We start from the raw sequence: 72089 nt of genomic DNA on the forward strand, positions 1-72089 counted from the left end.
CAGGGAGGAAGGCTGTTGGAGCCTGTCGCTGTGCTCTAGGGCATCACTGACATGAGTGTCACCTTCATGAAGGAGCGTGAAAGCTGTTCCCACTGCAGAGGATTCCTCAGACCGTCGCTCTGATTTTAACAGCAGAACAGAGTAACAAACGCTTGTCATCTGCTGCACGCTTCATTAAACACCTGTGAATATCAAGAGCCATTAGATATTTTGGTCAGGAAAAAAAAATGAAACGTTTCCCACGCTGTTGGCAGAATTCTAAAGTTCACAAACTAAGCAGGAGGAGAGGCTAATTAAGAACTGGGACTTTAATCTGTTGAGGAGTTTCTGATACTAATTACACCTACAGAAATGTGTAAATGGATGTGCAGATGATGTGAACAGCGTGATGGTGTAAATTCTGCATCTGAATTTGGCAGCAAAGTGTCGTTTACATTGAAAAAAAAAAAAATTATTGAATAAATATGATCTCTTTTCAGAAGAATGAATCAAAACGAGTCTACAGTTTTCAATATAATTTCCCATCTTTATATAGTGCAGATTAGACAAATCTACTGTATGTCACAGCTGAAAGGTAAAGTTGTCCTGTTTTTAAAAAGCTGACTCAGTAGAGGAGTCACTGTTGACGTGGTGGGTGTCTGGGGTAAATGCTCCTGTGTCTCAAAGCGCTGCTTATTCTTGCTGCACGGTGCTCATGATGAACCTTCTGATGGAAAGATGCCTCTGCTGGAAAATGAACATCAGAGGGGCCTGTTTGTGTGTCATCGAGCTGCGTTCTGCTCCAGTTTGTCTTCCTTGATTGTTTCTCACTGTCAGCGAGGACCTGGTTCTCTGACGAGCCAAATGTGAGTCAAAGCTAACATTCTTTTTTTAAATGAATCTATTTAGGAATATATGAACTAGTTTAGCATTCAAATCATCTCCTGTATCATCTCCTATCTTAGTGAGATTAGGTGAAACCCAAAAGTTAAACATTTACAGAAATTTAACAAGGAAAGTAGATAACCATAGACATTTCAATTATATTTTATTTAAACAGAATCAGTCAGTGAAGTTAAAATACTTCTTCAGTATAAAATTCCACAACAAGCACCACAGCATTGCTTTCCTAAATGTTTGTGAATTTCACAATTTAATTTCTTCCACAAATGATTCACTTTTTTGTCCAACTGGACTGTTCCAGCTGCGGTGGGAAGTTACTGAGCAATGCTTCGCTCTGTTCCGAAGTTGTAGTGAAACTGTAAAGAGAAGAAGAAGAGAACGTACACTCAGAAAAACAGAACAAAAATATCACCAGCCGTCATGCAAAACAAATGAAAAACAAATCCAAATAAAAACAAAGCCACTAAAAACACCCAAAGAAATAAAGAAACAAAATGACTGTGTAAGAATATAACTGATTTGAAATTGGAGCATTTGAGCTGTTGATTGACACATACGGACTTTTAATAATATTCACCCAAATTGAAATTGCAAGTATACATAGTAGAACTATATAATTTGGGAAGTATGAAGAACCAGTGCCCCCCTGTGGCATGACATGGACATCACTAATAACAGAGGGAGATGACGTCAAACATTCCTGGTTCATTTGACATAAAGTACAAGTTAGACTGTATTTAAAAAAAAAATCAAAAATCCAATAAATTAGATAAGGTCATTTTTTTTTTTTTTTTTTGCCACTGGCATATTATGGCCTATTTGGACACAAAACCAATATAATAAAAAAAGAGCTTTGAATGTTAACACAGTCGATGGCGCTTTAGGCCCTGACAACGACCTACAGCCACAGTCTGTCAGAGTCACATAAATAACTGCCTCTTTCTCAGTGTTACTTTAAAGTTTACTGCTTCCACTACCGGGGTGAAAAATGCCAGTCAGTTTTCACAAGCACATAAATCTCTGGCTTTAAGTTGCCTGTCATAAAAATGACTTCTGTGCAGTGAGATATACAGTATGTTAGATTTGAGAGAAAAAGAGCAGAAGTGACTGAGAGCTGATTCAATGTGTCTTAGCTTAGTAGCTATATTAGCAAACATACACACACACACACACACACACACACACACACACACACACACACACACATATATTCATATGTATGTATTATATACTGTATTTACATATCTATACATATGTGTATATATGAAAAAGACAAAGTTCTAAAAGAAAGTCAGTCAATGTGGAGTCAACAGAACAGAACAATTGCAACAGGTTACAGCCAAAGAGCTTCACAAATATATGAAACTTGCACAGCTTTCCTGTAAGATGCTACATGTTCAAGTTTGGTGACAGAAGTAATTCTCACTTCACAAAGTTAAAACAGTTGTATTACTGCAACACAGCACTAGGTGATGCTATATGATCACTGAAATAAGTTTCAAACTCTCCGACAGAAGCCACTGAGAAACAATAGCTGAAAATTTGAAATTGGGTTCTCTGTATGAAAAAAAGACACCTTCCCTGATTTTCATCTATTTGAGGGGAAACAGCAAGTTACCCTAAACCTGTCACATATCACAGGCCTATTATTTGTGAAAGAATTCAGCCCCCCCATCAACCCCCCGACCACACACACACACGCACACACACACACACACACACACACACACACACACACACACACACACACACACACACACACACACACACACACACACAAAAATCAGTCTCAACATCTGGCACAGTAAATAAATATTCCAGTGTGTGCATGTGTGTGTGTGTGTGTGTGGATGATGGATGGGGGAATGGGGTGTTATCAGGGAGAGCATGTATCAATGTCTGCCAGTTTTACACACAGGCTGACAGGACAGTGACACACTAGAACATGGGCGGCAGTCACCCAGACGAGCCGAGCTTCATTTCCTGTCCCTGCTCCACTGCCAAAAATATGTGACATGTTGTCTTCATTAATTCCACCTCTATTTGGAGCTCTCCCTCTCACACCACCCTGTACACTACTGTCCTTACATACATTCACACTGAAACGCACACACATTCACATACATGCATAACCAGACACAGAAACACACACACACTGATAATTCCCTACAAGCACTAAAAACCAATCATACATAGGTGCTAATGAAAATCTTGTCATGTGTGCATACACGCTTCTTTCCACTCTAGCATACTCCCTCTGAAAATCATTAGCCAGCCGCCAACAACATTTTTCAGCAGAGCAAACTACATAAAGATGTCACTTTAAATCGCTTACTAATTAACACTTAAAAAGACACAAATTAGATATGCGTGGCTAAAAGCAATTATAATATCCGCAAGTTTTGCGAGTCATTTGGGAAATGAAAAGAATGCCTAATTGCTGGAACCAACATCATCTGAGACATGGCTTAAGTGATGCCTGTTAGGAAATGGTCTTATCTACAACTGCGGCTGTGATTACAACAGTTTTCCTCAATTACATCTGCATATGGAGAATTCTACAAAGTACATCTCTTTCGTGAATCTATGTTTTTCCAATAAAAACGAAGAAACTGGAATCTGTGCAGAAAGCACCTCTTGTTTCTGAGGCGGGGAAAAGAAGCTCTGCTGTCATGCAAAGCGGACAGTGACCTCTTCTGGACAACAGAAGAAGCGAGTTTCCTCCCAAAACAATGAGAAAAGTAGGGGAAAATTTGTTGATGAAAAAGTTTTGCCTAATTTCAGTATTGTGCCTTTGTTGTTTTACATACTGTATCCACGAATGAAGTGCCAACTGAGCACAGAAAACAGAGCTGGCATTAATTTAACAGTGTATTACAGACAAAAAAAAAAAAAGGTATTTTTCCAGCTTTTTTGCAGGAAAATCACTGACTATATTCCCCCATTGTTCTGTACATCTCATCTTGGGATAATAACAAGAGGAGAGAAGTAAAAATAACACAATGGTGAGGGATGCTTCCACTTGGAAACTAATTATCAAGCTAAGCTGTGACTTATCCTCATCAGCCTGGCCCCACCATTAATCTTGTGCTGTCGTCCACTTCACTAAATCCTGTGTGTTACACTATCTCACATTTACTTCATCAGCTCCAGCGCGGCTGTAATTAATGATTTCTCATGCCCTTCCCTTCTCTTCCCCAGCTCAGCTCACCATGTGTCCTCCTGCTAATCACACTCTCTGAGAAGAAAAGGAAGGAGGAGGAAGCAAGAGTGGAGGGAGAAGAAAAAAAGACAAGAACATATAGGATGAGCAGTCAGCCTGTCTCAACCCTGGACACACACACACACACGCACACACACACACACACATACCATTAATACCTGCACCGACAATGAGCTTCATTCAAATGACCATATGACAAGATGGCGACTGTGATTTGGATAGTATATGACAGAAGACAGAGGCAGAGTGCAGAACAGACACCCGGTTTGATGAGGGAGTGTTTGCCTTGTAACACATCTGAAACCCAACAGCACCTGTTCTTTTACAGTGGTCTGTCACTTCCTGGCAGTTCTGATACCAAGATACCGTGCTAATGAGAGAGAAGGGGGGTTGTCACTCTCTTTAAAGAACACACGCACACACAGAGACACACAGAGGCATGCTGATTCTCTTTCTCTCGCTCTCACAAACACACGAAGTATAAAAAAGTAGCTGCTCACGAATGATTTTCTTCCCACAGATGCCTGTAGGCTACAGTATTTCATCAGAAATGCGGAGGATTTTGTCGTGCTTAATATTTGCAATCTCAAACTTTCTAACTATGAAGCTGATTGGAAACTTAAAAAGTTAAACATGTGGAATGTGACCAGAAAGGGCCCTTAAGATGTGCAGCACTGTGGGAGATGCTAGATTGAGCTGTTGGAGGAAAGAACTGGGGAATAAAAGTCAAGTGTTTTGTAACAGGAGACGAAGCTTTTAAGAGAGAATGGCTGCCTAGCATAGCCATGCTTTTATTCAATTGGGGCTTAGTGGAGCCAACAGGGCCTCGCTGTCTCAGACACTTAATTACAACCCCAAGACCGTTTGCTTTGCATTCTGGGCCAGCGGCGTCAGTGGCAGCCGAGCGTTGCAGCCTCTACTCACTTCCTCCTCGATCTCTGCCAGGGATTTGATCGTAATGCCCATTAAATTGACTTGCTGCATCTGAAATCAAAAGCAGGGAAAGGAGGAGGGAGAGGAAGAAGAAGAAGAAAAAACACAAGAAACATGGCGGTTAGGCTCATGGCTAAGTAAGCATGCTGAAAATCTTTAATCCTCTCCCTCTCTGTGTCAATACAAACGGGGCTATAGTGACAACCACTGCCAGCCAGCCAAATGGACTGCATTGAGCCAGCTCTGCCTGACTGCATGCATTCATCACTCAGAAGAGAGGAAAGAAAAGGAAAGAAGTGAGAGAAAGGAAAGGAAAGGACAGAAGAGGTATGCACCTGAAGAGACACGGTAAGATAGGGAACTACCATTATTACTCTAATGTTACATATATTAATAAAGATAATATGATGGATTTGTCACCACAACTTCAAAGAATTTTTTACCTCTCTGGGTTTGTCATAAAATTTCTCGGAGATCACAAAGGGCACATCCTCCAGAGCTGCAAAAGAGTTAGAACAAAAGACAAAAAAACAAAGTTGAATTTTGACTTTTAAACAAAACCAAATGACTTCCTATTCTTCTATTTCTTCAAGACTAAATGTAGGATTATAAAACAGCAAAGCTATCAACATCCCCAGCCACCCTGACACCTCCCCTCCTTCAGTCTACTGAGAGAAGATGAAAGGCTTTTTCATTCTCTGCTACATTTGAACACCTCCACTCTCTCCTCCATCCCAGCCCTTTTCCAACCCTCTTCCAGTTTAATTACTCTTGATTATTCCCGATTCCGTCTTGTCTGAGAGATGTTCACCTCTGAAACAAAGACACACTCACACTAGGCACAGAAAAGCGGAAAGAAGAGAGACAAAACATTCACCAGATATCAAATTTGCATGAAAATAAGACACACTGTTCAGCCGGCAAAAGTGGATTGAAATGAGGACTTGCCAGGAGCGTGGTGGTATAATTAGCATTTGACCAAACAAACGAGCTTCAACAGAGCTATAATTAAGCAGGCCTGTAATTAAGTGTATGCCCTTTATCATAATGATCGTGGTTAAAATGGTGTGATGGCTGCCAGTTGATTATTAATGGTGTAACCCGTCCTGCATGCATCCTGCACTGGAATCAAGGTGTCATGACTGTCAGGCTAGAGAGCAGCCCTTTGTTTATAAAATACATTAGGGCCCAAATTAACACAGGGTGACAAGAGACACAAAGCCTCTCGTTTCCAGGCTGAAAGGAAACCTGCAGCTGCTCAGCTTCATTAAAAAACTCCCAAATCTGGAAGCACAAAACTTGCTGGTGCTGGCTTCAACAATAGCTCTAAATATCAAGAGGTTGAACTCCCAACTGTTTCTCTTTAGCCCAGGGTCCATCAGACCACTGGCACAGGAAAAGGAACTCATAAACCTAAGCCAAAGCTCTTTGTGAGTCATAGTTTGGGATTTGATGCTCCTATTACGTTTTCCTATTGGAAGCAATAGTCAAAAGTATGAAATTACAAAATTTCCCTCACTTTGACACTTATGTAACTTGCCATCCTCTATTGGCTGTTACGTAGATCTATGGTTTGGCACTTTTCATGCAAGTGTAGTACAATGTGATCTTTGTAATCAACGCATGACCCTCACCCTAAGGACCACAGAAAAGCTTATTTAGTTTCTTGGCTTCCACTCATCTCACTGCTGCTTTCTAAGTGGTGCTTTAAGCTCCACTGTAAGCATGCTTTGATGGTCATAATTCCAGAGATGATGTGTTAAACGTTTACCATCTTCAACAGTTTAACATTAGCTTATTAACACCTAAAAGGTGAAGCTACAAATATCTAATATTATTGAAAAAATAATATTTAAGTTTTTCTCCTTCAAACCATGAATGTCACACTCATTCAGCCAAGCATCCCCATAGTCATAAAGATTTATCCTCTGGGCACCATGAACATCTGTACCTAATTTCATAGTAACCCATCCAATAGTTATTAAAATAATCCCGCCTGGATCAAAGTGGTGCACCAACAAATGAACAGACAGTACCATTCTTAAAACCATAGCCGAAGCTTGGCTAGTGAACTGCATAGTGGAGGGATTCGAGAGATGTTAAAAGCCAAGACACAACTTTTGCCACAGCAACTTTGAACTTGTGGATATCTGGAGCACAAAGCCAGCCAAGGAAAGTGGTATGATGGCTTGCTCAAGCTTGTAACTACAAGCAAATAAACGTGCACTACTGTGTCGCTGGCAGCACCAATACCAGGCAGAGGTAGGCAGCGAGAATACATTTAAATCAATAGCCAGCAGTGGGAAGCAGAGATTGCGGCTGCTGATGGATCTACGTGGCATGGACAGATGAATGCAGAGAGCTGAAGGCCAGAGAGTTGCTTTATTGCTCAAGGATTACATTTAAAACCAGGTCTCACTTTGTATTCCCCGACCATCTATACTAGAGTGCCCATCTAACATCTAGACAAATGGAGAGGCACCGGAGATGACTTGGTGGTAAGGAATGCATGCTGTACTCTAAAGTAATCTTGAGGTGCAAAGGGCAAAAATAATGTAAATCGAATCCTCTGACCAGGAATCCCAGTATGAAGCATGTTTGAGCCGCTGAAATGGCCAGGCTACACCCCATTAACTCATGAGTGTATTGCAGTGTGGGGAATTGGATAGTTATTTGGCATTTGGAGTATGTGAGTGCAGTCAATACGAAAACATCTGGCAGGACTTTTGGTACAGTGGCTATGATCATGATGGTGATGATGATGACTGTGAGCACAGAGGTGGCGTTAAGTAAGGAGGACCCTGTGGCTTGAGTGATTGTAGTGTAAAGAACGAAGTCAGCACAGGGCCCGTGTGGATCATTGCCTTATTAATGGCTCCGTCAGGTGCGATGAGCAATGGCTGCATTGTCATCTCCAGCCCCTGGGCACAGATGAATGGCTGTTTCAGGGCAGGAAGGGCTCCCTCGTACGCTGGGCTGAGCACTAATCCCTCACTCTTCCATTGTTGGATGCACTGTCACCCAGGACTTCAGCAACACTATACATTGCATTTCCAGGGCTCCAACAGACATAGCAGTGCATAACATGAGCTCCGACATACCCACACACACACAAACATATAAACCACATCAAGTTGTGAACATTGACTGATGGAAAAATATGCGTGGCTGATCAAGCATGCCCCATATTACCTGAACCACAGCTCAAGAGTCGCACTATAGGAATGTTGATGAACTTTTATTTTACACTTCACTAATCCAGCACAATTGCATTGATCTCCGTCTGGTATGATTACTTGGGTGAATCTGTCTTGCTCCTGAATTAAGTGAGGAAGTCAAAGTCAGGGCAATAACAAGCAAACAAGAGAGAACATCTACTACAACTTTTTTTTTAATCTATCATTCTGTTGTCCAGTAGCATCAAATCTTAGGGAAATAATAAGCAAGAGAGCCCAGAAATAGCTTGAAGTTTTCTCTGGAAGCTGCTTTATTTCACATTCCAAACAATTGGATGCTGCCTTTTTCTGTGTGTAGCCAGGCTGCAATGCCTTCCGTGTCGATGTGACTCTCAATTTGAGCCAGATTCTTTATGCAGACCATGGAAATGCTATTCCTGTTGCAGACCCTGCTCTCTGTCAGCAATGCAGTTAATGGTGAGTAGATGAACAGAGAGCTGGAGGAGGACCCCCTATGCCCACTCACAGCCCTTAGCCCCACTCTGACATGAGAAATAGTGCCCAGGCCTGACAGCATCTCGGAGACATATTGTAGTTTATTTTGTCGCCCGGGCATGCCATCTGTGCCATTCCAATGGAGGGTGTGTGTTCAGGCTGCTGCAGGAGAGAGGGCGCGAGGCTCTGGGTCCCTCAGTAGCTCTGCAGCCGCGGCAGGTCATTAGTCAAATTGCCTAATGAGAGAGAATACAAATGGCCCCCTACCCTGACAGGAGGAATTTTGGAGGTGTCAGAGCTCCTGACCCGTGCTATGAGAACAGATGATAGCGAGTTGCTATTTTCAGATTCTTTTAATGACTATGGCTCTGTGAAACCCATTCTTTTTCTTTTATCTTTTCCCCACTTTTCAAACCCTGTTGACAGATGAGTGGAAAAAAATTGAAAAACTTTTCAATACATTAAAAATCACACTTGCAAAATTGGAATTGTAACTTTTAAATTATTCAGATGTTTACTCGGAAGTCAATTAACATTCAAAAAAGCGTATAATATTGATACAAAAACAGATTATGATGTTGAGGGTTTCTGATAATATATTTTTATTTGTCTCTGCTGGCTGTGTGCAGTGTATTTCTTCAGTCTCACTGAAGTGTGTGCAACCTTCTGTTGCAATTCTCCTGACAGCAAGATGGTTAGTTTATACTTAAATATTAATTTCATTTCATCTGAATGTTGGAAAATGTAAACAAGTTTAAAAGGTTTGTGAATACTGAGAGTACTGTGTAAAATATCCAGTGGATAAAACTGTTTATAGTTACACACTACAGGCTGGGGGCTGCAAAACAAAATAGATCTGTGAAGAAAAACTGGCAGAGAAACAGAAGGGAAGCAATGGAAAATAGCTAAATCATTCCATATAAGCTTACATTGTCTACTTTTATGATAATTTTTGAAAGGTAATGAACACCTTACTTATACGTATAGGTAATTATATTATGAAGCATTGTGAAACATGCATGGACATACTGTGGAAACTAGCAGCAAACATATATCTCATTATTAGTTATTTATCTATTTTTTTTTTGTTTGGAAGATGTACATGACAAGCTAATGTAGAATGACACACTTGTGACAAGCAGTACTTTAAAACTAAGGATCTGAAGCAGTCTGATTTACCGTGAGATGCCAGCACAAACAGTGGTATAATTCAAAGATGCTGAGGTGTGTCTCCATGTGAGATAACTTCTCTCACAAACATGTATTCAAGTTAGAAGAACTTTTGTCTAAATGTTGAGCTGTGAGGTCATCTTGTATTAGAATCAATTTTAATAATTCTTCAAAGTTGTAATAACAGGAGAAATACTGGGAGAACCCTTTTCTATTGGCTGGTTATTGAGAGCTCTCTTGAAACTAAATGGACAATCAGACTTTAATCAGCAGCACAGACTATTTTAAGACGCTGCCATGGCACTGGCATTGATCCCCAGCTGTGGCTGCTGGTAAATGTGCAGCAGAATGTGTGTATAAATGGGGTACGCCTCTCTGGACAAGTGTAAAAGCTGGCAGAGGGCTGACAGTAAATTGCATGTGCCGGATGGGACACAGCAGAAGGCACAATTACACAAATCCCCTCTTAATTAGCGGTTCTGTGGGCAAACTAACCCGTAATGATGCGAGGGATGTGGCGAGCCCCAGAAATCCTAACAAGAAACACTCAGCAGCACTGGAGACTGGGTCATATGGCCCCAGCTCCCCTGAAGTAGTGACTGACGCATGATCTGTTTTGATCAGTGCGGCTGCAGGAGATGATTCCCATGTAGTGCAGCTCCCTACCACTCTGAGCCCTTGCTTAGCTACTTGCCCTCTGGACTGTGGGTAAAGCAGCAGGCCCTATGTGGTTGAGGGTGGCATTATTAAGTTTTCCTTGCTCACAGTACCGGGCAATGTAAAGTGGCATCTCACACAGTGAGTAATGAACTGTGCCAGGGCGGAAGCAGGAGGGATGACAGCCAAAGAGGCCTCCTTGGCAGCCACTAACCTGGGCATCCACCAATTCATCATTCCCTAGAACCAATCCACCAATGCCTCACTGCCATTTGTCATTAATTATGCTAATAAGGATACCATTACTCTCCTGAAGAAACAGGAGACTGTTATTAGTACAATACATTTACAGTTTAATACATATGCATTTGCTTATTAGTTTTACTCTCTGAAGAGTCAGACTTTAAAAAGAGATATTTTCCAATGCTCAAATAAAACTGCACTGCAATCTCTGCCACAGATGAGGCAGGGACACCTGCAACTGTTCTATAATCATTCACTATTCCCAGCTTCATAGCAAAAAAAACCCCAAAAAAACATGGCCTCTGCCTACTGTGTAAAAACGCTGATGTGTTTGAGTTTTTTCAAAACATACTTCATGGTTCTAAGCAAACCAGTCTGAGCAGAACTACTTAATATAGCTTCTGGGAGCCCCAGATGCCCTTTTCCAAAACGACTTCATTCCCAGAATCTCATTGTGCTTTCTAAATCACACCACAGTATGTATTAGAAGATCATTAATTACAAACTTAACAAGTCAGCAGAGCCATTAAAAGATCTTTAAGGCATATTTGACCATAAATCTCCTTAAACTATATTTAATGACTAGATTTTTGTGAAATATTTTTTATCAAGTTCTAATTAGATGTGTGATAACAAACCCTGCTGTACATGGGGCAGATGAGGGCACCGTGACAGGCCCATCCATTGAGGCCGTCCACGTCTGGACACTGAAACTAATGGAGCACTGCCTCTATCTCAGGGATGGATAGAAAGCAATGAGGGATGAGACTCCACAGTCCAGTCTGGCCTGCAAATGCAAAGCCATTTGAAATCCCATATTTGACTGTAATAAAGGTTCAAAACTGCCTTTGGGCCTCAGGCTCCAGTCAAAAATTCCATTAGGATTTATACAGGATGGTCCTCAAAAACCTAATGACACCATAATACTGGAATTGGTCATGTTTTGTCACCAAACCTAGATGGTCCAGTAAGATTTCTGTAATATGAATTGAATACAGGTCATCAGCATTGACTTTGCTCACATTTGAATATTTATTTGTGTCTCAATGGTTTAGAATAGCTTATAAACAAAAACTTTAAAAATCATACAATAAATGTATGTTTGATAACTTACATTATTTCCGTAATACAGGATTTACAAACCATACATAAATTCAAGATGATATCCGAATACAAACAAGACAAAATTAAGCTGTTGGGAAAATTACACACAATCCAAAACATGTAACGTATAAAACCCACATTGGTCCACAGAGGACAACACAATAAAGGCTCAAAATACACAAGATCACTAAAACGTCAAGGCTCCCAAATTGTTATATACTTGCAGTGAGTTGCCTGTATTTCTAATTGTGTGCAAATGCCATAGAAATTGTTTGCCAATTTTAACAAGCCCAGAGGAGGGGCTTGTCTCTGTCTTAAAAATCAAACTAACATTATTGAGAGTTATTTAACTTTACAGTCAGCCCTGCTGGTTAGGTTGAGAAAGGTAGAAATGATTTTAGAAAACAACGTTATTTTGTTTTAGCTATCAATTTCTGTGAAAGCTCCCCTACACAAAAGGATGAAGCAAAACTTTTCCATTTCACAATTTCAAAGCCAAGAAGACTGGAATGTTCACTTTAGCATAGCAATTTGTTTATAGCATGAGAAGATAGGACTATGATGCTATGGGAAAAGCCTGTATTATAAGCTAATTAAATTAGTAAGTAAGTAAATTATAAGCTATTGATTTATTTTTAAGAAATTAAACATTCCTTTATTTCATTTGTTGCTGAGAGTTGTTCATGAATGTGTGTTTGTGCGTATATGTGCACTTAGTGTAAATACTATTCCCCCACTAGACCACTCTCCCTCTCTTTTTTGCCTTTTGCTGACCAGGGAAATTAAGAAGCAAAACGCGGGTTTTAAGAGCATTCCTTTCATGTCTTGATGTAAGCTTTGGCATTACTTCAAACATCGGGATCGGTTTCATAGAAATCCCATTCCATCTAAAGTAAAAGCACGGCAGTAAATCTGCCCATGCCTCCCCCATAACACTTCCATAAATGATTCATTCAGCTCAGTTTAGCTGATGCAAAACAGAATGTTGTGAATGAAGCCTAGGTTGCAAAAGGAGGACAAAACAAGCTGTTCAGTAATTTCATCAATTCATAATAGAGAAAGAGGGGAGAAAGAAGTGAGAATAATATTGCATACACTTATAATAACTGCTATGTCACTATTCAGAGGTTGTGTTTTTTAATCCCTCAGCCTAAAGAATTGTGTTATTCTAAAATATAACCCCAGCGGTGCAGAAGCAGCTGAGATCCATCATGGTTTGAGATAAGACCCGGCGGATCTCCTCCCTCTGCAGAGCCATGCCCAGAACTACAGGGGGAGATAAGATGGAACTTTTGTTTGAAACCTGATGAGAAGCCTCTTAATGAAACTGCTGCGCCAAAAATAATCTTTTTTCTCCATGTTAGTCAATCAAGAAATGGTGTAGTTGGGGGGAAAAAAAGAGGAGAAAGAAAGTAATTTTGCATAATCAGTGAGCACCATCTGGAACAATTAACCAAATTCCACAGAACTCAGAGGATCAGTCATATTGGCTTATTAAAGATCCAGAATTATACAAGTAATAAATCCTTGGAAAAACGAAGCGTACCCCTGCCTGTCACGACTATTTTAACTTCAAATACAGTGGAATACTTGATAAGGCTGAAAAGAGGAGATTAATATATGCAAATTATGTCGAGCATTTAAAAGCCCCCAACAACTGTCTCGTTTTTTTCTGTCTCTTATTACAGGGCTTTATGTTTTATTCATACACCAACTCACCTGTCATTTCATAAGCTATAATATTATGAGGGTATTATTAAACAGTATAAAGTGGAGCTTTAATTGGAAAGCTCCATTGCATTTTCCAATTATTTGTAGCAAATTAAAAGCAGATGCACATAGTTTAATAAGAATTCTAATATTGTTTCCTGAGAATCAAAAATCACTGTCATTCTGCCAAGATATTTTGCAAACCCAAGTTAATTTTGAGCCTCCTATTTTTTTCCTCCTCCTTCTCCACTGAAGGATGAACTGTCTAGTGCCTGTTAATTGAAGTTCCCCTAATGGATAGGGAAATAATTGCTCTCCATATTATGTTAGATCAGGGCCAGTGTCAGGATCTATTTTTGATTAATGCTATAGATATGCAAATGTATTACCTTTTATTAGATTTACCTTTTTATCAGGTGGATGCCTGCTGAATACTATATGTTTTTCTGCTCATAATAAAGAGAGACTGCAATGCAACAGACATCAAATTGTTTTCTTGAGGATTTCTAGACTGATTTACTTTTTTTTTTATAAGATATCTGCTTTTTAGACAGATTTCTTGAAAGCACATACAATTACCTTTAAAAAATCCTGATTTACTGTCAGTGTTTGAATAATAGACCTAATTGGCAAAGGGACTTGGCATGGATCAAAGCGATGCCGGTGAAGAAAAGCAAAAGGTTGGGGCTGCTATGAAAACTTGATAACTTTTCAAATGAGCCTGAACTGTCAAGTGATGGAGGCAGCAAAATAAATGTGAATTAGTTTTTAATATTCTGGTAATAAATGTCAAAGCTTCAGCACATCACAACTGTACATGATGTGACTGCAGATGACAGATTTCCTCGACATGTTACCTCTCCTCCCCTCAACTCGTCTTTTTTTTTGTGTTGGGGTTTTTGTTTTGTTGGGAAGTGACGGAGGGTTTAATCAAGAAAGCAGGCAATTCATCAATCCTAAAGAAGGCGCCTGTACAACCCTGACAGAGCGCACATGGTTTTAGACCAACTCGAACCTGGCCAGCTGTCAGCCCACACACACACATGCATGCGCAGGCACCCACGCACACACACACACCAATGCTACCGTCATGCTAACAATTAACACAAATAGGCTGTCGGCTACGACCTCACACTTGGGCTGCAGGCAATCACGTTGTTAATGAAGGGAAGTTGTGTTCTCTCACATTCACAGTGTGATGCTGCAAGGCTGACGAGTACACAGTCCCAAGTAATAAAGCAAGAACCATCTCAGGCTGACTCCATTATTCTCTTTTCTTCTAAATCCCAGTTCATGAGGGAAGAATGAGGGAGTGTACTCTGTGCACCTGCAGAGGACAGTTTTCTGCAGGTAAATGATGACTGCTGGCAGCGCACCGTACAGTATGTGCATGTTCTTCCCTGTCATTCAAATCCCGTCCCAGTGGACGAATCTCACACCAAATGCCACAAACCTTTCAGCTGTGTGTTAATATCAGCTCCTTCAGGGCCTTCTGTGTCCTGACTAACTCATAAAATTACTGTCATACAAACAATAATGTAATAATCAGTGTTATTTTGCAGTAATGCGCCAGTTTCTTGTTTTTCTTTTTTCCCCTCCTTTCACTTTTTTAAATACGTTCAATTCCAAATAATTTTACCTATTCAAATAAGTTTAATATGATGCACAGCAGTTTTGATTTCAGGAGTTATTTATAACCAGACTTTCATTAAATAGCCTGGGTGTAATATGGCCAAAGCATCGGTGTGTCTGAGCAGCAGGAGGAATCCTCACCACATGGTGTCTCTCTCCAGCTGGATAAAAAACCTCACTTGCACAGCTCACATGCTCACGATGTCTACAGCTTCTCAGCCGCTTCTGACTCTGCGGCGCTGAGACTGTCAGAGTCAAGCTCTGTTTCCCAACAAATTTGCCCTTTTTTCTGATTTAGTCATACGGCATCATGCTGAGGTTGAGTTTCTCTTTGACCAAGAGTAAAGATTTTCCAGCGCATACAAGGTACATATGTAAGTATGGTATGTAATGGATCATCTTTGACAGCTGTTAATGCAGCGCTTTTCGAGGAAGTCACATTCTCTGAGATAAACATTACTCTGTATAGCGTCTATCAGTGAGAACCTCTAGACATGAAGCATAGGTATATCAGAAGAGCTCCTTTCCTTTTAAATATACATACACCGGGATAAACTCCATTATTTATGCTGAACTATTAAGACTACATTATATAGAATATTTATATACACAGTATATACATACATACAATACATATATCTATATATATAGATATATGTATTAAAGAAAGCATTAATATAAGTATTTCACTTTTTCTCCAAATACTAGCTTTAATTAAAGGTAAGAAATGGAGTGTAACAATAGACTATCTGCAGTAACACAAAAAGCTTCAACAAATGGCTCTGACTTCTATTCATTAATCCGAGATCTTTTACCTGTCATGGGGTAGACCCCACTGTGCTGTTGTTCAAGGTAAGGCCGGTTTATGGTTCTCCTGCTGGCAGAAAAAAAACCACACTGGTCATTCAGTTACAAGTGTATTAAAGACAATGTCAAAACCATACAAAATATATGTAAACTGTTCATGTCAACAGGACCTCCTCCAAGACACATATCTAAGAATTTTAAATTGATTCATTAAAAAAATTAATCAGAAGCACAGAATTTCTATCTGATTACAAAAGTGTCAAAACAGCATTGAAATAACAGACTGAATCCAGCGAGAAGAAAAATAGTTAAAGTTCAGCTGCACCACAGCTGCCCAGGGGCTTCAACAGACCTTTAACAGAGGGTTAAAGCAGGATCTTGTTAATTCAGGAGGAACTCAGAGATTCCATTATTCAAGGGAAGTCTGATTTTTTTTTTTCCTTTTCTCTTTTTTTTCTTACTGTCTCGTGGCCTTGTACTACAGAAAACAGCACCGAATGCACTTTGTGGGTAGTTGAAGTTAACAAACCATATAAGATTGAAATCCTCATCAATCAAGCTATCATGAATTACACCCTGTGACTCACCCCTACGGATCGATAAATCCACAGCAAGCAGGGGAAAAAAAATTGCAGCCTCAAGAGGGCTGCATAACATGACATGCTTTGGAGGTAAAATGATTTCAAGAATTGGCATTATGGAATAAATGATCATCTAATGATAATGCAAAGCAGTTGGTAATATCATTAAAGAAGAGGGCTGCTTTGATTAGATGACAAATAGGCATGAGAGTTTGATGTTAAGGACCAAGAACAAGACAAGGAGGATGTAGAGCAAGCAGGAACTCTGTCCTGAATTTTAACTAAGGAAATACAGATAAAGTGAGTGAACAGGTGTGAAGTTGCAAGTAATATAGTGCATTTTATATTTTATGTTCTGCATTTGGTCGATCTATGGATAAACATAATTAATCTTTGCTTGATTGGAGTGTAATATAAAACTTTCCCAAAAATTTAAGCCTAAAGCCAGATCTGCATATTCTGAAGGTGCTTTATGTACGGTGTGACTTTCAAAGCCTTATCTCTTTGGATGAGATAAATAAACTCAATAATTTCCATCAACAGCAATAAACGAGACTTATGACAGGCTGTGGTATTTATGAGCTGAAGCCTGCAACTCAGATTTATTTGCAATGAAAGGGCCGACTTTTCTCCTACTCATTTACATCAGCATTTGGCCATGTTAAATCCAGGCCAATGGTGAATTTTTAAAAGGTTGGCATCAATCTTGGGAGAACGACTGCCATATTCAACAGGGACTTCTTTTACCTGCAAAGGTTGATTCCACTGCTGAGGGAGAAAGGTACACATCTTTCAAATCACAAAGACATTCCATGGATAAAGTGAATGCAAATAGTTTAAAATGTCTTTCAAAGCTTCTTCTGCATGTTTGTCTTATTTTACTTTGTTTCAAAAGGAACAAAGAGAACAGAGAAGTCTGGTTCTCCAGCTCAGTATGCCCACAACTTGGTGTGAAACACAGAATTTCTACTCAAGAAATGCTTCTCTACAGGCAACCTCCAGGGCTGATTTCCCATCTGTTTGACAAACACAAAACTGTCTCAATCCAAATAGCTGATTTCTAAATACAATTTTAGGTGCATTGGAGAGCGCAACATATGGCAAATCAATTAGACAGCTAATTCTTAAAACAAAAACATGGCAAGTGCATTTGCTAATCAACAGCAGTGTTGGGGCTCGTATTATGTTGGCCACTGGAGTTTTGAAAACAATTAATCCTCATTTCAGGCAAGGAGAGCCATATTGACACATATTCCTAATTTGAATATTCAATTATAGTGAAGTTCCTCATCAAATCATAGTAAAACTGGGAACACGGCCTGAAAGATTTACGCAATTACTACATGGATGGAGAGTATTATGTTCCTATGAAAACTGCCTGAGTTAAAATCATATTAGTGTAGCAAAGCAAAGCACGACACAAAGGATTAGTTGACAACATGAATTACAATTCAACAGATTTGCTTTGTATGGAATTTGTCTTTGTTGTTTCACACAGAATAAAGAAATGAGTTGTCGAAGTCAAAAAAAGAGAGAAAAAAGAAAGAAAATCAAGAAGTAAAAAAAAAGTGGGAAAGGCTGTGGGGACAGACAAGTAGTCAGTGGAGAGGTAAGATGAGAATGAGAGTAATATCACTGACAGAGGAGCCTGAGCTGCGATACAGAGAGCTGGAAGCTCTTGTTTTGACACACATCCAACCTTCCCCGTGACAACATCTCCACACCTTCCTCTATGTGCCAACAGTGCTGCTTTGTGGGAGCTGCTTTCTCACCCATCATTATCCTCCTTTAAGCTCAGTGTCAGGTGCTGAAGAGAGGATCTTTCTGATTTCCGTGGCAAATCACTGTATAGTCTGCGCCCATCTGATCTCAGCTGATCAATCAATCATTCCTGGCACGGCTCTGCATCCCTTTTCTTGATCTCCGCTACTTTTTGCAACTTTTTTGAACATAAAGTAATGAGTGAGATTGAGCTGGGAAGGATTCTTCTTCAGCACTTCAGACAGAATATCTGTCATGTGACACACTGACAGTCACAGTGTCTCTTTTTCTTAACAGTTGTGTGCAGTGGGAAGTCTTGGTTAACCAGCGTGCAATGAAAGCCGATACAATTCTCCGGCATAGCTCCAGCAATGTGTCACAGGTAAAAGACTGCGCAATTCCAAATGTATTGATATGAATGCCAATTCTGACAATGATGACTCTCTAGAGTTCATGTGTTTAGAAAAAAAGCAAGCCAAAAAGATGCTTGGCCTTGACATTTTTATCACTACACAGTTTGATTTAAAAAGTGTCCATGTGTACAAATAGCCTTTTATTCTAAGAGAAATGTCAAAAACGTTGATATTGAGTGAGGCGAAAGAAATAGCAATATTAGGACAAGGCTAATTTATGCTAGCAGTCACTCTAGAGGTCAGATATCAGCCTCAGCAATGACAGTTTTATCAGGAGAACAAATGGCAGTGCTGGTCAAGAGGAGGAAGGAGGGAGATACTTTACAGGATACATTAAAAGGCTGACCGGATTGTGCAGGTTTTTTACATTATGAAGTCAGGGAGTGGCTGATAAAGTCTGTCTTGACAGAGAACAAGCTAAAGTGGTTGACATCAAGCTGCAGGTATGAATCAAATCAGAACACTGTCACTGCTTGAAATGGTGTTGACAAACTTGATAAAGAGACATTTAATACAGGAGGCGTAAATGCATTTGCACAGAAAACAGGCCTCTATCTTTAATGGGCTACATACAGTATGTATGTACTGCAACTAATGAAAAATATATTTTTCTGCCATTTTAAATATTACATTACAATAGATTTTAGATAAAAGATGGATATAGCAACCATGATTTCCCTCAATTTTCTGCAGAATATTTTCTGAAGTCTTCATCATTTAACTGTCCAGATCTTTTTCGGAACTAGAAAGGAGGTGCAGGGGATGGATGTGCATGAGACCCTAAGCACACTATGAACATCCATCCACCTCATATGGCTTGAGATGTTTTGTTGTACTTTGACACTATATGAATATAATTAAATTGCACTGTCACTCTAAGCTGCCCCCTATATAGCTTTTAAGCCTTGAAACAACTCCAATTCAAAAATAAGTATGGATACTGTGTAAATGGTTGTTTCCATTGAATTAAAGATAAGCTCATTTTCTAATGAAGTGGTAAAATGTCTCACTTTCACCTTTTGATATCTGCTCAATGTTCTATTGTGAATAAAATATCGTTTTATAATATTGGCATATTGTTGCATTCTGCAAACATTTTAGGAACTGGTGTTATTTCTCACATACAAAAATTCTCGTACAGTTCTAACAAACAGTGAAATTAACTTAGCTATCAAGCTATTTTCTCACAGTGTTGTAAACATGTTTATATCTGTTCTAAAGTTGGGACATTTTACTTGGGGATCAATGGGGACTGACTTGTTTTTGGAGCAACCCTCAAATGGGCTTTATGAAACCTTTTTGGCAGTCTCGGGTTTTATTTTTTCCCCCTGGCGTTTGAAGCTTAGATCATACAACCCAGACCCAAAGATGGAAAATGAATTCTTTAGTACATGATTTTAGTGACTAGCGGCCTGTCCAGGGTATACCCTGCCTCTCGCCCGATGACTGCTGGGATAGGCTCCAGCCCCCCGCGACCCAACTGACGGATTCAGCGGGTATAGAAAATGGATGGATGGATGATTTTAGTATTCCCTGGTTGCAAATAACAAATATTTTAATCCATCTAATCCTACTCTATTCTGTTTTGGAGTCTGAAGCCTATCCGAGCTGACCCTGGGCAAGAATCCCAGGACTAACACAGAGAAGGACACAGAGAACATGCAAACTATTAAAACCTTCATCTTCCTTATACTGCGATAACAGTGCTAACCACTGCATCACTGTGCTACACAATCGAACTTTACTCAGGATATAACTACTTAAAGCTGCGGTCGGCAACTTTTTTTTAGTCATATTAGCTTGAACTGTCATGGGATTCTGGAAGTAGAATATTAAATAGGCTGTTTAGGAAAAATAACGAAATCTGTAGCTCCCTCTGAAGCCTGTAATCATGCTTGCAAAAACCGAGCGCTCCCGGCTGTTTTTAACCAATCAAGTTAGGGTGGAGGAATCCTACCTGTCAATCACAGCTTGTGCACACGCTGCTGAGCGTGAGTCTGCCCCAGCTTGTGTGCGCTCACACTGGTGTGAACTCACGTGCACAACCTCGTCCACAGAGGGGGAGGGGTTTGGGGGGCGATTCGGAGCTTGTTAGAGGTTGGGGGAGGGACCTGAAAGTTGTATCAGTTCGAATTTTCCGACTTTAGACTCGCAATTTTGAAAACTTGCCGACTGCAGCTTTAAGGCTGATTTATGTTCGGAAACCAGGTCGTCTGCGTGTGTGTCGCAGTTAACGCAGACATGCCCCCGCCCCTTACGCAGACACTCTGGTGCACCTCCCCAACATTGTAACTCACCGCAAAAAATGGATTTCAAGAACTGTGGGACATCGCCGCAGGGAGGAGAGAAAGGAGGCCTCTGATTGGTCAACTCTACATCCGCTCTACACTATGCGTATTTCCGGTTTGCTAACCGGCTAATGGTGACGCTAACCGTGACGATTCTTTCGCCTCTCTGCCAGCTCCAGTAGTAGCAATTTTCTTCTATTTCTAGATCGATCAGCTGCATCTCAATCAAAGTGCGCATTTGTCCAGTCGCCATTGTTGTTGAATGACCTCCATAACCGTAACACCCACAGTCCTAGCTTGTTCGTGATTGTCCCTCTTGCGTTGTGGCGTGGGATTAACATAGCGCAGTCAGCGCTTCAAAAGTGGGCATAAATCAAAAGTAACTGCGTCATACCTGCGACAAGCTCACTGCGACACACTGCTGCGAGAGTATACACGGCCCTTTAATGTGACCTGAAAAAGCAGTTTAGTCATTTTGATTTACTTTTCATTTAATTTATGTACGGATTCCACGTTTTTTTTCTTTTATCCTAGTGGATACATTTCTTTGTTCATATTAGGGCTGAACGATATATCGTTATCGTATCTATATCGAGATATGAACATTCAAGAAAGTAATTTCGAAAAAGCAACGATATAAACGATATATTTCCCCCGCGCTCGCCCTGCTTATACAGCTCCGGCAGTCACCATAAACATTACTTTTAAGATTGCGCTTGAACGCACCCCACCGCCACCCAACCACAAAACTTATTTCACGCTTGCTGTGGATCGACAGCTGAAGCCAACCAATGACAAACATAGGAGGGTGGGAGTGAGGGAGAAGTAGACTGAGACGCACACAGCCACACACATTCACGGGGAATTCACGGCGAAATCAAAACGAAAGAAACGAAAGAAAAGTGACATGAGCGCGGAAGATAATTCGGCCGGTGGCAGTGCAGAATCTAATTTTGTGCCAAAACATAAATCATCCTCCATTATTTGGAGGTATTTTGGATTTAGAAAGGATGATGTCGACCAGAGCGAGGTGTTGTGCAGGTCGTGCTTGGCAAAAATTAATCAATAAAACTGCACTCTTTTGTTTTATGATGTTTTTATTTTTCTGAAAAATGCTTGGTTTTCACCGAACCCGTAGTCATATCGTATCGTATCGATATCGAGATATCTGGCATGAATATCGAGATATGAAATTTTGTCCATATCGTTCAGCCCTAGTTCATATTCATAGAAAAAAAATGGATTTCAAGAACTGTGGGAGATTTCAAGGCCACTTCACAAGACTTTTCGACAAACTTTGAATTAAAAAAAAGCTAATGTAAAAAATTGGCTGATTAACCAGTTAGGAAAATAGCAGCTATTTGTCTTTCAGTCCTAGTTTTTAATAAAATCAACACTAGTGGTGGATGTATACAGTGGCTAGCTGTGGAGATGGCACTTGTAATAAGTCTAATTGGTGCTGAATGAAAAGCCTTTCAGTTTGTAGGTGTGTGAGATCTCCTGACAGCCCATAATTACATGTATATACAATCAATGACCAGCATTACTGCCTACAGTCGAAAAGACAAAATATCAAAGACTTTTGCTGATTGAATTTTTGACTCTCTGAGGAAACTGATTTCAAAGCTTTTTAGAAACTTTCCAGGATCTGTAGCCGCTATTTTTCTAACTGACATAACAATACCAGAACAATGTGGATGAAACACATTAGCCTTGATGCAGTAACCTTGTGCATCCCATAATGATGCAACACTCTGCAGTTACTCTGTGCTGCTGAAAACCTGATTTGTAGTTTACGTTTGTGCACAACAGTGACAGGCTCTCTCTGCCTGAGGCAACTTAACATTTGAAGGGGGCGGGGGGGTCACTGTGCTTTCAAAATTATATGGGTCATTAAAAATTTACACATTATTGACTGTATTTAAAACATCTTTTCCAGTGACTGTAAAGAGCACTTAAATTTAAGAGGTGCTACTCTCCAAAGGCCATAAAGTTGTTATAGATAGCCTGAAGGAGGCGTGGAGGAGAGAATCTTCTCCTCCTGAATATGAATAAAGTACAGCAGAGTGTTACCACACAGTTACATTGTGGTACTGCACTTACTTGACGAATCAGTGAGACTTGTTTATAAATCACTGTGTCAAACCATCTTATCTGTGACTTTAAAGAAAGTACAGGACTATTCATACCTTTAAGTATGGCTGTCTGAAGTGTATGTAACTACACAAGAATAAATAGTCAAAGAACTGCCACAGTATAAATTGCCCAAAGTCCTGTCCTTATGTGTCAGTGTATTACAGATGGAAATACTCTCAAAAGAAGACTCTTGGAGTGTGGAATGAATTTTAATGTTAATACAAAAACAGCAGCCTGTGATCTCAGCAGGCATCAGTAGGGGGGTGTGAGTCGCTTGAAGGTGCAATTTATTCCAACCTCTGAGCCTCACAAACTTGAAAGTGGGCTTCAAAAGAGCTGAGCATTACCGGGAAGAGTTCTGAAGGCGCACATTGGCCTAAGTTCTCATAATAGCCTCAACACATCATAGATTATTGACCAGAGACTTCCAATATATGGATGATTCACAAAACTATGCAGTTTTCCATTTGAAACCACAGCTGTCTGTTTCTTGCTCTCATCCAACTCCATGGCCATGTGAAAAGAAGCTCTGTTTTGAATAAGCCTGCTGGCATCTACTGCTCTTGCCTGGTGTGGCTTTTAGGTGGCTTTTACTCATCCCTGCACAGGATGGCAGAATGCTGCACTTCAAGCTGGCAAACGCATCATAAATCTGTGCCAAGCTTCCCTCTCCATAGCACCGATGCATGAAGGAGTCTCCATTGTTTATTTACAATTTGCTGTGGAAATCCCCTGCTCTTGGTTGTGATAAATAATTGAGCTGTTTGATCTGGACACAGTACAAAGGTTTGCTTCATTCACTCTGAGGCCTTAGGCGGAGGAAGCCAGAGCAGCATGAGCTAAGGAGGGAGCGCGCACATTCCAGCGTGGCGGAGATCTTAGAGCTCTCCTCCCTTCCTCTGCAGCTGTCGTTAACTCTCCGGGCAACATCTCCACCTCTTTGTCTGCACAGTGCAACAACTCCTGTCACCAAGTCAGAGGAGCGACTTGCCTCTGCCTCCTGGGACACACCACAAATAACAAGAGTTTAGCCCTCATTGAACTTGTGTTCTTGTTCAGGGGATCGTTTCTAGTTAGCCTGTCTCACCAGTTCACCCTCACTACCTTGTTGTCCAGCCACAACCTTTACAGCAGATTGCCCAAGAGTGATCAATTGCTTGTGTCTTCATTGTTGTACATATGGTAGAGAGGCGTAACAGAATCCCAGCAGGGACACTAGATGTGAAACGAAAAGAAAATCAAGGAGGAAAGTTGAGCCACGACTTAAACAGCTGAATACTGTGGCTTGATGCTACCTTGAGTAGCTGAGTAGGGTGTCAGCTTGAGGTCCATTCGGCGTTTCCTGAGACAACTGATCCCGTGGAATATCTCCCATTCGATACCATATTCCCATATTGTTTATATCACTGTATAAATAGAAATAAGAAACAGATATTTCTTGAAGCTTTAGACAGCTTGGTTAGTCATCTTGTGTTTAACTTTATGATTATAGTGTCAGGTTAAAATAAAAAAAAAAACACAAAACTTGGTGTGTAACACAAATGACAAAATATCATGATTTAATTCATTTCCAGTGTTTATCAGCTCACCCCACAGTGGTGTAGTTAACAAGGTGGAACTTGGACTTCACAGTGACCTGAATGTCACATACAGCTGCATCGGCAGCCTCACGACGGCTAATTTTCACACAGAGCCTCTTCTTCCTAAAGGCAGTTTCCTCTGTTGGGAAAAGTACACATGAGGGTGTCAGAAAAGAACTAGTGGTTGCATATTCAGTTCCTCTGAGCCTCAGAGAAAAGAGAAACCTATAGACATCTTCAATCTCAAAGAGAAATGTATTTACAAACCCCACTTATATTTATTATTTAGCCATTACCACTCGAACAATAAGAGCTGAGCTAGTTTTGGATGACTTGCTGTGCTCAATGGGAAATGACTGTATTCTGAAGAGCTACAAAATTTGCATGCATTATTATAATTTTTATCATTTTAGTAGGTAAAATGACAAAAGCAAGTGAATCCTCCATCAGCTGTAGTGCACAGCAGGGATTTAAACTTGATATTCCCGATAGAAACTCATACATAATGTCACATGTATACATTAAACATGGATTCACGTGAAGTAATAAAACATTAAATTACAAAACAGGCAAACAAAACATAATCTCTTTTCTTCATTCTGGCAAAAAAGCATTGCCACGCGTTCCTATATTGCATCTGTGCCTTGCTCATTTATTTCCCCGGCAACACTAGAAAGTGCAGTGTAAATGCAATGATAATAAAAATAATAAACAAGCTGTCCTCTCTCCCCACAACCAAATATTATTACATTTCCAAGGCATGGATAGCGAGGGGGAAATACGTAGCACTCAAAAAGCACTAAAGCATTGGGGAATGCATTTCATTAATATTAGATAACCCCCATCTACTGGTCCTCTCCCCAAATAAATACATAAATAAATAAGCCCCTCATAAAGAAAAGCCCAGCTCCAGCTGAGATAAACAATGACTCATGATACTCTTCTCTTGTACCTCCAGGGCAAAATGTTTATTTTATTCCCACAGTCTGCCATAAATTAAGCTAACCTGCACCCATAAAACATTCACTATCTCAAGCAAAGCTGCCCCTGAGGACCTCCGCATAAGCTGGTCGGAGAGTGAAAAAAACTACAAGAGGAGGGGAGTGGGCCTGTGCTCGGTATTGACTGTTTATTTACTTGTGTCCAATGTTTCTTGTACAGGTGTGAAGAACTCTGGCAATGCATCCTTGATGTCAATCAGCTTCATATCCACAACAACTTCAGGCCCCTGAAAGACAGAGAACAGGCAGTCAATTACAAAAATAACAAAAGCATGTATGCAAATTCAACTTTCGAAAGGACAGAGATCAAAGACAAGCCCTTCAACCTGGGAGGGATCAGGACAGCAAATGTAGATAATAATAGGGTCAATGATATATAAAAAGCTCAGGAAGTCTCTAAAGAGAAAAGCTGACAAAAAAAGCTCCAGTAATTACTCTCTTACAGCTTTTTTTGAATGAGAGAAGCATCTGTAATCATTTTCAACCTTTTGGCTAGAAGCTGCGATGTGATGGGAGAAAGCGCAGGCAGTCTGATCAACAGAATGGGACTAGTTAAAAATAATCAGGGGCTGTGTAGCTGACATTTTCAAGCATGACTCTCCCCTGCCTCCCATTACATTTTCATATTTTGCCATAATAAATTGCAATAATACACAGCGGCAGTCGAAAGTGGAGTGAACCAGGCATGACCGGATGCGTCCGAAAGCCTGGATTACACTGCTACTGTTGCCTGACTGTCATTACCATTAGAAGCATTTTTTATTCATAGTTTTTATACTGACGTAAAGAGGAATATGGATGAATGTTATTACTATGCATGAAACCTTTTTTTTTTGTTTTCCTCTTTTTCTGAAGATTTTTTTCCATCAAGGGCTGACAAAAGGGGTCTATCCACCTTAAACCTAGAGTATGATAAATCACAAACTATTTACCTCCCCCCATATAATTCAGGGGCTAATTTTACAGAATCTGTTTTTGTCATAGACAATTACAGTGGGAGTTTCATTGACTGGCAGACAAAATGGCCTTTGTTGATGGCTCTGCCATGTTTTATTTGTGTCAAAGTCTTTAAAACAATGTGGACACACATTTTAAGATAATACGCAGGAAGTAGGGAGAGGCTATTTGTATGCTCTATCCTAAACTAGGGCCAAATTGAGCTAAGGTATGAGGCAGCCGCTGCCAAGCTGCCTGGCTTTTAGAGGACATACTGAAAAAAAAATATATGACTTGATTAAATACTAAAATTGAGCTGATGCAAAGAAATAACAAAAAATCAGGTTTTGTTTACAATGCTGTCTGCATGGTCCACCTGCAGCTCAGGAAAACTTAATTAATAGACAGCCAATAGCAACTGTATGAGCTGAGGTTGGACAGGTTGATGACACTGGCGGTGTAAGCAGGTGTATTTATGGCCACAGAGCAACTGACAGCCAAGTAGAAACACATCACCTGTAGGCTGCAGGCAGGCGAAGGGTCCAAAAATGACCCAACAGCATTATTAGAAATGTGATGCAAAGATCATTTCAGCCATAGAGGACTCATGGCTGCTTAAATTGGCAATGCTATATATAGCCCAACCAGACTGAAAGGGCTTTTTGTGTTGCGATTTCTTTCATATAAAAAAGAATATCCATATTCAAAAGTTATGTGTGCATCAGCTTTCAAGAATCACTGGTTGGTAACAATTTTCTCTACAGGGACAGTGTTGATTGAATAAATTGGAATAGTTAAAATACAGCTCATTGTTATTTCATGAATAAACATAAATAATATCCTCAGGAGAGCATACAAAAAGAAAAATATCTCTCGACGGTAATATTCATCTGGAATATGCATGCAAATCCATTATATGTAAAACTTCAAAACTGCACAGCTTATGCTGTCCTTTTTAAGTGGGACTTTTCAGTGATCAAAGTGCAAAGTGCAAGAAGATATTCTGGCTGCAGAGAGCTGAGCTAATAAACACTGGCAAACAGGAAAAGTGCAGCAGATGAGGTGTTAGTGGAGAAGGTAGTGGGAAAGAAAGAAGTTTACATTGCTGCTTACAGTTTTTCTGGAGAAACAGAGGTAGCGAGTGACCTTGGATTTGAATAAGCCGTCCTTCCACAGGTCGGCGTCAGAGCCATCTGTTGTTTGTGCAACCTACGTGAAAAAAGAAAAAAAAAAACAAGCGGGGATAAAAAAACACATGCAGGAGGTGGGATAAAGTTAATGTATGTATGCCATGGGCATGCTGCTTTTGCCTCTTCCTTTGCATACTAGCCTTAATTAACGCTTGCCTACAAATGTGCTCCATCTCATTAGTGCTCTGCGTGGGTAAAGTCTTAGCCTCCAAAAAAGGTGGCTAAAAATATCATCCCTTGGGACCAGGCTGATTAAAGATGCCCTGACAAGGATCTGCTCTAATAAGGAAACCAAACTTCAGTGTGCTTCAGTAGGAAAGCTGGGATAACATTTGGGGTAAATGTTGATTATATTATTATTTAAAGCAAACCTACTGTGGTAATAATTTAAGACACGGGTGAACTGGGAACATTGCATATGTCCCTGCAAGTAGATTTACTTGCATTATTTAAGGAGGCAATTTTTTACAGAGTGAAGTACAGACAATTTAATGCCAGTCCAAATCCAAAGACCTGATTTTCTGAGATTGCCCTTGTACAATAGAGCCATTCATCGTTGTAAATGAGCAGTAAAGTCAGTTCAAAATATAGATTGCATCATACTGACAGCATGTGGGTGCCACAAGTCAAGCTCAAGGTCCTACACTACATTGCTATGTAAATGTAGGTATGCAAGGTAAAATGATAAAGCAAAACATAGCCTGCAGACTGCATCAGAAAGACTCGTCCATCGTTCGCGCAAGCATGCTTGGCTGAAGCGTCATGTTCCATTGGCTAGCATGTGTGAATCACCTAAACAACTGCCAGAGTTATTTTCTAAAGGGATCCTTTACAAAGAAGAGTCAATCTAATGAGGTTCATTCAAATGAAGAAGTCATAGATCTCTGCACCCACCCACACACATTACCCCCTTGACAATAATGATGAATGACCCCAGTGACTAGGTGGGGGAAAACATGGCATGGGGAGATTCATGCAAAACCAGCCCTGACTTGATGGGATGAGAGCAGAGACTAGCATGGGGAACAGAGACAGATAGGGTGAGAGTAAGAGAAAGAGGAGCAGACGAGCAGGGAGACGGATTGTAGGGCGTCTCCAACAGCAGTTCCATGAAAGGTCCCAGAAGGAGCCTATACATCACCAGCCTCCCTCTTCCTTACAAGACAACCCGTCTTGGCCACTTTTTCCAGGTCAGTAGCCAGCGCATCCTGTCAGCGTAAACAAAGGGCTCGCTTTGTGAAACCCAAAGTCAAGCTGAGGAGTAACGAGGGCACGGTCCTCCAAGGAGGCACTTCAGGCATCATTCTGCCACAGCCGCTGGCAACAGGGGTGCGACGCAGCTTGAATGTGAAACGCCAACTGCTGAGCCACGGCACAGGAAGCATGCATAAAGTTGCACTGGCGTTTTCTTTAACACCTTCAATTGCGCTACAACATGGCTCGATCATTAAACAGACTTCAATGAGAAGAATGTCAAACGCATGATAAGAGACATCATACAGTAGCTCTGATATTGAAATGTGTCATAACATGTGATTTAAAATGCAATGGCAGATTCAACTGCCACTTGCAGTGATCTAAAAGCCCACCTGTGAAACATGTCTCAAGGGGATGCTGAATATTGCTACCGTATGAAGCATCTCCGGAGACAGACGCCAACATTAAGTTGCTATGAAGCACTGATAGGCACAGCCATGAATAAAAAGCTATAAGGGCATGCAATCAAAAATATCTGGAGATTTAAAGCAAGTGAAGTAAAGAAGAAATGGGGCAGGTACAGGAAAACAAACAGTCCCTTCAAAGGAGAACAGACAAGCTGAAAAAGATGATATGTGAATCTTATGAATCTTATCTTTCAACTGAAAATAGTAGGAAAAGGTGACTTCTGACTATATGTTGTGAACTTCAAACATTTGTTCAATGTTAGGTAAATCAAAGTCTCTTGTTGAGATTATTATTCATATAACTCTGGTTGGCATTAAGTGTGCCAAAATGGGTTCTTGTGCTAGTTGGCTAGTAGTTTAGTTGATACTGAGGGGAAACAGCCCCACTGTAACCCTTGCAATGAGCATGAGTGTGCAAAAGTCTGCTCGTAGTGTTTGATGTTGGGTGAAGCTAGAGCTTCAGCAAAGCTCCTGATCCCAGTGGAACAGCGTTTGATCTTGGCCTGTGCTCTCTTGTGTTGGAACAACCTGCTCAGGTTCAGAGATGTGAGTGCACCATATCAGAGAGCAAAAGAGGTAATCTTCCCTTTGATCTGCTATATAAACTGTGTGGTAACTATGGTGAGCAGTCAGTATTAGGGAGGAATTTGAAAACGATTTTCAGTATGAAAGGGGAAAAAAAATCAAAACAGCTTAATATACTGAAACTTCCCCCATCCATGGTGCTTTAGTACACTGATCCAAAGTGTTGATATTTTTGTTAGTATTTCAAATCTGAAGATGAAAGGACATCTAGTCTTGTCCAAAAGTTGTCCTTGAAGATGGGCCAATGGCATTTTGGCTTTTAGTGCGGCGGAAGTATGCTCTAATTAACGTCACGTGCACAGATTTGGATTTAAAAGTTTACAAGGTACTTATCCTGAAAAAACAAGAATGCTGTGGTGTTCATAGCTTCAAATCTGGTGCATATGTTCTTTTATCAAAATTGTTATCAGAAAGACAGTGAAGTGTTTTCATATCTCTATTTTGTGCCTTCTTAACTCATCGCTCTTTTAAGCTCCTGGCTGTGACCCAGAAATTGAGCTCAGAAAAACCTCTTGAAGGAATTCTTAATTCTTAAAAGCCACCTGGCTTGCCAGAGGAGCCGTAAGTAATATTCACAATTGTTTCCTTTGAGGTCTTCAGTAGCTGAGAAGGATAAAAAGAGGCGTGACACATTGTCTCACATTGTAAACTAAATTAAAAGTTAATAAATGAGCTGTCACAAACACTGTTAATACTCATATGACAGATGTAAAATGCAGAGTAGGTTTTAACAAAACAATGGACACGTGATGCATCTGAGTCACATGTCATATTTAATGGACATTGTTTTAATAGAGATTTGTATTTATCATTTGGTAAATGTTGATACTTCTCTCCTCGTATTTCCTCAACAACTCTTCAATTTTGTTTTCAGGTAGGATGGACTAAAATGAAAGGGATTTCAGGGGAATAATCAAGGATGTACAATCTGAGAGATAAGATGAGCGGACTGTAAGTATGTCCACAATGCTAATTACTCAGTGAGGCAGTAGAGAATGTATTTTAACAGAACTTCAAAAGCACTGCGTGCTACATTCTAAAGTTAGCATGCTAAATTGCTCAGAATATTTCCACTTTGGGCAAAAAGAGATCGAGCAACTGCTGTGCCTGGTAAGTAAGCCAGACCTAAGCAATTGAAAAGCTATTGGGATGAAATATTGCTCAGTGGATTATTTTTTGGGAAATTTCAGATTACCACAGAGTAGAGTATTTTCCTCAGCACTTCAGTGATCTTTGTTTTTTAGCATTTATGAACTTTTGAAACAAACCACGATTCAAAAACGTAATGACAGAAAGCTACAAGATTTGTTTTTCATTATCTATCTAGTTAATTATCTACTGGTAAATTCAACAGTCAGCCAGATTTATGTCCTCATTTAAACTGCTGGTGTGCTGTCCTTTCTGGATGGCCTACACTATATATAGTACGGTATATACAATATAGTATTTTCACATCAGTTGTCTGACGGGCTTTCTTTCTGTTTGTCACTATCACGTGGTGTTTTGCAATTTTCACGCCAGCAGCTCCATTCGATCCCACCCACCATCTTCTGCCGGAGATCTGAACAAGCTGTGCATGTAGGGTGGAGCAGGAAGAGAACCGGGAGAGGAGGGAGGGTGTGGGTGAATAAGGCTTTAACAGAAGGGGTCTAAATAGGAGGAGAGGAAAAGAGGAAGAGAGTTCTGCCCTTGAGCTTGTTCTGTGCTTTGTTTAAGCTACACATTCTCTTCTAGTTTTTACCCTCTAACTCAGTTACAACTACAAAAAGTTTTCATTAACAAGCTTGGCCTGAACTATTTCACATCCTGACACATCCCTGCTATTGTTAAAGTTGTTGTAGGGCTTGAATATAAAGAACACACAGGGACAAAGTTAAATAGTATGGGCTTCAACCAAACATCATTAAACCCTTGCCTCTGGTGTGTCTACAATACTGGTGGCAACCAGTACAGAGAATCCTCTAAACCATCAAAGCAAACTTTATGAATAAGTCATGTAACAGTTATAACAAGAAAACAAAAAACAAATAGGACACCATGGATATCTGCCAATTTTCTAACTGTGCATTATATTACACAACCAGTTGTAACAAATGAATATACAAACAAAAGCAAAGAACAAAGATGAAACCGTTTATTAGATGTAAGATTAGACCTTGTCTCTCTTTTTTCCCCCCAAGGATATGAATATATATTGTCCAGACTTATTAAGACAAGGAAAATCAGCGAATGACTGCAACACACAAACACACAAACACAAATTTGATGGGAGTGACGAGTTATGCTGCAGGGACGATCAATTAACAGCGGAGCTGATTCATAAGCATGAAATGCAGCCAGCCCATTTCAAAATGACCACCATAATCTAACACGAAAAGCACAAGTAAGAGTGAGGCTGCCTACAAACTGACCTGTTGACAACCGTGTGTGGGTTATTTACTCATTTCACAGGTGGTTCTTATTAACATCATGGGGTTCAAGTGTGGAGGTGACCATTCATACCACTTGTTAAAGGAGAGGTATAAATGATAGTACGCCTTCATTCATTCATTCGTCTAAAAGTATTGGTGAAATAGAGACAGATAATGCCTTATTTAGAGGCTGTATTGTCTATGCCCTGTTGATATACTCAGAACTTCAGTGATATAAATATCTTCCGAAAGACGCCGACTTTCACCAAACCGTTATCGTGAGTAGATGAATGTATTTTATGCCAGAAATAAGGTCCTGATTTAAAAAAAAACGAACTTCCCCTTTAAGTGGTTGAAGTTATTAATGCTGAGCTGTTTGCTTTTAATGCTTTTTAGTGACTTCATAGAATACACTTTTCAACAGATTTCAAACTTTAACTTAATTACATTCAAATGTTCTACTGCTATTCACAGTTCAGGAACGTGGACAAGAGTTATGCCGCTAAAGCCTGACATATAACGACAAGAATAAGGTAAAGATCTTAAACTATGGCACACAGCCTAGGCTTGCAAGGTTTGACCTGAACAAACAAAATCTATGTCTTCTGTTAAAAATGTCCCTTAGACAGACAGGATCAAAGTGGAGAGGTCTGGTCATCATGAACAGCAGCACATTTGGTGAAACAAAACCCACCATATCATTACAAACAACTCATACAAACTATGAAGCGCAGCAGCGGAGGGCTGATGATTTGGGTTTGTTTTGCAGTCACAGGACCTGAGACCCTTCTTGACCCTGAGTCCACCACAAACTTCTCTGTATACCAAATATGAGGTCATCTGTCCAACAGCTAAAGCCTGGCCAAAAACTGGGACATGCAACAGGATATTAATCAAGAATCAAGGTGTTACAATGGTCCGGAGTTTCACATAGTTTCACATAGTGAAAAACTCCTAACTCCATACAGAAAACGACACAGAGAACGAACAAGTTTTTGCTGCTAAAGTTGGCTCTGCAAGCTACTGAATCATGGCATGTACTTAGTTCATCTGATGTTGTATTTAATTGATTTTAAGACCTGTTGAGGACCAGTTGATTCCTTTTCATTATGGTCTAATATGTAAGCATTGGAATTGGAAGCAGGCGCACTTTCATTTTCAAGTACCAAACAAAAACCTTAGTTAATAACATTGAGTTATTTGTTAAAATGCAGTCAAAATGGCCTAAAAGAGAAACTGAACACGGCCCATTATGAAAATTAGCCCATGCACTTCAGACACTTACTTAAAGCTGTGCAACCTAACAGTAGTTTTTAGGGTTTTCCCTACCACAAATCTAGCCATTAGAGTATTTCAGTGTAAATGCAGTCGCCCTTTCATTCAAAGTAATTATATCCTGATCAAAGCTTTTTGAAATGCAGTCTTATTGAAGTCCTTGAATTTATATTTGACACAATGAAATAGCAGATGTAGCTTTCTAAACTAAATACGTGTCATTTTTACATAATCAAATGACTTCAGGGCCTGCTTCAAAATGACTAAGCTGATTTTTCCAGTTAAAAAAGTTTAACTGGAGAAATGTGACTCCTGATACTGACATGATACCATCGACTGAGAGACATCTGACATTAGCTTTGGCCCAGGTAAAAGAGCAGGTTATTCAGAAATAGCAAGTTTGGCTAAGTTTGGCTGGTCCCTTCACATGTCCTGGTCTCCTTGGGCAAGACAATGAACCCTGAGTTGCTCCAGATGGCGGACGAGCACCTTGCTGCCAGTGGTGTGTGAGTGCATGTGTAAATGGGTGAGAGCTTGGTGGAGGTTAAAATCCAGCTAAGGTTAAAGGACTACTTTTAATACATGCAGTGTTACAAACTGATGCTTCTTTTTCCTCATGAACAATCTTTGGCAGCAAACAGACTGCGAGCGATACACAACACAATGCCTGTCCCTCTTGTCTTTGGGGTGTAATCTGTTCTGTTGGACCATTAAGGCTTTTTTTTCAGCTTCTTCTGTTGATCAGTCAATGAGAAATATCACTCTGACTGGCTGCTCAACACAGTAAAGCCTGGTTTATAGTCGGTAACGCAAGACGCAACGCAAGATGCAACGCAAGCCCTTGCGCGGTTGCAAGTCCCCCCTTGCGTGCTTGCGTGTGTCACCTCAATTTTCTAAACTTTACGCAAGACGCAAGCACAAGCCACTGGCTGTGTTCGAAACCGCCTACTACTTGAAAACGGCACTCATCGATCTGACAGTATGCAGAGCGTTTACACACAGTGCACTTCACTCCTGTCCGAGCCCAAATCAGCCAGCCTGAAAAGCTGATTTCCCTTAAGCTATAAACTCTGTAAATATATAACTATAGCAACATTTGAAACATTTTCAGGCGAGAAAGTAGTCGTTTAGACCCCCAAGGTGTTGAAAATCTGACAAAATACCGGCTATTTACAAGAAGAAGAAGCATGAATCCACTAGAAGAGGTCCTGGCGGTGAATTTGCTTTCATCATAGTAGGCTTGTCATTGAAAAAACCCGCTACTCCACCTACTGTCCTGGCGGTGAATCGCCACGCAGCACACGCAAGCGCCGACAAAGCAAAATGAAGTATAAACGTCTCGAGCCATTAACATACGCGCAAGACGCAAGCGCAAGGGCAGTTAAAAGAAGTATAACTCAGCCTTAAGTAGTGAAAACTGCCGTCCGCTAACGTGACTTTAATGCTTGAAGCTTGCATGCTTAATATAGCATGAATGTACAAAACAATCAGACTAACGTGTTAGTTTTAATTGAGATACAGGTTTTCGAGCCTAAACACAATAGAAAACCTTATAACTGAGCTAGATATACCTTGGATGATAAAAACTGACTAAAATTGACCAGACTGTATACAAACACTGTTTTGCCAACATATTGTTTTTACCTTAATGAATTATTTATAGACTCCTGCTTTGTTCTGCACAGCAAAGTTGCGTCCTCTTGCGCATGTGTACACTGTACCTCGGAGCTGGCAGTTGGAGGTTGTCTTTGCTTTGTGTTGAACTGCAATTTTTTTTCCTCAATGTTGGCGACGTGTGGAGACACAGCAGGGTGGTCTGCTGTCAATGCTTGTTCTTGACATCGATTTGGTGTATAAGAGAACTAAGTTTTACTTTAGCTTTTCATAAAAGTACCAGTGGAGTTGGTCTAAATTCACAACAGCTTGTCAGACCATCCTCTAACAACACTACTGCTTCCTGAAGGCTTTGCAGAATAATATTTTAATAGTGAGAAATAGAGTAGAGATAAAGGATTGGATAGGATGACTAGTTTTGCGAATTTTGCTGACCTGGATGTCAGAACGGGCTGCACGGTGGTGTGGTGGCTAGCACCATCGGCTCACAGCAACAGGGCTTCAGGTTTGAATCCCGGCTGGGGCCTTTCTGTGTGGAGTTTGCATGCTCTCCCCGTGTATGCGTGGGTTTTCTCCTGGTACTCTGGCTTCCTCCCACCATCCAAAAACATGCATGTTAGGGGAATTTGTGACTCTAAATTGTCCCAAGGAGTTAGTGTGAGCGTGCATGGTTGTGTGTCTCGTGCGTCTCTGTGTGGCCCTGTGATGGACTTAGGGATGCACCGATACGGATACTGGTATTGGGTATCGGCTACTCGTTAAAGTTAACCAATACCATGAACCGGTACCAATTTATTGCATGAAGACCGCAATCAGAGGGTGTCCAAGTCCTGGTGTTCCGTGGGATTTTGTGACAACCATACGTTATTATTGCAATATACAACTACACAAAAATATATATTTTTTTGATTTACCATGTTAGTACTTTGTATGTACTCATTTTATAATACAGAGGAAAACTCTATTCCTAAAAAAAAAAATCCTCAAAGAACCCCATATTTCGCTGTTAACGCAGTTGTGCAGGTGGGAATTATGAGACCATGACACATAAAAGGCTGAAGGACAACATTAAAACAGAGAAACACCAACCACCAGTGCAGAGACTGCTGACAACCCACCACCGAAAGAAAAGAGGAAAAAACTGTCAGCTGACAGTATCATGAAAGTTACCGTCTTATGGCTTCAGTTGGACCGGGGCTGTCAGCAATCCTCAGCCCGAGTGCTTCCTGTAGGGAGAAGTTAGCTAATGCTAACTTAACTGCTAGTGAGCTAATGCTAACTTAATGCTAGTTAGCTAATTCTTCTGCATCGAACTACCTAAGCATCTGCCAACACGCGATTGAGCAACTTCTTCCTTTCCCCGCTACCTTGCCTGTGTGAGTTGGCGTTCTTAACTCTGGTTCACCTGAAGAACAACAGGAGGTCACGGCTCTCTGTTGAACAGGATTTGCGAGTGGCCCTCTGCTCTGCGCGCCCCGACAGGCACGTGTATCTCACTAATTTGTAATTAGGCAAAATATTTACAATAGCACATGTTTCCACGCTGATTGCTGAAATGTTGCATTTATAATTTGTAGTTTAGGACCGTGGACAATGCAGCTTCCTTGCATTGACAGTTCTCTGTGCTAAATTTCTGCGTTCTGAGTTTCCTTTGCCTCATTTTTAATTTTGTGACCTGTCTGGTTTAAAGATGCACTGAAACGAATGTTCATCTATCATTCAAATGAAATTTTTGTCTTTTTCTAAAACCATCAATCCAACTTGAACTAAATTTTCCGGGCATAACTGGTTAAAATGGCCATTTAAAAGTGTGAATTATGTGGCCTTTGGTGCGAAATTGGCCACGTGACCCTGACGTCATAGGGTTGACTCCCTTATTTGCTAGTATGGCTGGCTGCGAAAATAACATACATTTGATGGACCTATATCTCATAAAGGAACCAAAATTCTGATACAAACATCAGCAGGTCGAAAGAACACACCTCTAACATTATGTGGAAAAACTTTCGTTGAATTTAATCCACACAAATCGATTTAGTATCTATATTGTAGAGGCTCTCTGCACCTCCCGTATGGGTAATGGAAATGAAAGAAAGTTACCATTTTCGGCACAGGATCGGCGGCACAAAACAGCCATCGCTCCTACTACACGCTGATTATTATTAAGATGTTATCAATCAAATGACACAATAGTGTATGTTTGCTGTGGTAAACTGGAAAAGATTTGAACATGCCGGTTTCGCAGATATGGCATTCTGCTGCGCTGTCTTTGACACGTTGAAACCTAACGAAGTGGCACTTTGAAATCCAGCCACTTAAAAAAAACGTATGTGATAATAACATGGTTTTAATATAAGCTTAATAAACAATGGCGTGGATTAACGGGTCGGAGATCCTCCAGTGCGCGGCCCCGTCTGCGGATCCTCACGGGTCGGCGGCAGGGAGATGGGCACCCGGCCTCGGCACGACTGACAGCAGCCATCGGTAGGAGTAATCCACGGAGCCTCGGATGTCGTAGCCGGCGCAATCACCGGAGAGACCAGACAGCAATTCTAGCTGGATATGTGTGTAGACCGAAGAGCAAAGCGAGCAGTCCCCTGCTTCCGAGCAGCAATTCAGGTGCAGCTATCGGCAGGCGGCAGCACGCAGTGATACGATCCACCGTGCTCTCAGCCAATAGCAGTGGTCGACACTTGCCTCTCAGAAGCGAACAGTAAGCGAACATTATTATATATAAAAAAAACAAGTCCAGTAATGTCCGATCTGGAAATTTCAGACTCACCTGTCTTCGCGCCCGAGCAGTAGTTCGAGCAGGGACAGTCTCCGTCGGCACACCAGGTCCAGCGATGTCAATAGTTGGAACAGCTTCAGCTAAAAGACGTCTCCTATTCCCAACCATTCCCGCGATCTCCACATTTTTAGTGAAACAGTTGTGATGGAAATGTACGGAGCACAACACGGATGTTGAGGACACTTCAAAATCACGACGATGCCTCCGTACAAACTGTATCCACCGTGCTCTCGTCTTTGCCTTCTCCTTGTCAGCCTCAGTTCCAGTAGTTTTTGGTTTGGGAAACGTGCAGAGAGATCCCTTCAGTGAAGCTGCTATTTTTGCAACTAACACCATTTGGCCCTCCAGCAACACAATATTTTCTGCCGTGCTTTGATGTCTTAGCCATAGACGCCGCCATTACAGTTAGACTACGAGAACTTCTGTGTCAACCCTATGACGTCACGCATTAAAAAACGAATTCGCACAAAAAGACAAAATGTGGCTCCTTTTGAGCCCGTTTTAACATGACTTCCCGGATAAATTATTATCCAGACAATATCTCATTTTAATCGCAAGGCTTGGAACCTTTAGAATCAGCAGCAAAAACTGTGAAATTCCAACAATTAAAATTCGTTTCATAAGCACTTTAAATGACTGTTGCTGCTTTGATGAAGCCTAATTTTCAAATTCATTTTTTAAATATTCTTTAATAAATATTTCATGAGTAATAGTTGTCTTGTCACATTGTATTTAGCATTAGTAAATAGTTATGCACATTTACACATATTTTACATGATATGAATGATAACACGTGTTACAAGGGCTATTTTGCACAATAGGTGTACCTTGAGATTTTTAATTGTCCTTTGATGTGCCTTGGGCACAAAATGTTTGGGAACGACTGGGCTAGTGAGACCGAAACCTGTCTTCCAATTCATTGCATTTTTTTGTGGTAGAAGTATCGGCATCGGTACTCGGTGTCGGCAAGTACTCAGATCCAAGTATCGGTATCGTATCGGTTTGTAAAAAAGTGGTATTGGTGCATCCCTAGATGGACTGTTGGCCTGTTCAGGGTGTACCCCGCCTCTTGCCCAATGACAGCAGGGATAGGCTCCCAAATCGTCCGACCCTAAATTGGATTAAGCGGGTATAAAAAATGGATGGATAGATGGATGGATGTCAGAACACAGCCATCTGTATGACCAAGTAGTTTTTCACATTTGTACACTGTAAATTTTGCTCTTAGATGCAGGTACATTGTAGAATAGATCACAGCTGTTTCTAAGTCGCACAGACAGGCTGAGAAGTTGAAAATAGTGGACAACTCCATATGTGGACACACAAAAGCACACACCCACAAACAAGCACACAGTCTTTACAAAGAAAAAACTTGATTTTGATTAGTCTTAATTCAGAAAAATGAAAATGCATTCAAGTAAACCTGGATCAGCTTTAACACAGATCCTGAGGATCAGCTTAAGGCGAATATACTCACAACATAGTAGCCCTCTGGGGCCTTGGTGAGTGAAGTAATTACTCCAACTGCAGAGATGGGGTCTGTGTGCAGCAGGTTGCTCTCGTTGGACATGTTGGAGATCTGTTAAACAAGCAGACAAGCCTCATAACACTTTTGGCATTTCAGAGGGAACAAAAAAAACATACAATAATCAACAGGTTTGTTTTATTCCGATCCAAATTTAACTTCTGCTTATGCAGTAGAGATGCTTTAAAAACATTGCAAGAAAAAGAATGGCAAAATACAAGATGATGCTGAAAAAATGGCTTGAAAAAATATCCTCTGAAAAATAACCACCAATAAATAGATGTTTTAAATCCATAAAAAAAACAACATTAAATAAATACACAGAATCAAAATGAGGATTACACCCTTCACGGTCATTATCTGCAGAATGGACACTGGGTTTTTCTTTGCTAAAATGGCTTCATTATTGACTTCTTGATGAGGCTTATTAGCCTCCAAGAAAAAGTGGCCACCTAATCTAGGATCAAATGACAAGTGAGACCCAGTGACTAAACACCGTTTGGAGAGCACCCAATGACTTCACCAAATCACAAATTAGGGGGAGTGATCACATATTTTCAAGGAAGTCCCAATCAATTGCTATCTATTCCTGTCTAAGGGTATTTTTGCCTAATGGGTATGCAGGCCTTTTACTGGGTAAGTGGCTTTGCAAAGGTTCCCTTATGCAATTTTATTAGATTAGGTTTAAAGCTTTCTTGTACCAACTGACAAAGTTGCTGCATTCAATCTTGATATTTGCAAAATCTATTGCAATTAAGCTGATCAAATTAGGGGATTTACTCCAGAAACAGCTGTCTCTTTAACAAATGTTTGGTAGCTCTACTCATTCAAATGAAACAGGATGGCAAATTAGCTAATAAAATGAAAGATAACGTTCTAAAATCAGTTTTTCAAGATGAACTATTTTTTCCAGCACAACATTGAAGAGACTAAAAAAAGGATTCAAACAAATCTAAAACTAATAGCAGAGTATTTCTAAACGATACTCAAGTCAGTATATCTTTAATGGTTAATAGCAGTTTCATTGTGAATGCAGTGAACACCATCTCTAAAACCATATGACTTGTGTAATATTGAAACATTTGTTGAAGCACCAATAACAGTTAGATCATTTAATAATACAAATGTGTAACTGAGACGATTTTTTAGCTTGTATTATCATACATTGCCATGATAAAGTAAGTAGTAATTAGTCCTTAATTACAGCTTAAAGGTAAACATTGTGTGAAAACTAATGAAAAACTGTACATTGAAGTGATTTATGAATTTTCTTACATGTAGAATGCTAACTCTGACACAACTTCTTTTCACTTACTCTACCCATTATTTGAGGCTTTAAACCATAAGTCTTATAGTTTTACACAACTTACCGTTGAGCAGAGCTCATTTCACATTCGAGTTCTAATACACTAGTGTTACAGAGTGACATCTTATATACTCTATACAATAAAGGTACTGTGAATGTATCCGTGACCAATTATGACTGCAACAGTAGCCTACAACATGTAGTGCACTTGGTTTATAAAAGTGTTGGCTACCTTGTCAAGTGAGAGTCATATAACTATAAATCCGTGCCGTCCCAGGCATCACGCTGAGGTGAAGCTAAAAACCTATTAAAGCTCAAATTTGTGTATTATTGCTTAGCTTTCTTACCTGTAAAAGTCTCGTCCTGCTCAGTAACATTCACCTTTTCAAGTCAACATCGGACTTCACACCCGTGGGAAAGTAACACTTCCGGGGTTCACGAGGTGCAAATCATTAACCAAAACCCAATGCGTTATCACAAATAGGCCTTTGTGGCTTCCAAGCATGTGGTGTTTCCAAATATTGATTCATTTTTCATTTAACTAAGAAAATTCTGTTTTCAGTGAGACTGCATTCTGTTTTTAAAATGTAACTGTATCTTTACTTCATATTTTTAGATTATGTGTGGAACCTTTATGTCTTTTTTTAGCACAAGGGGCAACATTTTCAGTGTTTGAGTTATACATTATTTTGCATTTATTCTATTTAATTTTATTTCAATTTATTTGTATTTATTGTCTGGTAGATTACATCACAAGATTTACCATATAATTTGTATTAACTGACTACATTTCAAAATAATCTGACCTCAGCTCTGTTTATGTTTACATATCATCAGCTAATGAAATTCCAATGATGCTTCTCAGTCACTGAGATCAAATCAGTGGAACTTGAAGGGTGAAGGGTTAACATGTCAATTTACTTTAAGTACAGAACATAGAAGCCAGATGAAGCAATGCCACATTGACTTGTGGGTGTATTTCTTTGCAATAACTTATGTGATTCAATTTAGCTGTTCTAAGAAAAATAAGATTGTGCCTCACTAAATGACTATTATTACATGGATACATCCACAGGTCACGCCTCCTGACAGTTGGTTGTCTCTCTAATAGTTATCACATGTCATTACTGTAATCAGATAAAGGTAAGACAAAGAGTGATGTACTAGCTTAGCTGTTACATTAGGATGTACTTCTCCCTGAGTACAGAACTCGAAAACCTCTTTGTACACTCTTCATAACCAACAGGCAACAGATGCTTCCTCATCATCAGATTTATTATTTCTACCCCCACTATACCAATCAAATAAATTATTTCATTGTACAACTATTATCCTAATTAATTCAAATCAAATACTTTTTGCTCGGTTCTGTGACATGGTGCCATATGCCAATAGGGTGTTTTTGCCAGGGCCACACAGAGTGAGATGAACATACTGACTTGCAGGCTTTGGGACTTTTTCACTTTAATATTCATGTTAAATGTGTTTTTTTATTCATTGATGATACATCATAAATTGAACAATAAAACTCTTCAACAGTCTTAATCGCAAAAAATACTAAATTATAGAGCAGAACCTGATGTGACCAGGTTTTCCTCTGCTGCATATGCTGTTGACAGTCATGGTCACATTATGCTTTCATTCATTCAGACTCGAGATATTACACATCATGAGTCTGTCCTTCCGATTTTAATTAATCGTACATGTCTAAATGCATGCAAACATTGTGAAAATTATTTCCACTTTAACACGTTGGTTCTGGTAGAGATTTGTGTACTTTGAAGATTCTTGGAGCAGTATTGTCTAGGCTAATAGGCATCAGTAGATTCTCCCAATACAAATTTGTCCCAGGGGAAGGTCCAGGTAAAGGATGCTGTTCCTTTTACATGAAACACCCAAAATGGGAAATAGAAATCTCACAGTAGGTTATCCATCCACCCATTGGGGAACTGGACTCTTTTCCAGCTATTATTAGGCAAGAGGCAGGTTACAACCTGCACAATTTTGATAATCTATAACAGGGCTGACAAAGAGAAAGTGTCAAATTCATACTTTAAAGCTGCAGTCGGCAGGTTTTCAAAATTGCGAGTCTAAAGTCGGAAAATTCGAACTGATACAACTTTCAGGTCCCTCCCCCAACCAGTATTCGCGTCATTTGCGCCGCCGGCTCAAATTCGCGTCTATTCGCGTCTTTGCATTGACTTTGTATGTAATCACGTTGCGCGAAAAATTCGCACCGCGTCCGGTCTGAACGCACCGTTACATACACATATGGGGATTTTGAAAGGAAAGTGGCGCATGCAAACTCCACACAGAAAGGCCCTGGCACTACAGCCTCTTCAAAATACCTAAAACATCAGGCCTTCTTGTCATTTCTTGCTTCATTTTCTTATGACGTTGCTGTTTTAATGGAACATTGATATATTGAGAAACCGATGTGGTAATGCGCCACAAAACCTTAAAAAACTTTTCATCAAAGTTCTATCCAAGCCTCAAAATCATCAAAATAGCTGCTCGTGGCTGTGTTTTTTTTCTTCTTCTGGCAGCAGCAAATACTTTGAGCAGAGAAAACTAGATGCTGAAAAAAGATGTTCTTTCCCAATGATCTCACTTCGTCATCTCCGTCGCGACACATCATCGCCACTACTCACCTCGCATGCACATAATCTTACCAACACATGTTATCACATCAAGGTGTTGAAGACACGCTGAAACAGGGATGCTCCTTTTACGTTGAATTTGTGGCAGTGCTGAAGGTAAGAGAATTGACTCTCAGGTGTCAGTTGAAAGGAGAGAAGAAAACACACACACACACACACACACACACACATGCTCTGGCTGAGAAAAGGTGCACCTGCTACAGTAATGGTCTAATTATGGAGTAGGTGATGAAACGCTCATTGAGAGTCTGGAGTTATCAGCAACACATGCTAACTGTGAAAACCATCAGCTTTTACAGTGTTTTAATGTGCGGCACCTTGCATGCTGAGGATTGTAGGGTAGGATGAATGATGGCTGTGGCAGATTTCTGTAGGGGAGCAGCCAATGTGAGATGCTTGGTGTTACAGCTGGTGTCTCGAAAAAGGTTCATTAAGGCTGTGATTTTTTTATTCACCTTTTGTTTCATGTACTTTAAGACGAAAGTCAGTTGATGCTGACCACATAAATACTGGATCATATACAAATGTAACACGCACATTCCCAGTCTTTAATATGTTGTAATCATGAGTAGTACTTAGCAAGAGACAGACAAGTCCTTGAACCAAAATAAGACCTTTGTGAATGACTTTACACATAAATGATTAAAAAAGAAAAAACAGCAAAGTCTTTTTTTTTTTCATCTATAGGTTATTCATTATAGTTTTAGAATTTGCTGACGCTTGTCTAAGAACTGAAGATGAAGATTTCTGTGTTACCACCCTAAGAGTAATAATATCCCCATCTCAACTTGGGAAATCTACTGCACCCCAATGTCACTTGCGTGAGCCCATTATAGGCTGTGTAGAAATCTGCAGGACTTGTTTCATACATAACCCTCAACCTCTTCCTCCTCACTTTTCTGTCTACATACGGAAATAAAACCCTGTGTCTCCAGAATGGTTTATAATAACACGCTTTAAGAAGCCTACCCGTAGTGCCCCCATAGGATACGGCCTTGCAGGGCTCCATAATATCATGCTTCTTTCTAATTAAAGGTCAGCTTGGTCGAGTCTCATTGTCGCTCTGGCTGGAAAAATCTCCTGAAACATGATGGTTTTTCCAAATGTGATTTAATTTTCCATTCATGCCATCTGTTTTCTTGATTAAATCACTGAATTGTGCAAGTTGAAAATGTATGAACTGCCAGATTCATTTACTAATTCAGCACATTTGTAGGAGAAAATAAATCGAAATTAAAAAAAAGAATCCATAAAATGCTTATACATTAAATGCAACCTTCTAAAATGTGGTTTTCTTTATCTAATTTGTGTGGCTCTTTTTTTGAGCATATGCATGAATCTCATGCACTTAGAGACTTGACTACTGTAACTAATTTCTTTGGTAATATTTTACAGTTGCTCATCTCTATCAGTTTACACTTTCCCGCTCAAGTTATAATCAAATACACACATACACTCACACGTATCTGTGCATACAGCCCCCACACACACGCACACACACATATACTTTCCTCCGTCTGGTAGGGAGTCTGGACTGCTCCGACTGACTGCGCCTCACTGCCCTTGTGCAGTGGTGTGCCAGTTGTGCCTTCCCCCATTGCTGTGAATGCCACCATCTGGTGTGCCACGTGGACATCATAATCTCCCCTTAATTACATTAGCAGTGCAATCAGTTACTGCATTACAAGGCCGGGCGAAGAGCTTTTAAATCTTGGAGGAAATCATAAATAATTGCACTAAGTACCCAGCGCCAGATGTGCGTGCCAACTTGGCTGGCATGAGATAAATAGTAACCTCAACAACAGTGTTCACATTTGAGTCTGCAAACAGTTTTTGGCCAGTATGATCTTCCTGTCCTTTGCTCTCATCCCTGTCCTCGTCCTTTCCTTTTAGATTCGCTCACTTTGTGTCTTAAAGCACACAGAGAGGCTGGGCTCCACTGTATTCACCCACCTGTTGCTTTAGAATTTCCCCTCCACTGTGTGACCCATTAGCCTGACTACGTCATACTCACGATTCTAGTCAGAATGTGAGTCTGATACCGCTCAATAGAGATTTGAGTATGGGGCGTGTTTCAACCGAACCAGGAGAAAAAATGCCTCTTCGCTCAAGTGGATAGACCTACAACCAATCAGAGCAACGTAGTATGTGACGTAGATTAAGCGACACACACTTGTTGTAGGAAGGACGGAAAAAACATCTTTTCTATCGATAAAAGCCTTTATCGCGTTCCTCTGTTCGTCTTTCAAAATTAATCCAATGTGGAGATCCTGTAGAACAGACTCGATGGCAGAATCTACACGCCCTAGCTCTCCAGCGGCAGCCGTGTTCAGCTCTTTAGTGACGTAGTCGATAATGTCCCTGTTGACCATCTGTCCATCATCGTATAAAGCCCGCCCTGGCAATCTGATTGGTCCGACCAATTCTTGGTCGGGCATAATGATTTCCCAACTGAGCAGAGCCAGACCGAACTTCCCGACCAAAACTTTTATGGGCGGGGCTAAGTTCGGCTGGCACCCAGGCTAGTGACCCATAGCACCCAGGAAACAATTTGTAACAAGGCATCTTACCTCATCACCGTTCTGTCCATTACTGCCCCTTTCAGTCACTTTTTCAGCATATAATTAGATGTTTCTCAGGTATCTTTTTTAGCAAACTGAACTTCTTTATGGATTATCAGTAGTTGGTTCAGCTGGGTGAATGTATGAGCAGCATAACAAGATATTACACATCATGAGACACCATCAAGTCTTTTATTCCACTGAGATGAGGTTGAGTTGTGTTGCATGGTACTTTTCACTCATCTTGCTGTCAGCCTCTCAGTCCCAAGGGTTGCTCATACTGACACACATCTCACTCAGTGTATTGCCAGCTATGTGTCGTCCTCCTGCCCACAGGCTACAGGAAGAGTGGTCACCAAAACATGAACTTCTATGACAAGCAGGAGGCTGTAAAAGACCCCCTCCACTACAGTTTGACTTGTCATTTCAGGAGAAGCATGGCTGTTATTAGTGTTGCTAACATCTCCAGTGATCCAACATACATAATGCAATGTGATCGTTAATGTTATTATCTGCACCTGTATTTCTCATGCTATATAACCTCTCAAAGAATATGCCGCAAAAAGCTATATTTCAGTCTTCAATTTAGAGCTTTTACTGCAGGTAAACATCTTTTTAAGAGGACGATATCTGAGTGAAAAAGTGTTAATGTGTCTATTGCGTTTAGGGAACATAGGGTAAAAAAGAAAGGAAGCTTTCGAAAATTATATTTATGGTGCTCATAAAAATCCAATTTAAAGGGGAACTCCGGGGCATTTGAAACGCGTTTCCATTGCTAGAGGTTGTCAAATACTGATAGTAGGACACAGAGAGGTGCAAATCTGCGCTCCCTGTGTGGAGATAGCGCTGTTCGCACAGCGTGTCATGCGAGGCTAATACGTGGTGGCTAAGGGGCAACTGCTAACCCTTCCACGTAAAACAACAACTTGCACACTGCAGAAACGTCACACCACTTTATAAACCATCCGACAATAAAGTCACAAGCCTTACCATCAAAACCAAATGCATGGTTCTCACATTACTGGCATGGGGACGTTACAAAACAACTTTATAAACAGCATGTAACTCACCGGCTGGTTGTACGCTCGCGCATGTGAAAGCCCAAAAGAGTCGATGGACGATAATCCCATATACAAAACAATTATATTCTCTAGAAAAACTGCGTTCAAGTATTTAAAACATTACAACAATACATGCCCAGTAATATTGTTGTAATGTTTTAAATACTTGAGCGCAGTTTTTCTAGAGAATATAATTGTTTTGTATATGGGATTATCGTCCATCGACTCTTTTGGGCTTTCACATGCGCGAGCGTACAACCAGCCGGTGAGTTACATGCTGTTTATAAAGTTGTTTTGTAACGTCCCCATGCCAGTAATGTGAGAACCATGCATATGGTTTTGATGGTAAGGCTTGTGACTTTATTGTCGGATGGTTTATAAAGTGGTATGACGTTTCTGCTGTGTGCAAGTTGTTGTTTTACGTGGAAGGGTTAGCAGTTGCCCCTTAGCCACCACGTATTAGCCTCGCATGACACGCTGTGCGAACAGCGCGATCTCCACACAGGGAGCGCAGATTTGCACCTCTCTGTGTCCTACAATCAGTATTTGACAACCTCTAGCAATGGAAACGCGCTTCAAATGCCCCGGAGTTCCCCTTTAAGAATGCTGATAAAAGCTTGAAGTTCTCTTTGAAATTATAAGACATGGCTTTGCTGCTGCACTGCACTTGTTTTTGGGACCCCTGCCAGGAGTCTGAAAATTCAAGTACATTCAGAGTAGTGTAGCTATTATCCTAATGACAGTGTGCAAGCATCACCATATTACCCCATCCTTTAAAAACCTCTTCTTTACCTTGCCTTGATGAGAGAGTTTAGATTTCTTGCACTGACTTATCAGTAAATCAGTGGAGCTTGTATTCAGATCATAACTTTGCTGAAAAAAAACTACTATGACTTCAAGCTATATTCACAATTAAGAGACCTCTATTTGTTGTTGAATTTAAAGTCTCTGGTGGATTTGTAAGCTTAGCAGTGTTACCATGAAAATGGTTATTTTCTCATATGTTTCACTCCATCTTAAGTTTAAACCTGAACCAAGAACAAGATTTTTTTCAGAACTTTGCAGTTTTTTGGTACAAAAACCTAAAAAACACTTGAACAAAATGTAAACAAAAGGTTTAATAAAAAAAAAAAATATGGTCTAAATTGTAAACTGAAAGACATTTTTCATGATGAAAAATGTACTTTAGATGCCTAAACCAAAACTAACTTAAAATTCAGTGAGTATACCAAAACGATGCAAATACAAAGCAGCAATAGTCAAAACCCAAGAGTTGTGAAGGGAGATGGATTCTTGAATTTAATACAAACATAACATTTCATTTAAAATTTGCAGCTAGTTTTACTTGCTGATAAAGTGAATGGAAAGGGCTTTCTGATAATATAGCATGTCACGGTTATGGTCAAATATTTGAAACACAAGCTGGCAACGCACAGTTGCATTTTCAATGGAAGATTTAATATTTCAAGATTCAAGATCTGCTTGTGTCCCCCAGATCCGCCCCTCACACAGTGTAAATAAGATATACATTTTATAAAAGGCACCTTGACAATCTGTCTCCTTTATGAAGATATTGATAATAACACAGAAAATGTCCATTTCAATTTGATCACAATCTGGCCTTCAAAGTGCAATTTAAATGGATGGCTTTTCTTTTTGTCTAAACAATTTCAGGATAAAAACAGAGCAGAGTGAAGAAAGAGAATTACAGATATTGACTAAATACGACTTATCATTTATCATAATTTCTCTATCCACTTTGTCACGGCTTCAGCATTTAAGGAAGATAGATGATACAAGATGTTGTCCCCTCTTTCGTACTCTCCATGCTCTGGGAAGTGTGTCCAATTTGGACTTACTTTACCTCTTTGTAATTCAGTTTGTCCATGTTAAGTCACAATTGAGACTATTATGTTTTTCTTGCATGTTTTTCTACATGCTGAGCCACGGCATCTGGCATTTGGACCTCTAACCTTTATCATAAAGGATACACTTTATTCGCAGCAATAAATCTCACGGATAACAAATATTTAGAGGGCATTGTGTCAAATTGCTACATGGGTGTTTTAGTTGACTAAGCGGCTGATATATGTTATTCAGGGACTTTCTGAAGGCACAACAATGTCAGAGTGGTGTCATTAAGAAGCAAGGCTCTGAAAGGTGTGGCATTTGCTATGTTGCAGCGCAGTAGGCTTTATGCTGAGGTGGTTTCCTCTGCAAGGGCGGCCATTAATATCTAAGGAGGAATATTCCCATGGTGAGGCGACTGGTTGAAGAAGGTCCTGTACTTGTGCAGACATGTACAACTTGATGGTTCAGAAAAGTGCTGACTTCCTCATAAGCTCTGCCATCTGCTCCCCAACTAACAAATGTAAAACATCCATGGTGAAAAAAATTGTGGGAAGCATGTGATTTACTGTCCAGTTTTACTTACAAGACCAAGATATTCTCATCCAAAAAAATCAACCAATCTCACACATAATGAGAGAGGAAATAAAAAGGAAAGTAAACAAACAACACCAAGAGATATCCGTTCAATAAGATGTACGGTTTGGATTATCACAACAGTTTGCTTTCATTCCTTTTGTTTCTTGGTCTTCATACAGTGATCTTTAAATCTATTACACACACAGGACTTTGTCACTTAACTCTCTCATGTATTTGGATGTGTTGTTTGCCTCTGTGTTGTGATTTAGAGGGAACATTTTATCAGAGCTAGCCAACAAAGCCTGGTCCACCAGGGAGCCAGGCATTTTATAGGGGTATAAATAATCAATGACACTGAATCTGTAATAGGCTGTAATGCTGTTTGTTAACTCCCCCATTCCACCCCTCCCCCACACAGAATGGCGTGTGTGTTGCTCAAACAATAGAAACGAATTGCCATGGCTAATTGACAAAGCAGGAGAATCTCCTTGTAGCTGCCTCAGTTTATTCCCGTATTTCTTTTATTGCCCATGAACTGTCTTACATCATGCAGTGAGATACTTCTCTGTTTTGTTTCAGCCATAAATCACTTGTGACTGCTTGTTGTATGTTTCACATACCACATCTGTTTTCTCACAAAAGGGTATACATGGAACAGACAAAGTCTATAGTACAATCTATGCATTACATTATATTCAGAAAAACATTACATTCAGATTAAGTAGTTGAAAGAATTTGATGACTGTTGAATAATATCAACTGTTGCTTATTCTGAGACTCTATCTGAAATGAGTCATTGCTCAAACACCAAGCAAAGGGGGCTTTAAAGAGTTGCCAAAATGTTCACTTGTATGAAACATCATAAAACCACAAGACACATGGAGGTTCGAATAACTGTGGTCAGTCAAATGTGTCTAACAGAGGAGAGAGTAGCTTTGAAATAAGAAATTTCAGAAATAGAGATTATTTTAAGTGATTTTTAGTTGCATACTATCTCGTGTTCTTTTCAACATATTTGAGAAGAGGAGAAAAACATAAAAAGTATAACCACCCTCCAACTCCTCCTGCATCCAAGCGCACACCCACAGCCGAACATGATACATATTTTGAGTCTCACCCCTCCCCCAGAAGTCACCCATGAGCCTCTGATTTCCATTATTATTAATATCTGCCTGTTTAATTTTCAGCTCTGTCATAATGTGTCGGCCTAAACTACAAGAGACAATCCCTTATTGATTACTTTCCCAGAAGCCCTGGCGCATGCCCCAGCTGATCACGCCTCTCATGCACAGACATCTCATGCATTTCAGATAATAAGCTGCTGCTCTGGAGTTGAAACAAATTGGATGTGCAGTCAGTCACTGTCCAAGTAAATCATGTTGCAGTCTGTCAGCAGACAAGGCTTGGATTATCATCTTACCCAAGTGAAGCAAAAAAACATAGAAAAAAAAGTTATAAGCACCTTCTGTGATGGCAGGGTGGTATATGTGAGCAAGTCTCTTGTTGCAGTTACATATAATGAGCCTATTGAACACCAAATAAGTTAGAGTTGAGATAGAATGTAACTTTGACAATAAAAACTTCTCTGAGGCTGCCCCGTAAAAAAAAAAAATCAAATTTGAAGTGATCAAAATTTTATTAAGTTTTTAGATCTATTTTGAAGAAGCTTGCGGTTTGAAATGAGAATAATGTCCATTAATTTCCCAGAAGTTGCTCACTTTTGAGTATATTAATAGCCTAGAACTGGCATTTACCATAAACTATAGCAAGTCATTGGTCCCTTAAATTAAAAAGAAAATACTAATTGCAAACGAAAATGACATCTTAATAAAATGCTAGAAATTCTCTACCATAATGAAAAAGATCAGCTATGGTATATCTTGTTTATACACCATATATCATGGTGTGTTGGCAGACATCTCTTTTGCATTATAGAGGTAGCAAACTTTCAATAGCTAATATTAGACCTTGTGCACATTCCACTCTACACAGACAAGACATATTGTGCCAAAATCTATGTCCAAAACAATGCTACCATTGTATTCACGTGCTTAGAATTCTGTAACAGGAAGAAAATAAAGCATCCTGTCACCATGAACTTGGCTGTGTTTCAAATTCAGCACATTTTCAAGCGAAAAAAAAAATCCAAAAAATAGAAGTTTTTGGAGTTGCATGGGAGGGCATGATTAATAATACATCAGGATTATAGAGCACAGACCTTGCTGCTCTGACTTTAATAAGTCCATGGAGGGAAAACAAACCCAGACAATAAAAACAACCACATTCACTGCCTGAAAAACATCTGCATTTAAACTCCAATAAATCTGCACAACCCCCTCCTCGTTGAGTGTTAGTTGGTAGTTTCTTATTAGAATATACCGAAATGTTACTGATAGCGCTCATATTTTATTAAAAATCTCTTTGTGTTTCAAAAACTATACAAAAAGAATGGTTTTATTTGGCAAATACACCTGAGCTACAGTGGTTTGCTGCAAAAACCCTGAGAAGTAGAATAATTGGCACCCTAGTGTAAGACTCCCTCTGTTTGGTGCCAGCTGTTTAAAATATGGATGATATTGTTTTCATTGCAGGGCTTTTATTGAGTTCTGCTTGGGCCAGGCAGTATAATCCTCTGACTTTGACCTTTTCTGGCATGTGGAAAAAGTAAATAAACAAGGCACTGATGTATTCCCTCCGTTACCAGAGGACCTGAGCAGCAGATTTTCTGTTGATCATATTCAGGAGTCTGGATTCAGAGAGCTGTCTGTTGTTGCCTAAGCAGGAGTGGTGAGATGCCTTTTTTTTAACAACAGGCAGAGAAATAATGGATGATGGGGAGGAGAAGAAAAATTATTGACAATAGTGATTGGTGTATAGCTTCTTCTCTCCTGACAAATTTCCCCAAATTACCAAACTAAAGGTTGTTGACCATATGATGAAGTGCAGCTCCTCATTGAGAAAACAATGATATAAACAACAGCCAAATGTATAAGTTAGGTGTAATTTTTAAACCATGTCTTTGACACACTGAAGAAGATTACACAAAGATATTTGAAAAGTATGAAACAATGAACGAAACAAGACAGTGTGTCATCTGAGGTTTTTAATTCTCCTCCACTCCAAATACAGTATGTTGCGTCCTGCACAGTGCGTCTACTGTATGTGGCGCCCGACTCTAATTACATTATTCCATTCATGACTATCAAGTATTAACTTTTGCATAAATGCATAGATCAGAAAATTATTAGATTTAAGTCTTTCCAGTCATACACTGTCACCTTAAATCATGCATAAATGTGATAATTACCCACACAAGGCCAAAAGGGCACATCACTGCCACTTTAAATCCAATGAACGCTATGACCTGATCACTATAATTGAACATCTATCAGGGTCATTGAGGAGCTGAATGTTGTTAACTGACGCCTATAATTCCTCTTGATCAGTGCTAATTACAGAAAGTAGGAGAAACCAATATTCTACACACCCAGAGAGCAACCATTTCAAAGAGGTGGGACTGAATATTTTAATATAAGTAGTTTTGTAAACTGAAAAATGCATTGTGGTTTAAACTGCGGACAGTGAGAAATTATGTTGTTGGAGGGGTGGGCATTTTTCTGGCACAGACCGAGTCCACTTGTCCCCTTGTCGGGAAGGGTCACTGTAGATCAATACAAAGTTGTTCTGACTGATCACCTTTATCCTATGATGAAACATTTTTATCCTGATAGCAGTGGTGTACCGATGACAGTGTCCCCATCTATGAATCACAAGGGCTCACTGAATGGTTTGACAAGCATGAAAAATAGCATGAATACTATGATCATAATCTTTACTATCTCAACCCAAGTTACGCCCATGTTTAACTGATGTGTTAGCTTACTCCTACACAAACACCAACAAAATCTGTTTTGGAAGAAAGGTCCTCCATCTCTCAGGATGAGTTCCAAAGACTTTTAAATTCAGTGCCAAGGTGAATTAAAGCTCATCCTGCAGCAAACTGTGGCTTAACACATAAAAAACCCACAAATGTTGATTTTTCCTTTGCCTTGTGAGCAGATTGTAAAACTTGCCCTGAAAATGACTCAAATAAATATTTCCAATTCAATGTCTTCAACGAGTTTTACTAAAGACTATATCGTTGGAGTGCACCAATGTGAGCACTAGCTCCAGCATTTGACTGCTTCAGGGCAGTTTCATATGGCAATTTACAAAAATTAAGCCACAAATGTGTTATATTCTAATATGGTTAAGTTTGTGTTACACATAAAGGCATATCAAATTAGAAAGGATTTTGATTTACTCAAGGGAGAATGCCCATCTGTTCACGAAATTCATATAGTGCCTTAATTTCTGTGTTATATGAGGTGCACTTAGCGGTCAGTTTTTACACAGATGTCACATATGTGTATGACCTGTAAGGAGATTTTAAATAAGCCTACATGTACAAAAATTGTAAAAGCATATTGCAACCTTTTTAGCAGTTCACATCTAAAAATTACTATAAACGTCTGCCAGAATTTGCACCCCATTTATTTTTGTCTGGGATTCTAGCTGTACTGTTCACTGGGGCAAGTCATTGAGAAAATGCACAATTTATTGAAATTTTATGGAAAGACTCCCTCTCACCACCGCACAATTACGTAAAAGCCATCTAGTCCTTGTGTAATCCATTTTATAGTAATTCATTTATGACTTTGGTCACAGAGGGAATGTCTCTCCTGCCACTAACACCCTACAACATGTGTGGATGGCACAAGGAAGAAATCCACAATACACTAAAGGGTACAGCTTACATCCAGAAATTCTTTTTTTTCTCCATGAGCACTTCATAAAATATTTAATTATGCTTTTAGAACAGACTTGTTTCATTACAAAGTTGTACATTTTACTGCCGTGTACAGAAATAACAGAACTGAGGATCATTTTTGAGTATTTCAGAATATTTCTCCTTGATAGAAAACATGCTGTTGAGACAGTTCATTTGAGAGAAACGGTGCTACAGACACAGGGGTAAAAGGAAAATGAGACAAAGATACTAAGTGAGTGGTTGAAAGCCTGCTATAGTCTCTCTTGAGGTGAGTATGATGATTGCACCCACATTCCACTGCAGAGCTAAAACCCTTGGAGGCTTTCGGAATGTGAAAACCTACTTCTTCTCTCTTTATAGTACAACACTTAGGCAGCGGACCACTTTTTTTCCCCACCCTGAACATTGCTCACATCGCTGCTCCCTGAAGCTTGAAAGCACAACATTTCTCAGCCAGTAACTCCCACTGGGACCAAAACCCAGAGATGGAAATGCAAAGGATATGTTTTATTGGACAGTTGCAGACAAATAAATCTAAATATGTATTTTGGTCATGTTTGTGTGCTGACTGCATCCTGAGGGAGTTGAAATGATTATATGACATAAATAATGGCGCTGTAGCATGATATTAGGTCACATGTTTACATAGCAGGACCTAAGGTCAGGGAAGAAAATAATTCAAAGACTATTTCTCTTCTTTGAAAGTAAACATTGTTTGGGAGCATACATACATGGTGTCTGGAGCCATGCTTTCTAGTGTGCACAGACTATTAACGAGAGATGGAAACTTACAGTCAAGTACAATATACATGCTTAAGTTTAGAAAATTCATAGCTCTGTTGAAGCCTGCCAACCTGTCCAGCATGAAGGGGGGGTGACGCTGGGTCTCACTGAATGAAATGGTTTAGGCTCAGTGGTCTGCGTGAGGGAAAGTCAATGGGAGGTGTCAATGAGAGGGCGGGCGGGGACTCCTGCAATCACATGTCCTGTGATTGACATGGTCTAACCTCTGGGGCTGTGTGCGATGTCAGTATAGAGCAGACCCGTAATACGGTTTCAGCCCACGCTTCACAGTGAGTTACGGACGAGGACTGTAGGTTACAAGAACCAATATGCATCTCTTTCACTACGTGGTTTTACAGGTCAATCCTGGGCTCTCATTTGAATTGTGTACATTTGATTTTATATGTTGTTTTACGTAATATCACAAAATAAAAAAATGTTAAAAAAGAGAGCAAAGTAAGAAGTAAAAAAGTTAGATGGTTTGTAATGTGAGTGACAGTGCAACAATATGTAGTGCACATTTTTCCTGGCCTACCTTAGACAACTCATCTCTCAGCAGACTTACATCATTTCTTATCAATTAGTATTGGCATGTCAATTTAGACTCACGATCTCCTTCAACCTACTTTTTGTTGAGGTTGACTAAAACTGTCATATGAGTTGCCATTACAAGCTTTAAACGCTAGGCTCAACCATGATTTATAATATGAATTCGCATCAGTTATAGCTTTATTGTAAATTAAAGCTCTTAAAATCATGTGTAGCATTATTTGTCGAATGGTTTTGACTTAAAGACATTTGACACCTCTCATCTCATTGGGCTGCATACATAAATTATGTAAGCTATGGGCTGAACAATATGTTTTAATTCAGCTTCAGTTTCTAATGTAACTGATTTTGAAATGAAAAAGTTTATATTTACAAAATTCTTTCTATTTTCTGCCTCCCAAGACAAGCAAACTGGTGCCCTATAAAACAACTCTCACACAGTGTATTTGAAGGCAGAGCAAACTTGGGAAATAAAAGTGGCAACCTATGGCAAACTGCACTTCAGAGAATTCAGCCCCTTTTTCTCTCTGTCATATGACAAGTGAGCCGTACAACTTTTCAGAATTATAGATCTGTGTGTCTAATTATTTCTTTTCACGTCTATACAATGAAAGACTGCATGCCTTTCTCTTCCTGGGGCCGGGACAGCAGGAGGACTGCCCTCCAAAATATTCTCTCTCATGCCTCTGACACACACGTCTGTCTGCATGTCAGCATTGCAACTTTCCCGACGTCTTTGGTTTTAATGAAAGAGATCTGGGGGCTACAAATGCAATAGGTGCCGTGATGACACATTTCAGTTCCTATTGTGCAAATAGAATTGCTCAGACTTTCTTTTAATCTCCTTTATTCACTGATCCATAGTTCATACAACAATGAAGATGTCAGAAAATTGCCCTTCAAAACAAGGCATACGCACCGGCTCTATTGTGATGAAGATTTAGTTCAGAAAAAGACTTGGTCAGAATTGTAATGAGCAAGAACAAGAACAATTTTGAAACTTTTCATTTGAAATAATTCCTTTCTAATATACTTACTAGTTAAAATGCTGTATGTTGGGTATTTTTTTCATTTCACTGAAGTGAATTATTTTTCTTCTATTGAAAAATGGTTGTAACGAAATGCTTCTGCTGCAGTGCGGTCACAAGGGGGTAGCATTGACACAGTTGTTTAAGCCCTTTAGCAGGCAGCCCAGCAGCAGGACAAACTGCCTTTGATGTAATTGAGGTCTTAGACCTCTTAGAAAAGCATATATTGGTTTGTATGTGGAAATGTTCAAGGAACAATGGATTTCCATAAATGGATGTAAAATCGTATTTGGAGCATCCCTGGCATGCTAACCATTCTCTAAACAATAACAAAAAGGACTCCTTCAGGATGGGATGGGTAATTCCAAGGCACTTACTACCTTGAAATGTAATGGAATGTAGCATTAGGATTAAATGTGTGACTAAAAGATACAGACTTGACTAGTTTTACCTGGGTGATTCATTCAAGTAAATCTGCAGATATTCTCATCCCTGCACAGCACAACCATACATCCTAATAGAAGTCAACAAGCAGCATATAAGTAAATGTTTTTCTTTTTGTCTCTCTTTCGAAGGAATGATTAAAAGCTGATTTCTTTATTCAGATTTTAGAAATACAAATACAGTCATCTTTCCACCTTATAGCAGGACGCAGGTGAATTATGACCTCCAGATTAACCTGTTAATTATCAATCATTCCACAGCCACACTACTACTCCCCTAACTAACATTTTTGTCGATCCATCTTATCATCCGAAGTAATACTTAAGAGTACGACTCTGGCAGGCCCTCATAAATAAAGCTAGCCTATTTACATATTCAGTTTATCATAGATATTGCATACTCTGTACATAAAAATTCAAATGCAGACTTTATGAAATATGATCATGCAGCAAATGTGAGAAAACACAGAGCACAACCTATTCATATACAGAGGGGATTTAGTGCAAGTGATTAATAAAGGATGAAATAGACATCAGAAAGAATTGAACTATTTTTGTTTTTATGGCTTATTCACAAAATTATGTTCAGTGAAAGCATCCTTATTTCTAAGCAATTCAACAGCCATGACTAAATTTGTTATATGATAGTGTTTAGATGAGGGATACAGAAGGATTTGTATTCCATGAAGTCAGCACTATATGCAGACTTGTACCTCTGTCTAATTTAGCAGAATATAAAGACATGTAGAACACAACTGACTTTTTCTGTAGCCATCTTCTGTTCTGAGTTTGGCTTAACACAGATACCAGTGTAGGCAAAACTGATAACTCAAATAAACCTCTAGAATAACAGTTTTATGAATTCAAGTAAACACACCTAAAGTGTTTTGCAATGATGGTTTTGTTTCACATTCTAAAGATATCTAGAAATATTGGGACAGTTGTATTGACTGATCAGCATGCATACAAGTACAACATGATTTTTGTGTGTGTGTGTGTGTGTGTGTTTCTCCCAAGAAACTAAATATGTGTTGTTGATTATTTACATTATACATGTTTAAAAAAAGAGAATAGGGTGTTTGGTTTGTACTTAAAACAGCTGAGTGGAATAATGACATAAAGAAGCAAATACTGTGCAGTAAATGTCTGATCTCTTCTCATGAACTAGTTAACCCGAAAGAATATGATCTACAAATGTGTTTCAGCAAAAGCAAATTACCTGGGTTTTGTGGAGGGGAACTAATCTCTCCAAGCATGACACTGGACAGGAAAGGCCTCTTACTGTTATTATGATGTGTCGGCTTGTGTTAGATGGAGGGCCTTGATGGCCGCATCACAAAGGAGCATCGAAGCCCCTCTCCCATGACAGCACTGTGATGGATGCACGGGGGGTGGAGGCGCAAGGAAGATGGAGGTTAGAAAGCTGGAGATGAGGAGAAGAAGAAGGGTGATATGAGGTGCAGATGGGGGTTATATACAATGGTAAATACCTACAAATGCAACGCATTAGCAGTAGGAGCAGAACCTGAGATAACATTAACATGCACGATAAGGCTTTTCATTGGACAGGCTATCTCTGAAACAAAATAAGGGTCCTGTGTGGTGAATTTTCAAGCTTATTCTTGTGACCTGTGATGACCTGTGTTTAAATGGCATATGGTCTAGATTCCTGGCATTACAGTATTAAAATTAAAACAGCGTTGTCATATATGTTCACAGTGTTTTCTACAAACACAATAAAATATTATGACATTAAGCAGTAGCATGTTTACATGTTCTCCATTAAAGTACAGTAAGCATATTTTGGCTCAAAAATGTAATCTTTTGTGTTGTTTAAACTGTTCACCTGTGAAATGCATCTCTAGCTAAAACTTGATTCATTTGTTTTTCATGTTTTATTTACTTTCAGAGCTAAGAAATCTTCTCAACCAAAAACACAAAAGGAACATTTTATGTTTTAATTTCTCCACATTATGTATTATATAATATATATATATATATATATATATATATATATATATATGAGGGTTTTCGGGTTTTTATAAGATGCACTGACTGCTAAATCATTATTATTTCATATATTTGCTTTTTTTATGCCAAAGCATTTATCAGCAGCTTGGTCAAGAATATGCTGTTGCAGTAGCAACAGTTGGTGTAGTTGGTGAATCGCAATGTTTGTTTTTTCCTTCAATAAGAGTGCTCGCAGCTGCGGGTGCCTTGTACACAGTGTCCATACTAAAATATTAATAGTCAGTTTTCTCCCATGTCAGCAGCTTGTAATTTGATTTCTGGTTTAAGAATGTTGTTTTGGGTGGCAGATCTCCCCATGAACACAGGTCTTCCCCTCATCCTGCTCCTTTGGGCTCCCAGGAGACAATGGCTTGGGGAAAATGTTGTAGAGAGATGATGCTCCTCCTTGGCCTGGTAAAGATTGGGGGTGCCAACGCACAGCGGGACAGGTGTTCTGAGCTGCACACAAGGGAGTCTCACCAGGCTGCAGTGCCTGGCCCACATCCATCTCTGTACCTGGGGAGATAAATGGAAAAATGTGACCTGAACAGTCCAATATCACAGCCATGGCAGGAACGTGTTCTAACAATGGGGAGTGGGGAGGGTTCCCCATATCATTACTAAAAATGAGGCACACACTGCAATTAATTTCCGGCCTAAATGAATGTCTTCTGCTTGAAGCTACCTCTCTGTAGCAACATACATAGATTAATAATCCAGAACAGAAAGATAGTCTTACTTGGTTCCATAATACACTGATATAAAATGGGCTTCAATGCACATTTAATTTCTTGATCAACATTTTTTTGTCACCTTGAAAAACCTACTTTTTCAGCTTTTATTGTATAAAATGATGTGATCTTTCGACTGCCCTTTGTCTTGGAAGAAAAATTAATTCTCATTTGCATTACCACGTCTAAATGTCAGCCACCGATATTTTGTTAGACATTAGTAAAGCTGGCAGCGAGAGGCGCTGGATAATTGCACTCAGCCTAGCAGAGGGATTTACATAATTTCAGATAGCAATTAAAGAATCCTTGGGAATTTTCTTTCTGGCCTCTCTCTCCAGCTCACTTCTTCAACAGTACAAAGGAGGCATTCGTTTACATTAAGCACCATGCTCCTTGCTGTTCATTTGCATGAAATTAAAGGTTTTCATGATCCTGAACAGCGGGGTAACATTTAAAATGCTGTTTTAAAGCCTTCACCTTGGAATAATGAAACACTTAGACTTTTTTAGAAGGCAGTGGGAGTTCACTTACTGCCTGTCCACAGCTAAACTTTCTCAGCTTCTATTCACTCATACAATACAGCTTGATAATGCTTTTAATTAATTGAAAATATAACTTTTTCTTCACTTTTCAAGGTCCCCTTTCTCTTGAGTCTGTCCGTGACTCATGACCATCATCTCGACTCAGCTCTCACCAAGCTCTTTAAAATGTATGATCAAAGAAAAAAAATATCTGAAAGAATGCAAATGCCTCCATCAAAATTTGCTTTCTAACATAGAATAACAACTAAATGAAACTAAAATCTACTTCCTGGCTAATTTGCAGGATAAAAAGACATGGATGTTTGCCAGTGCTGCAAAGACAAACATTGCATGTACAGTATCTTTAATTAGGTCCCTGTGGGTCCCCTGTGTTATCTGCCATGCTGATGAGACTAAACAATAACTTGTTTTTGCCCTGATTCTGATATATGCATTGGTGTGTGGTGGCAAGAGTGCAAAACTAGAATAGAGTTACTTATATTCTATATTCCACTGTTGTTAAGGACATGATGAACCCTGCATGCCTTACTGGCATAGCCTGCATTACACATTTGCTATGGGTATGGATTATCAGAATTAGCTGAACCTAACTCTTCTCCTTGGAGGAATGAGCCTCAGATGTCCAGTGTGCATAATGTTACTTTACTTGACAGTACAGCGAGTTTACCAGCTCTCTTTTGTGTTTAATCAAAATGCTACCCAATGAAAAAAGATGTGCTGTCATGACCAAAAAAAAAAAGCCTGATGAATAGTAGAGCTTTGTTAAGACAATAAAGCTTTGTCACAGTGCTTGGAAATAAATACAAAGACTCATCAGAACAATACCCTTCACCCTTCTTTCTTGATTCCCCTTCCATCTTTAAAGGCATCACAAAACATTTTCACACTAGTCGTCCCACCGCTGTGAAATAAATTGTGACAGTAACTCAATATGAAGTGAAATAGCTGAGAAAGCCTTGAGTTCACTTGCGCTGACAGTGCTGTTTAATTCCATCTCGTGCCAGCCTGACATTTCTGCTGCCACTAAATATTAAACATGTGTACCCGTTTCATTTGCATCTGGTAATGAGGTGGGAGACAGCGCCCAACTGGTCAAGCCTCTCTTTCAGGGTAGTGTGTCTGTGCTGCCTCCAACACACTCACAAGGGTAAACCAACAGACATATTTAGAGGAATGGGGTTGAGACAGAATGGAATAGGAAATAAAGGGTGGGGGGTAAGTGAGGGATACACCACCCCTCTAAGTATGATCAAGACATTATTCAGTATGTGTGAACCTAAATCTGTTTATACAGGCACTTTAGTGAAACATCTTTCGTATGAAGACAAAAAAAGCAATTTTAAATAATGCATCATTAGATTTCAAGATAAAAAAGTGTTAGTGTTCGGCAAGAAGCAGTTATGGTTAACGTTGAAGTAATTCTCCAAGAAATTAATCTGCTTTAAAGTCTTTTGTGTCTGTGTTCTCCAGAATCCAGAAGCCAGTCTGAAATGACCCCAGTGCTCAAGCAGTGTCTACTCTGGATGACATTTCTCCCTGAATCTTTTAAGATGCATTCCTTGCTGCAAAATGCATTAGTGGGGAAAGGAGAAACAGAAGCACGAGAGGAGAGGGTTAAATGTGATTCCTCTAAATGTCATCACATCTTTATAATGCAATATATATTCATGATCTGGCAGTCCAGGAGGGCAGACATCACATTTGTGTTCGGTAATTCAAATGTTTTAGCCGAATGTTGATTTACCATACAATTCTGGGCAGCTATTTCAAACCAGGATATGTCTCACTTTTTTAAAGCTTTGTATATTTGCATGGGCTGGTGCCATCTTTGTGTGTTGTGGATATTATTGAAAAGGTGACCGGATGATAACAATATACACAAGTTAAGTCTACATTTGACATTTAGAATCTGTTTGTCTCAGAAAACTAGTTGCAGAATCAGAAGTATTCCACTTTTCAGATGTTTCAATAAATGGTTTTGATTTTCTAGTCCATACTGCAGAAGTTTAATAAAACTGATAAAGCTAATAAAAGGGAAAGAAGCGAATGGAAGCAAGAAACAGCAATCAACAAGCTAGTAAAAATTGTGTAGCCTTTCTCGTGTAAAGAGTAAAAGATCAAAGGTCACGCCTCTACCATGGACTGAACTTTTTGCTTCTGGAACCTATCCCAGCTGTCATTGGTTAACAGGCAGGGTACAGGTCAACAGTCCATCCCAGGACTTCACAGAGACATCACCATACATGCTCACACTCACTCCTAGGATCAATTTAGAATCACCAGTTAACCCAACACTTGTGTTTTTGGATGGTGGGAGGAAGTGGGTAGAGAAAACCCATGTATGAATGGGGAGAACATGCAAATTCCACACAGAAAGGCCCCAGCCAGGAGGCAACGGTGCTAACCAGCACACCACCATTTATGCTATATAAATATTATAAAACATGTTCTTAACACAATGCAGCACATTGCATAGTTTGTTACTTCAGATATGGTGTGTAAGTATCAATCAGGCTTTTCTTTGTTGCTCATAACTGTGACTAAATGTTGTATAATTATAAAATATACCTCAGCATTCATGTTGTGTCTTAAAGGCATCAGCTGTAGACCTACCCACTATTGAATCCACTATATCGTGAACACTATTTAGCGAGTGAGTGTTGTAGTGAATGAGTGGATGATTCAAACACAGGATAAGAATGAGTTACTGCTTTGCATTCCACAATCTTTTGCCAATCAGATCAGGTATTTTCAAGGAGGCCTTAAAGAGATAGAAGCTTTCAAAGCAAACCATGAATGCAATGGCAACCCCCACCACGCCAACAAGCTAAAAAAAGAGGATGTTCTTCATTATTTTTGCAAAATAAACTCATCATCTTAGTGTGGATCAAACTCATATGCCTGAGTCTCCCAGATGTTTCCTCTTAATATCATTTTGCGGTTTTAAAGAAGACATTGAAAGAACTCAGGAGAAGCGGGACATAGTGCAAGTTTTTGGTATTGTGTTGGGTATAGCAGTATTTTCATGTACTTTAAAACCTTTCTGAAGGGGAACTCTGCAGCCTTTAACAGCAACTAGACAATTATTGCCTTGTCTGCATGAGGATTTAATGTGAATTATTCCCTTTTGTTTATCAGATAAACATTGTGTAAACCTGCTCAGCACAAAACAATAGAGGATGGAGTTAGCAACAAAGTTAGTTGTTGCAGCTCCATATTAATATGCCGGTAGTGCATTCACAACCTGTTTCTGCTGCTCCCTCTCAGCAAAAAAATGAACATTTTAAAGTTTTAATGGGTATAGGGACAAAGATACCTTAAAATTGTTGGAAAACATGTTTGAGTAAATGTTCTTAATCATCTGCCATTAACACAAATCACAGAGTACTATGAAAAATGTATTTACCTATACACATATTTTGTCTTTTACTAATATTACATTCAAACAAGCTACTAAATACATTTCTGTCAGAACCACTCTCGTCAAAACGAGACGAGAACAGAGATGAATTTCAGAAGCTTATTCTGAATGCATACAATTTATGTTTGGCGGTATGGCTCTGTTCGGAGGAAGTTCCCGACTTTTCCATGAGCTCCATGGAAGCCAAGACAGGGAACAGCAGCATCCTCAGGTGGAGTGCCTTCCATTTGCTGTAAAGGCAACAAACCCCCTAGAACAGAGCAAGCAACAATGAACACAGTATGACATTGTTTGGCAATGAGAAGTCGGTGGAGCAGGGGAGGTGGTGGGTGCAAGCAGAGAGCAAAAAAAAGCAGTGACAGCAAACCAAGTTTAAATGAAGCGCCCCAAATGCCAGCATCCAATTACGAGCTGCAGCTGATTACCCATTGAGCACAGCTGGCCATAAGGGTTGGGTCGACGTCAGCCAATAGGCAAAGGGCGCGTTGACTACGTGGTCTGCCAGAACTAACGCGGTGCTCCATTTGTTTTTATTGCTTGTATGCAATACTGTTCCTGCACTGTACTGGTCACTGTTTTGAATAGAAAAGCCAGTTTTTCAGATGCTGTTGAAATGAAAGCACAATATTCTCTTTCCTCTGTCAGACTCTCATGACAGCATACAGCCATAACCACTTTGAATAGAAATCAACATTGTATGAGTATGACGATACTTCATATATTCATTTTAGATGTATGACTTCTTAGGCATGGATGTACCTTTTTTGCTGCTATAGTGGTGAAAGGAGATGTATTCCTGTCATTGCTCTTACCTCTGCAACAGTTAAAGTTAAAATACACTGTGCCTCTCTATGAGGGCTTGTATTGCTTTCATAATATATATCAGATATGTCACAAGAGCCTTGATCAAAACCAAAGCTGACTGTCACGGAGAAACAGGCAAACATCAAAGAGCTTACAGTAGAAAGGCAGAGGTGGTTGAAGTTAGATACATGCGAGTGTGTGTGTATGCGTGAGTATGTGGAGGGAAGGAGGCGGGGGCTTCCCACTTCTTGTTAATTCTCTCATAAGAGCTGTTAAGCCCACTCAGCAGTCATAGAGAATTGCGTCCACTCGCGGTCCTCCGGTGGGACTGCGTGTCCTGAGGTTTACTGTTGCTAGCTTGTCATGTCCACGTCAACAGCACTTATCGCCTTCTGTCTGAGCGCTAAGACATTTCCCAGGCATTTAGCTGCCTGTTTGTCTTCTCTTGATTTCCCCTCCAAATCTGTCACATATAGTCTTCACCTGACACCTCACAGAGTGTTCTTCTCTCAAACACTGTCAAAACAGGGAGATCCAACAGGAAGAGATAGCAGCAGGGAACCACAGATTGCCAAATGTTATACACTGATCAGGCGCGGAAAATAATGACCTGTGTAGGCAAACCAGCCTGTATTCGTTTACTTGCTCAACATGCTGTCCACTATCCAAATAAGAGAGAATGAACAGTTTGTGTTCACAGTTTTAGTTTTACAGTTCTTTTGCACTCTGAAATATCAAGTAGTGCTTTATGCTACTCTCACATTGTCTCTAAATCAATAACACTGAGTCCAGAGTTTTCACATCACCAAGACTTTTTTCTTACTTCTTGGAGTAAAATCACTGGCACGAAAACAATGCACTTCACAGCGAGGGCCTGGCATACAATCAAACACTTCTTTTTGGTGCATTTTTCTTTTCTTGCCTTTCTGCCCTGGCGAAATCTCTTTCATTATTTCCATAAGCTCTCGTTTTTAATACATTATTGATCTTAAGGTTGAACTATGGGCCATCGCATTACCAGGATTCTAAAGCCCATTGTGGCATGACACTCATGTACTTGTGAAAAATTATACCAATTATGAAATCAGCCAACAACTACCTCAAAAAACAATCAATTGTCACATTGGAAAGCATTTTTTCCCCACAAAAATATTGGCTTTGCGGTTACACAGAAGGAGTGGGTGTTGGATGTTTAATGACTTCCAAATACTGATTTCTCTCTTTTTTTCAAACCGTTAGTACTATTCACTATAAGATGCTTCTGCTCTAATGCTAATCTTTGATTATGTTTGCTCTGTTGAGCAACTGTGGGCCGGTAAGACAATAGCATTTGCCTTTGATTATTCTTTTTGAGTACCAACGGTTCAGCACTACTGTGAGCGCTTAAAAACCTAAAATCTATGAATTATGATGAAAATACTACATACCAGTGAGTTAGGACAGGATCTATTCATTTAAATTCTGCAAATGCCACAAAGGTAGCTGAGAAGAGAAAGCCATTTCTAGAGATTCTAAAGTGGTGAGGGCCGGGCGCTGAGTGCTGGCGGGGTCAAGTGCAAGCCGTGTCTTAGACAGTGGCTGCCTGCCTGTGTTTCCATATCACAACATTCAATCATGCAGTGCCCTCATGCAGAAACCTTTAACTCAATGCTCATAAATGCAGGGAAGCAAAGCTTACTGTCTCCTCTGGCACCAGCAACCTCTGCACTTATATTTGCTGTGGTCAGTGCATACTTGTTATTGTTTTGTCCCCATGCATCTGGAAAAAGGTTTTTTTTTCCATCTGCTGATGAAAGATATATACTCTATTCGAAATCATCAGGCAACCTTTGCTACTTGTGGAGAACTAGATGAAAAACTATAATTAAAGTCACCTTTATTGTTTCCAATCTAAATCATCGGTGTGACATCTACAGTAAGTGACATTTTAATGAAAATTTTCGACAGGTTATTTTGAGTTGTTTCCTAAAAGATGCAGAGGTTGAGCTCTGGTGTATTGCAAGTGTCTTTTTGGGGGTGGGTGGCCTGACGGGCGAAAAAAATCTGAGCCGAATAAATGAAGTGGGGATGGTAATACAGTGTGTTATAGCAGCAAGGGAGAGTGACAAGCCCGTTCCTCCCATGAAGCAGCTGAGCTGGCATTAAACAGACAAGACATCCCGATCAGTCAGTTATCAGCCCAGGAATAATGAAGGAACAGGCCGGCAGACCACAACGAGTCACCCTAGTCAGCCAAGTGGAGAATTTAATTTCGTTCAGGTTTCTTTGCAGCCAAGCATTTCCCCACCGGAGGTCCACTGGTGCTTGGGTGAGTGCGGGCAGCTCAATGCGCCCGACACCGAGTCTCTCTGGCACTGACAGAGATGTGCGGTGATGGATTTCAGAGTGGCTGGGGGAAGAGGGTGGACTCAAGTTTGGGTAGGGTTGTTAAAGAGGAGAGAGAACGATGATAAGGTGACTTCAGAGAAAAGTAAGAAGGCGATCACTCGTGTTCCTCATTTTCCAGGTCACGGGTGTATTATTACATCAAAGAAAGTGAAATGAGAAATGGATCCTGTCTGACCCAAAGATATGTAGGAAGGAAATAATATTGTCTGTGCTTAATGTTACCTTTGCTTAACCATCAGCCAGTAACACGGCCACTTTGACTCTAGATTTAAATATCAGAACTGATTACTGTCCACAATCAGAAATGAAAAAAATATTATCATCTTAACATGTTTTGCTTCAATTCAAATATTTTATTTGCATGTTTTGTAAGAAAAAAAAGATTTAGGTGAAAGCCCCTAAGGTGAAATGGATTGCAAGTTGGCCTTGCTTCTTTTTCTTACTCAACATCTTCAGCACCTGAGAATGTACTGCCCTCAAGTCATAACACTTTGTCACATCTTTGCATATTTCTTTTGTGATTTGTAAGGTCTGTACATCACTACAGCCTTGCAGGCATTTTTAACTGGCAACAACAAAGATGGCATACTATATATATGCAGTATGCACATATGCTGTGGAAATCTGAATTTAAGAAGGAACAATCTCGACTGTGCTTCCCATTTCTTCCCATTGTAAAGGATACTTAAAATCCAATCCAGTGGTCCTCAAAGTGGGCCCAGGGGCCCTGAGGTGTCCTTTAGAGATTCCAGTGGGAGATAGTATATTTCTGATTTCACTCTCACTTCATTAACTCAAAGTTTGCCCACAGAGATCATTTATAAGAACAACTATTCTGTTTATAGGTTTTAAACTCTTTACTGTTATCTGACCATAGAGAGCAGGCCATATGCAGATGAGTATCAGCCATAACATTATGACCCATCTGTCTAAAATAAATTAGATCATCCTCCTAATGCCACAAGAGCTCTGACCACTTAAGATGTGGACAAAGAACCTCTGAGGGTGTCCTGGAGTATCTGGTATCAGTACATTAGCAAAAGATCCTTTGGACCTTGTGGGTTGTTGGGTGGGCCCTCCATGGATTGGGTTTTCTTCTCACAGATCAGATCCCATTATATTGGTATGCAGGGAGTTTGGAGGCTAGGCGAACATCTCAGACTCTTTTTTTCGTGTTTTTTTAACTTGTTCTAAGCTGTTTTTGAGGGCCCCACTGCTGCCCTACTGGGAAATTATCGTGGCATCCATGTGACTGCCACGATGCAGGTTTTCCCAGCAGAACATTACACTGTAACAATATCAGCCCTGTTACTCTCTTTACTTATTAGTTTTGTCTGATCAGTGTAAAACACTGAGCTATTCTACTTGCAGTAATATGGATTTAATTGAGGCTTCAAATTGATTGAGATGGAATTCAATCTTGACACTTGACATTTTTTTGTTCGGTAAGTGTTTGCTTTTACCATCTCTATTGTATATATGATAAAACCATTTATACAGGGGTTACTGTGTTTACAGGTTTTCATAAAACAGAATTTGAATATCTGTTTAAGTCCTTGTCAGTCAGATCACACAAATGAACAACATCACTGCAAAAGTTGAGTACTTCTAAATAAAATTGTATCTGTAAGTTTAAGAAAATACATTCCAAAATGTGTTTCACAAAAAAGAATCTAAAACATAAATCAGAATATAAAGCACAGTAGCAGAGTAAAATACTAATTTTACATAAATCTTTTGGAAAAAAAGAGCTCAGTGATTTATTATGTATTCATCACTCGATGTTTACGTTAAAGTGGCTATTGTATGTTTCTGATTTTTATAGTGTAACAATCAAGAGGTAGTACTTTCAAAATTTTCTCTGCTTTGAGGGTTCTCTGATCTGAAAGATGTGAGAAGTTTTTGTCTCAATATGCCAGAACCTTAAAGAAGAAATCAGAAAATTGATTATTCTAAAGATATAATTTTGCTATAATACAGCACTTTGTAATTTTTCAATATTCAATAATGGTCATATAACGTGGTTTGAACTATCATGTAAACTTGTTTGATTTCAGTGATTGAATTTAACTAAATTTGGCAAACAAAAAAGGCAAAGGAAGAAAAAAATGAAACCCACTATTTATAACAATGGCGTGAGTTCAGCTGTTCAAAGTGTTTATTTTCCTTTTGTCTCACAATGTGGAACTTACATGTCTTATACAGTGCTCCTCTTTTTCATGTATCTACATAACTTTAAATGAAAGCTGCCCTAAAGCACCGTTCCCAGAATACCAAGTGAGATTCCAAAAGTGAAGGAACAGTGACAACATTTATGGTGACACTGGTGGCCCAAAGCCACACTGTAGCGCCTGCCAGCTGTGCCAGATAACTGTCACTTAATCTCACCCTTATCTCACTTTCTTACCTTACTGTATATCATTACCATCCGTTCACTGGCAACTTTTGACTGAGATGTCATGCAAATGTTCGTTTAATCTCATTCTGAAGACCTGAGACATTAGCATGTAGCTATCTCAGGTTTTACATTGCAGATGAGAAATTCAGTTCTGGGTCTTCCTTTACAGTCTTTGAAATGGTGTAAGAGGCTTTGTTTCCAATGTTTGATCATGTGGACTTTCCATCTTCCTGATGTCGGGGAAAATATCTTCTTAGACAACAGCAAATTCTTTCATAAATGATTCCATAATCTAGGATCGTGCTTGGCTTTAGAAAAAGACTACGACCGAACATTGTCATCTCTTTCACACATTCAATAATGCATCACACTGTCTGGATAAGGGGATTGTCCTGACAAATATTGATCCTATCACAGTAAAATATCACAGGATTTAGGAAGTTAGTCGTATTTGTTCTATTAGTAGTTATCAGATATCTTTTTTTGTACTTGTGAAACAGTTCTAATGTTTGAAAGGGCCTTCTGTGCTGTGAATGTGCTGCTGCCAGCCCTGAGTCACAGCCAAGAATTTGTGGACAAACTGTGTTTATAAATTGTTTTGTACAGTATGTGCATTTAAAACTCTTAACTAAAATGTGTTTTCTTACTGGTAATTTTTTTTTTTTTTGCAAGTGACTTGGCACCAACAGTGACCACTCATTTGGAAGCCAACCAACTGCCTGTGGCTGCAAAGACCTGCCCAGGGTTCAGGTTCTTAAAGCAGAAATAATTGCAGAGGTGCACGCTCCATTAAAAGCAACTATTTAATACAATAATCATTCAATTAAAAATCCCTTGTAGCAGCTGCCATGGTTGATTTGGATCAAAGGAACATGTTATTTGCAGTATAAGGGAAATGGTTAGAGCCAGGTCTTGCTAAGGACAAATTCATAAATGTACCTAAAAATATATTCATAATGATCCTTTGCTTTAAGCCTTGCTCAGAGTTATTTGTTGTCCTTTGCTTATCTCTGCTGCATGACCAACGACTCTCCACTCACTCTATTCTACAGATTAACAGCAGATGACTACAGGCTAGAATCTAAGATGAAAAACATCTCAGCCCAGGAAAATGTGATGCCCGTTCTGGAATGGTTACTGAAAACCACAAGACGAGTTCTCTACAGGATTCAAACAACGCTCTCTCAGTTGTTAGAACAATCTACAACCCTTTCTACCCCTTAATAGATGCTTGTTTGTTGGTTGAAAAAAGGCAAACGGCATAAGAAGTTTTTCTGTCCAGCTTTGAGACTTCTTTGAATTTTTGGTCTTTATCCTAACTTCCTTAGCTCTACTAAAATATAAGTTCTTTTTTTTGTTGGCATAATTGGCTTTTATTTCATGCTGTTTGACAGGATATGGGCAAAGAGAGATAAACGATGACATGCAGCAAAGTGTGGAACTCAAATCCAGGACCAGCTGTAGCGAGGGACTGTAGCCTCTGTACATGGGGCACCTGCTCAATTGCTGAACCAGATGAGTTTCTCGGCACCCAAAAACATTTGAATTTTTCACTTTTCATCCATATATATGTGTTTTCCTTTGAGTTATTTTAGATTCTCAGTCATCCAGGTCATAGTAGTCCTGCATGCTCGAACAGAAGGTATCTGGACTGGTTTTCTTGGTTCTTAAAGATGTTTCTTCTCGTGCGAAAAGCTTCAAAATGTGAATGTCAAAACAAGAGCTTAGAAGCCTGAAACTCCCCATGAGTGGTTTAGAACTAAAGAAGTATTTTAGATGAGAGGTGAAACATCTTCAAAATCCAAGAAAATCCAGTTGCCTTCAAGCGTGTAGGATCCTCTTTTCTGCCTGGCAGCTATTGTAACCAGAGCACCTTGGTCAGGCTAAATGTTTGGCCAAATGCTGTCATGATGTACTGTATATCCTGCCATCAAACAAACAGCTAAACAGCATCATGTATTTGTGTATGTGTTAGTCTTATATGTTCATAGTGTACTGTTTTATTTGGGTTAAGAATGGGCGATTAACACAAAAAAATAAGTTTGGAAACCAAAAGGAGCAGTTTTACGCTTACTAACCAAATGGCCTTTCAAATCGGAAGCACCAGACATTACCCTGCTGGTTTGCAGGCAAGCCCATTCTTCATTATGGAGAGATGGCTTTGTGTTTTTATCTTGTTGGGTGCCTTTTGAGCAAAGGAGCACATTACATCGAGTCTTTGTTTTATTGTGTTCAGCAAATTAATAAATGGGGAGCACAGTGGGAAAAATAGATATGAAAATGTGTACTTTGCATTATTGAAAAGCCCATCCACTAAAGGTTACCAGCAGCTATTGTAGTACAATCTGTGAAATGTAATTAGAGTGTGTGTGAGAGAGCAGCAC

The 72089-nt window shown here is 39.7% G+C and overlaps 1 protein-coding gene across 1 annotated transcript; it reads right to left on the bottom strand.

Moving 5' to 3' along the window:
* Nucleotides 1-1196: 1196 nt before the first annotated feature.
* On the bottom strand, nt 1197-39828 carry mvb12bb (multivesicular body subunit 12Bb). Its single transcript, XM_075469162.1, has 9 exons — nt 39736-39828; nt 27842-27937; nt 25929-26019; nt 24801-24930; nt 24507-24617; nt 16041-16102; nt 5482-5537; nt 5030-5089; nt 1197-1238 (listed from the first exon to the last, which is right to left on the bottom strand). Exons 1-9 carry the CDS (start codon nt 39826-39828, stop codon nt 1197-1199), a joined length of 741 nt encoding a protein of 246 aa, XP_075325277.1.
* Between the last annotated feature and the right edge of the window lie 32261 nt (nt 39829-72089).

Source organism: Odontesthes bonariensis, chromosome 6, assembly GCF_027942865.1.
Source record: "Odontesthes bonariensis isolate fOdoBon6 chromosome 6, fOdoBon6.hap1, whole genome shotgun sequence".
NCBI lineage: Eukaryota > Metazoa > Chordata > Actinopteri > Atheriniformes > Atherinopsidae > Odontesthes > Odontesthes bonariensis.

Excerpts from the sequence above, each read along its gene's own strand:
- mvb12bb (XM_075469162.1), bottom strand. The coding sequence starts at position 39,828 with ATGTCCAACGAGAGCAACCTGCTGCACACAGACCCCATCTCTGCAGTT. Across the intron at positions 24,618-24,800 it reads GTTAACTACACCACTGTGGG|TGATATAAACAATATGGGAA; the intron begins GTGAGCTGATAA and ends CTATTTATACAG. Across the intron at positions 1,239-5,029 it reads TGGCAGAGATCGAGGAGGAA|TTTCACTACAACTTCGGAAC; the intron begins GTGAGTAGAGGC and ends TTCTCTTTACAG.